General features: G+C 42.1%; 1 protein-coding gene and 1 long non-coding RNA gene across 2 annotated transcripts in view; both read left to right on the top strand.

Moving 5' to 3' along the window:
• midn (midnolin) overlaps positions 1–16,094 on the top strand; it is a 24,706-nt gene extending 8,612 nt beyond the window's left edge. Inside the window, exons 5-8 of the mRNA XM_014999854.2 lie at positions 5,381–5,935; positions 6,684–6,807; positions 6,922–7,236; positions 14,254–16,094. Of these exons, the coding sequence (XP_014855340.2) occupies positions 5,381–5,935; positions 6,684–6,807; positions 6,922–7,236; positions 14,254–14,516 (1,257 nt within the window). The 3' untranslated portion in view covers positions 14,517–16,094. The remainder of the gene's footprint in view (positions 1–5,380; positions 5,936–6,683; positions 6,808–6,921; positions 7,237–14,253) is intronic.
• A 12,545-nt stretch (positions 16,095–28,639) lies between these two features.
• LOC148159920 (uncharacterized) lies at positions 28,640–54,322 on the top strand. The gene is made up of 2 exons (XR_015762756.1): positions 28,640–28,864; positions 52,581–54,322. It is a non-coding gene; the product is annotated as an uncharacterized LOC148159920 (long non-coding RNA).
• Positions 54,323–72,089: the final 17,767 nt, after the last annotated feature.

The raw sequence follows: 72,089 nt of genomic DNA, 5'->3' as shown, positions 1-72,089 counted from the left end.
TGTCATTGTTTTCCGTTCCTCTGTGACACGGAGCTTTTGTGATTGGAGTAGCAGGCATCATGACTAGTGTGGCTACTGTGTGGGAGGATGGAGGCCAGGAATATCAGGTCTTATAGCCACCACCCATATCCAAAGCTCCCAGTCTGAAACAGACAGGCATAGGTCAAAGCGCCTGAGGTTTTTAACGAAGAGATTTCGAAAGAGGAAGTTTTGGAAAGACTTAAGCATTCTTTACGGATGCATCACAGCTGTTTCTGCACTGTTTTGTTGACTTCCTGTATCCCTATTCCATCACTGTCTTTCCCTTGACTTCTTCTCTCATACCTTTACCTTTGTTTGCAGCATTTGTTGTTGTTAACTGTATCCACATCCTCACAACAGCAATTGTGGTCATTTTGTGTTGTCAATTCTAGGGTCATGATTAGTGTAAATGAAGTATTTGGTGCACTATTTGCATGAACTTGATTGTTTTGAACTTTGCCACTCTAGGCTCTCTTTTAACAGGTGAACAAATTCTCTGGAAGTGAGCTGGACATTACTTATTGCTCACACTGTCTGTTTCTTATCAGACCGTATTACAGACAGCTATCTTTCTAATAGACCCTTTCAGGAGCCCTCTACCCCCTCCTGGCTACCTTTAGGATTTAGGGCATGGTGCAACTCATTGATTTTTTTCTTCCTTGTCTCTTTCAAGAGCCTGTTATTGCATCTTTAGCTTGTGTGTCTGCTCAGAGACTATCAATAGTGTCCTGGTGCGATCAAACCATCTAGGTCGATGGGCAGGTTAATAAGCAGCTTTTTGAAGCTTACCTTTCACCTTGCCGTTCGACAGGTGAGCAGCTACATTGGAACCGAAATGTGGCTGGAGAAGCCGGCTTCCTTCTCTTGTGACTTCCCTCCCTCCAGCCCCCTCCTGTCCCGCCTTCCAATCCTCTATCCTCTTTTCTCTGACACAAAGCTGCTCAGTTGTTCATGAATGTCAGCTCAGAGCTGCCAGCACGCTCCATCCCCCACCACCTCCCTCCCAGCCTCTTTTAGACTCTCAGCCTCTCTCTTCCTCCCTCAGTCCTTATCTCTCTGCCTTACTTTGCTTAGTGTGCAAAGGAAGAACGACTGCAAATGAGTTCCTTGAACCACAGGGACCCCAATAAATAAAACTGTCAGGCAGAGATGTCGAAAGGGAGAAAAAAAAAGGGGTGGGAGCCAGAGGCACACTCTCGCTGAATATTTCATCACCCTCTCCCACTCTGACACCCTACCCCCATTGCCCGCATCCTCCATCCCCCCTTCACCATCCTGGTTTCCTCTGTCCCTCATACCACCTTTTCCCCTCCTCTTCCTCTCCTCCATCTTGTCTCCACGACTCACCCCTCCAAGCTGCCCCTTATCATATTCTTCCCATTCAGTGCATGGCAACCAATGCCTCCTGCTAAACATGTCCTGGCCGGCAGTGATGAAAACTGAGGGATTGAAGGGACTGGCTTGTTAGCCAGCTCCTTATTTTATTTTATTTTAATTTTTTTTGCATGCCACTTCTCTCATTGCAGCCTTCTGAGCACAATGATGGACTCCTTTGTCTCAGAGGGCCCCAGCTGAACTTTATGAAATGTGACAGATTAGCAACCATGATTAAATCAGAATAATTCTAATTGACTTCCTGCTAGTAAATATTATTTATTGAAGTCATAAAACCACATTTCCTTGCAGAACACCAAGTGGAGTGTAGAGATTTATTTGAACTTGGCAGTTGCCAAACCGGTACAGAATATGCCCCTGGTGGATACCAATTCATATTTGGTATATAGGAAAAGTGCAACAGTAGATGTCTTCACTTTATACCTGGAGAAATAGGGGACTACCAAAACCTCGAAGGTACATAATGGCTAAGAGACCAGCAGTCATTGTGCCTTTCTTATAAAATGGCAAAGGTTGAACCTAGAAGAAAGGTGGCGGATGGTTAGAGGCTGAAAAACCAGCAAAAACAAAACTCTCTTTTGTTTGCCTGTAATGTCTAGAAAGCCTATCGTGTTGGTCCTGACGTCAGCGGTGGCCAGCTACATTAGCTGTCTTGGCTGGGCTCTCGAGAGCAGACAGGCATGTTTGGACTGGAGCTGAGCTGCTAGCCGAGACCACTGGGAATCATTTACTAGCCAACTCTCCAGCGCCAGAGAGCCCCACTCCCTCCCATCTACCATCTTTCTCTCACACAGACATATAGACATACTCTCCAACACATTTCCTCCTCTTGTTTCTCTCTTAGTCTCTGTCCGTCTGGAAAAGGCTTGTTGTTGCACGATCGCTTGCCAATCTAGCCTCTGGCAGGCAGGCTGTAACATCTTCCGCCTCCTCCCATCCCTTAAGAGATAAGAACTATTTCAGGTGTTCCACTCCACAGCTCAGAGCTACACAGACCATTTGCCCTTCTCTGATATTTTCTTTTCTGGGGCTCTAAGAATTGTTGGGGAAACGGCATGTTTTCAGGAGAGGAATTTCACACCTGGAGGTTTCAATGCGGCTCTTTGTGTTTATCTTCTGGGGGGGGACGTGAAAGATGACCGCAGAGATATGAGCTGCCAATCAGACAGTCATCGAGATGTTCCCTGTCATTTTCCCTTCTAATGAGACGTGGATGTTTATGTGGGTTTGTGGCCTTTTAGTTGCTTGCCTGAAGCCGAGGTTGTGGTGGGTGGCATGTGTATCTGCAGAGACCCCAAATGAGTCACATTCGGTGTTACACACATTTAGCTCACATGTATGTGAGATCTAACACGGCCTGTGCGAGCGACTTCTAATTTGACTTCATGACTCAATGGCTGAGACTTGTGAGTGTCAAAAATCGAACGGAGGAGGGAAAAGAAGGGAAAAAAAACTAACGAGGTGCGAGGAAGAAAGCTTGCCTCTCTTGGAGGCTAATTTGAAGCCTGCCATGTGGTGTTGTGAGCTCAGTGGGAGTACATGATTTTCATCTTGGTGGTTTTGAATAATCCACACTAGTTATTATAAGGGTAATCAAGCCTCCTCTTTGTTTCTCCTGCTGTCACTCACTGTCATGTCTTTTTTGTCACTTTCTTTTTTTGCCTTTGCTTGCACACCCTCACACAGAAAAAAAAAAAAAACAAAGTTGTAAAGCAAATACCCTGTTTAGTCTTGGCACCTTTAAATGTTCCTAAACAATGATTTTGGATTGAAGTATTTTCCAGGCCTGGGGAGAAGTTTAGAAATTTGTGTTTCTAGGACTGTATCCTGTTTTAGAAATATTGCATCTATATATCCATGAGCTCATAACCAGGCTTTGTTTTGGTGTACATAGGTAATTGGATGAAAATCATTGCAATCTCTAAAAATATGAGCCTGGAAAATCATAGGCTATTGTCATGATAAGTATGTAGGAGTCCTAATTTCACATGATCCTTTCTTTTGTCTGATGCTCACACACCCACCAGATACAGGTGTAGGTAAAGTCCACTATACTCACGACCTTCTACTTTAGCACTGAGTTTTGCACATGCTTTTTGTAGTAACGGTTGTTAGGTTTTTTTCAGATTTCTTGATTAAATGCCTCAGGTTGAGTTTAGTTAGAATCAATATCAACTGCATGCCTGTGTAGAATGAGAGGTGTGATCAGGAGCAGAGAGAAATACTCACTCATTAGACCCAGCACCAACCCCCCCCCCCACATGCTTTCTCTGTGCTCATTTTGTGCGGTCTCCCTTGGGGTCTTTGACGTAGTGTTGGCTGACTGTTGACTCTCTCCTGACAGCTGTCAGTCACTGCCTTAGTCAGGCCTGTTCTTTTTTTTCTTTCTCCTTCCCCCCTACGACCTTTGGATTCTGCCTCCCCCCTCCCCCTTGAGTCGCACACATATACACGCCTTCTTTCTATCAGGCAACCTTTTGTGTATAGAGTTTCATGCAATACCCTGCCCCACCCTGCCCTCCTCCTCACTTCACACCGCACCTTACGCCTGCTGAGTTTGTTGCCTTACCATGCCGCGGTAATCATTGCGGGTGTGGACTGTATCAACAATCCACCAGCAGCTGAGTTTGCATTCAGAAAAGAAAGGAAACCTTAGTTATGTTTGTGCTGGGACCTCCGGAATATTTATTTTTATTTTTTTTTTTTTGCTACTTTGGTATTTGAACATTTACCTTGCAAAAATGTTGTTTATCGTTCAGCCATCATATCATCTCAACTCGCTCAGATCTTTTAGTTGTCCATCCTCTCATTTTCCATCTGCTTTCCCCCCCCTCACCATGTCAATAGCAATGTCTAAAGGTCACCATGGCAATACAGGAGTTGCGGTCGATAGAGAAATAAATAAGCACAAGAAAACAGAGAGTTCTTTTTGAGGACAGGCTGGCAATTTTGGGGTTAATTGTTGCCAAGATCTTAGAAGTAAAGTGGAAAAATGTACATAGTACAAAGGCCAAGCAAGAAAGAATGGCCCTTCATCCTCTCCATCTCCTGCCAAAATCTATGCTCTTTTCTGCCCTTATTTAGATTGTTGTTTCTGACTCCTTTCCCCCTTGGGTCTAAAAGCACACAGGCAGCAAGGGCTGTTGAAATATTTTTGGATAAATGTGTCACTTTGTATTTGCCAGTAAAGGGTGGTTTCTGCTTGCCTTAGTTTGGGAACAGCTTTAGATGTCGCCACTGTTGAATCTTCAAGACCAAGAACCTTTCTGACCCCTTGATGACTCCGCGTTGAAAAGACGCAGACTTTCAAAAGCCAGTTTCAGCACAGAATGTTTGGTATTTAGCGTGAAGCTTCCAAGCCAAGTCCTAACAAATCAGCTTGCCCGTGTGCGGTTGCGTGCATCTATCCGGGCCATGGGCGGGTCAGTGAAGACCTCGACACTTGGCCCTTGTTGATCATTGCCAGAATTCCAAAAATGGGCAGCACTTCCAGATCCGCTGCAGATCCACAGACAATTGACTATTCTGTGCTTGAGAGGCAGGCGGGGTGTATTTCCTGAACGTGGGACAGATTTTTCAGGCAACAAGCCAGACAGAAGGGTGGCCTTTGTCTCTGAGCTGAATGACACTGCTGACTAAGAGTGGACCCAGAGGCAGTTGGAGGAGAGCAAAGAGTGGAGTCTGTGTGTGTTTGTGTGTTTTCCAATAGGTCTCCTTATCCAGAAGTAAATAGTCCACTGTTACAGAACTGTGAATGATTGGATGGTGGTCTAAATGTGGTATGCCTGTGTCTCTATGAGAAGAGGGGCTCAAAGCACTTTTGTGTCCAACTCAAATGCTATCTATGACAAAAAAAAAAAGAATTAAAAAAATTCATTTACCATGAAGGAATTCAATTCAGTTTGCTTCACTTGAGGAAACATTACTCAAAAGTATTTTCTGTTTTTCTGTTACGTGTGTACAGGTCAGTGACTTCCTGTCCGGCCGCTCCCCGCTCACCCTGGCACTGCGCGTAGGGGACCACATGATGTTCGTTCAGCTTCAGTTGGCAGCACAGCAATCTGGGGGTCCCCAGCTCCAGCACCGGCACCTCATCAGCCGGGGAAACACGGAGGCCGCCGCAGGACAGCCCACAGTGCAGCCGCCCCGAGTTCCCCACATTCACCCGCTCTCCCCCCACCACCACCCCCAGCAACCACACAATCAGCCCAGCCCCCATCCTGTCCCTTCCTCCTCCTCCTCCTCTTCCTCAGGCTCACCTACCTTCCCGTTGCCAAACACGCACCACCAGCCGCTCCCTCCTATGTACCACCAGTCGCCCTCCTCCCCTCACTGTAGCCCCCCTACTCCGCCACCCCACTCCCCTCGCCCGTCTCACATCCCCGGGGGACTTTTCCGCTCTCCATCTCATCATCACCATCATCATCATCACCATCACCACTACCACCAGCCCTCCTCCAGTCAACCCAGCCATGACATTGGCCAGGTCAGCCCTGTAGCCCCGGTTTTGTGCCCTGAGGTAAGACCCCAAGAAATGCATGTTCTTTCTTTTTATATTTAAGTTTTTTTTTTTTTTTTGTGAAGAGACCCATGGCTTACATTACATCTACACTAAATTAATTTGTCATAATTAAATAATAAGACAAACTTTATCATGCACACAAATATTCAATTCTCCAATGTAGCAACCAGAATAATGGAGAGGAATCTTTGGTTTAGTCAAACTGCTGCAGGGCTAAAGATAGAGGGATTTAGAAAACCGTTTTCAGTCATCAGTCATAAACTTTTATGATCATTTATTTAACTTAGAAAATCTTTAACGGCGAAATGCGCTGCTCATACTCTCTTGACCTGCCTGAGAGCTGCCGTGAAAAGTGAAAGCAAACATCATTGAACTCAAGCAGAGAGCATATATAAGCAAAAATGTCTATTTAACAAAGAGAAGAGGATATGATTATTCCTCATTACGCTACAACATGCATTCTCTTAAATAGAGCTACACGCAAAGAGGTTTTTGTCAGCAGTTCAGTTTCACTACCATTAAATAATTGCAGTAAAGCTAAGGTGGCTTCTAAAAAATGACAAGATGTATTAAGCCAGAGTTTGAAGTAACCTGGTACTGTATGGAATGGTAAACTAAGCTTTCATGACGTCAATTTAGGGATTTTTATAAAGGTTTTCAAAGTCCCCATATATGAGCATTTGCTTGTATAATGAAGTGGAAACACTCACACTTAATTTTTGTCTCTATTGTGTTTTCGCTTCAGGCTAACTGCAGCACCAACAGCCCCGGCAGTGGCTCTAGTCCTTCAGCTCGCTCACGAAAACCTGGAGCCATCATTGAGAGCTTTGTCAACCACGCTCCCGGAGTCTTCTCAGGGACCTTTTCAGGTAAACAGACATTGAGCTCCACACTGAAAATCTTACTTACTGCACAAAATGAAGTCGAACAAGTTGTAGTGCATCCTTTTGTAAAACTTTTCTCTATCTTTCGTCCTCTCTCAGGCACTTTGCACCCTAACTGCCAAGACAGCAATGGGCGTCCAAGACGTGATATCGGTACCATCCTGCAGATCCTCAACGACCTCCTGAGTGCCACTAGGCACTACCAGGGCATGCCCCCCTCCCTCACCCAGCTCCGTTACCAGACTCAGTGTGGGTCGCCCACCTCCCCTTCCCCCTCACCACCTCCTTCACCCCCAGTCGCTGGGATGACGGGCCTCTCTGCCAAAGCTACCTCTGTGCCTGCTGGCAGCCCTCCTCCAACTCTTCATCCACTGGTGCAGTGCCAGAGCCAGATCCGCATGTGCAAACCCCCTGGTGAGTGAGCCCTCTCCGTACACCTTTTCATCTAAGCATGTCAAAAACACAAACAGAAGCACACCCCTCACCCCTACTTACGCTGAGTCTTTGTTAGTCCCTTAACGCCCTAATGGCCTCACGAAGCAGATGTTCTTGCATTTGGCACCGCTTTGGGGGAGCATAGCTTGTGTGCGCATTTGTGTTAAATGACAATACAGCCACTCATTTTTGCAAAGCTCTGTTCTTGTTTTGCAATCAAATGAAAAATCCATTGTCATCTCTGTCTTTTTCTGTTTCTGTTCTCAAAACGCATCATGGGTATCTCAGTTTGGTTGGGATGATTTTACATCACTGTGCTTCATGCGCTTATTTTTATCTTTTAAAATACTGATGATAGTTGAACTGAAAACTCTGACTAAAGAACAAAAACACTCAAGCATATATGTCTCTTGGGTTTTTAAGCAGATGAAAAGAGGAAGTGAATAAAGGAGATGGGGAGGGGGAGGTCTCCTTAGTAATGCAATACAAGCTTCTCCAGGCCTGTTCAGTCAGGCTCCACTTGTCAGTCAGTCGAGTTGGCTTTGTTTTTGTGCATCAAGGAGATAGGTTTACCTTTTCAAGCCTGGGCTGGGCTATGTTTAGATTAGATTAGGCTTTGGGTTACTTAACCTGTGTCCTAAAGAAGAAGAGCTGCAGCTGGGACATGCATGGGCTGGACAAACCTCGACAGGTTCCCGTTTTAAGAGGGCTGGGCCAGGACAGGTGTTGGAGTGCGCGTGATACGGTTCTGGTGCAGAGCTTGGATGTTTTAAAACCCTCTTTTCTGAGCAGCCACTCAGGATGTTGAGCATCTGGCAGATGTCCAGAACTGATAACATTCAGGCAGTGTTGTGAGGTTAGACTGACTGTGTGGAGAAAAACTGCATTGTCTTCTAATGCCTCCTTATCGTCTGCTGAGGAAATTCAACCACTCTATAGTGAAACACTGGTGAATCTTGTGGACAATGACCACATATTGTTTAATAGTCCTCTTTGGGTGGGCCCTAAGAGAACGTGCTTAGTGTTTAATATTTTCTGCTGACTGAAAAAGAAACGCATCCATATTCATTGTTGTCTTCTGGCTTTGTCCCATGTTGTGCGTTCCCTGCTTGAAAGCGGTACAAGAACATTCAAAGTTATTGTAAAGACTGAACCCGGCATCGGTGGGATTAACCACTATTCCACTGCCAAACTCTGAGTACCTTCGCAAGTGCTCACTGAACAGTTGTAATAACACAGGCTTATTTTTCCTATCTTAGAAAAGACCATTCCTTCACTTCCCCACTTGTCCATACTCACCCCGCCCTTTGTTCCCCTCCCCCCTCTCCCTATTCTTGCCATGTCACTTCATCTGCACTCAACCACCCACGCCACTGCCCCCCTCTCCCTGTTAGCCGTCCAAAAACAGCCCCGACTGTAGAATCCATCTCTCTGTCCGTCTCCTTTTCGCCCCCGTCTCTTTCCACGTCTGTGTTGTGCATCAATACATTGTCTGTGTTCATTTGGTCTTTAAAAATAGACTTATTCCAAAAATCAGCCCTGAGAAGCATTTTCTTTGTGAGCTCTACAGCAGTGAGAGGAGGAGGAGGCAACGGAGGACACGGGTTGTTGAATCCACAACTCCGAGCTACTTATCCTATGGGTGTTTATATTCTGCCATCAACCATATCGCATGTTAAGTTTTAACCAGAGGCTAAGGGTGAAAGAGGAGCCCGTCTTTTGTTGTTTCTCTCAGTCTTCTAGACTTGACTTGCTGAGTATTTCAAACCTTAGTGACACAATGGCAGACTCCATGTTTTCTATTCTACAGAGCAAGCAACAAGCAAACCAATGACTGAGCTCTGTAGGGCAATCTTATCACTCGACAGCTGATGGAGGACTTGCTGGACTTAACACTGCGGCTTAACTCTGCGGCTTCAGCTCCAGTTAAAGAAAAACGTGTACTTCTCATCTGCCTGAGTATGCGCACATAGCCGAACTCAGGTTGAGGCAGCCTCTCGAAAATGTCACCTACCTCGGCTGTCTCTTGAGTCTTTACCCTTTCTGCTGCAAGTTCACGAGTAGAAAAAAAAAAAAAAAACTCAACACATGCACATGCAGTTAGTCCCAGGGCTTATACAAGCAGCCAGCTTTTCCGCTCTCGCTGTGTAAAACTGCTGAGTTGTGAGGATTTGTCAACATGGGAGTCATGTTGAGTTTGAACAGGGGGGCATTAGCATGGTCTAGCAGACTGATTGTTAAGCTAAATTCCTTCGCTGTGTAGCGTGGACCGACCCCACCATCCGCCCTGCAGCCTTCAGTGTCGATCACCCCCTGCCCAGCCTACCCTATTGTGTGAGGGGTGTATATAGAGCACCATGCTGGACCATTGTGGGTCAGAGAAGGGGAGGCCCATGGGATTATATGGGTACCTTTTAGCCCTACAGCTGCTTTCGTTCAAACCGAGCACACAAAGACCGGGCAAAACAGAAGCAAAGTTGGCTCTTAAAGGCTCTCCAACAGCTCCCTTCCCCCTCATGTGTGTCTTCCACATCCTTTAACTTGCCCTTGTCTCCTTTTGATTTGTCAGGTCATGTTAGCTTCGTGCAGGCTAAGACAGGGCAAGGCAGGGGGAAAAAGGAAGGGTGATTGTGAACGAGGCAGAGACAGAGAAAGATTCTTTGCCCTTAACCTTATCGAGTCTTGTACTTAAACCGTGACCCACACGGTACTCGTTCTGCCAGCGAACTTAACTCCTCTCTCATCGCCAGCCAATATTCACTGGGATGCACATGCGCCACTAAAACTCACCGAATGCCCCCAGCGACTCTACACAGCCACAGAGGTATCCAGGAAAGCCAGCCAAGCACATCAGGTGCCCTTTCATAGTCGGGAAGGAGAGGAGAAGAAGGAGGGAATGCAAATGAAGTCTAAAAGTCATTGAAGAGCTTGTGTCCCTGCAGGGCCGTCAGTGCCCTTTCACTGGCTGTCAGGATGCTCATATTACCTCTGCTTTGATTGGTTGCTTCAGTATGTATCTGTGTAGGTTGAGTATTTTTTTTTTTTTTTACTGAGTGGAACTGGGTAGCCTTTAGTTCCATGTAGGATTATCAAACCTTTGGGGCATATTTCTGAGCTCTGCTTTCTGTAAAGCTTACACTCTCTGGTAGAGATTTTTGGCCGATTTCAACTGCTTTTTGGGAACTATGGTAAAGGAAACTCAATGAATGAACATTGCTCGAAATACCTTTTCACTTTCTGTCACTGGCAGTCCAAGTAGGAGCAATGCTGCACTATGCATGTACAAAAACAGTCGATGTAAAATAGGGGTTTCCTAATATATTAAAGGAAATGCTGACTTATAACCAATAAATCTTCCGTTACTATCACTATCAGCATGTCTAGCTAGCATTACACAAACAGTAGTCCCAGTGTTTTTTGTTTTTTTTTTGGCTAGAGAAAGTCCATCCCAACATGGTAGCACTTATACTTGGTATCTTCACAGGCAAAGAAAAAAATAAACTACGATTTTAAATATATATATATATATATATATATATATATATATATATATATATATATATATATATTTAGCCCTCTGACCAATTAAGGCTGATTAATCTGAAAACTTGACAAACAATTGTTTTGACCAAGAGCTGTTTTTTTTCTCTCCTTACAATAGTGGTCTAAGACACATATAAATGTATGTCTTGCAGGTCATTATTATTCCAGTTTAATTCAAAAAATGAATTATTTATATTATTTGCACCTACAATGGAGAGAGTGCGGTCAGTGATACTAGATTGAAACCGAAGCAGATATTGCTGCAGTGTGATTCTCCCTTCCTCTCCTTTCCTGGCCTTGTTTTTTTTTTCCCCTCCATTGTCTTCCCCTCCCTCCCTCGCTCCTTCCTCTGGTTTTCTGGATGCTCAGCAAACACAATGTTCTCTGTGCAAGATCACAAGACTTATCAAGACAAACAAACAAACAACAGCAATAAGACAACTGCAAATGAAGGCCAATCTTTACACAATCAATAGAAGGAGAAGCTCCTTTAATCTCCCTCTGTGTCCTGGACACTGCAGCCCTCCTCCTTTTTTTTTATTCTTCCTTTCTCTCTCCATCCTTTGCCTGCTTACTCCTCCGTCCACCCACTCTACCCACCCCTACCCCTTCTCCAGTCCTAGCTGTGTTGCTGGGCTGGGCTCAAAGGCAAGGGAAACTGACTGATGCATTGATTATTCATAGATCACCTCTTTGCTCTTTGACTGTTTTTCTCTTTTTTTTTTTCCTACAACGTCTGGCATATTTACGAAACGTGCTTCAAAGGGACGGGCGAGGATCATTTTGGAGAGGGAGAGTGGACCGCTCAGGAGGTTTTGGTGTGGCTGGTGTTAAGATAAAAGAGGGAAAGAGACTGGCATTTCCTTCCTCTGTGCCCTTGAGCTGTGCTCTGTTTGATACTGGTGGCGCATTTCTAAAAAAAGGAACCAGTGTTGCTTCCTTGTTTGCCTTTCCTGTGTCACACAAGGTTGTGTTTGAGTAAGGGTTCCCTAAATCTCTCCTTTGCATTTATACCCTATGTCGGCTCTCTGTGGGTGCAACTGTGCTTGCGTCAGTCCCCAGCCCAACCAGTCAGACTGAGCCAATCTGTGTGTGTATGTGTGCCTGTGCTACGTGGATTGTCTGTTCTTTTTCGTATTCAGCCCTAATAATAGCCCTACTGTCATAAACATAGTCTGGAGATCCCTGCGGCCAGCTGTGTCCGGCCCAGCCGCCCAGGGCTCCGGTAGTGACGCTCATGAATGGCCGAGCTCACACACGCACACACACACACACACAAGTTTGGTGGTGCTCCAAGCACATTCCCAGAACTCTTGCCAAGCCAAAGGCCAAGACCTCCTGCCGCCCCACCAAACTGCACTCTGTGTGTATGCGTGTGTTTCCTTCTGCAATGCTGAGATGAGAGCAGATGTACCCCCCCCCCCCCCTTTAGAAACCAAGATCAAGACTAACGGACTATCTTGTCAAGGGAAAGGGAAGCAAATTGCTGCAGAGAAACAGATTTAAGTCTATAGGCAAACAGTGGCTTTCTGCTGTTTCATTATGTGCGGCCAGCTTCTCTTCAGACTAGTCTGTGCACATAATAAGGAGGCGAAGTGAGGACCAGTGAGGAGAACAATGCCTCGCAGCAACGTTTGTGGCTATCACATGGTGCAGAAGGAACAATGGATGTATTGCCGGCCACCCCCCACCCCCACCCCCTCACGCCCCTCACCTCTGGCGTACTGGCTTCGTTCCCGAGGGGGTGACACATTGTCCTCAGACGCAGCATCTGGATGCACATGTATGCTGGTGTCAGGGCTGACCATATTGAAGTAAAAAGAAAACATGGTATGACTAATGCAATGTAAAGACGTTAACCTTTTTCCACTCCTTACCTCCTTTTCTGGTTTTCCTAAAGCCTCTCAGCACTTTACTTAAGTGTACACTGCTATGGCATAATAAATAGTCCCGGAAGGGTTAAATTGCTTTGCACTGCTCAACCCGATAAGCAAATCAGAGAAAAGAGGTAAACGAAGCCCACACCGAGTCCGGAATTCATTCCGATAGAGAGGGGGAAAGCAGAGGAGGCCATAATCGATTCTGCAAGCTGACACCTACGGCTGATCCTTTACCCTCCACCTTTTTCCTCCATCGTTTATTCCATCCCCCCAGCCTCAGGGGGAGGAATTCCTTAACCCACGCCGCCGTCCCCTCCTCGCTGCGTCCCCCGGCCGCCGCCTCCCCCCTCCACCTCTTTCTCTTCTCCGCACACAGCCCTACCTAGCTGTCTCTGGGGAGACATGGGCCAAGATACTGGAGAGGGAGGGGTGAGCTAAGGGGTAAAAAGGGCGCAGTGTTTGGAGGAAGAGGGGGGCACTCAACGAGCTGCGATTTGGAAGCTAGAGCTATAATAAAGAAATAGAAGAAAAGGAACTATTTTAGTCTCTCTTTCTCTTCTCGCTCTCTCATCGCTTACAATTTCCATTCGCTTGCATTTTCTATTGAAAGCCAATAGCGTTGTCCGGGGCTGGAGATGGATGGCTGCACTAGAGCTAAGGTTTAATCAATAGGTCTTTTTAATTTGCCATCGATCCACGTTAAAAGCTACTGCGCCTGTTGGTGCTGCGTCCGTGTGTGTGTGTGCGTGTGCATGTGTGTGTGGACCTTTTGAGACAGTGCTCGTGTGCATCCATAGCCATGCATGACTGTACACATCGTGTGTGTGTGTGTGTGTAATGCGGATTCCAGTGTGTCCTTGTGTGTGTTCTCGTGCACGTGCAGAGATGGCCACTATGCTTTGGTTTATTGACATCCTAGCCCAATATTTAATTATTTAATTCCAAGACAGATACTAATGGAGCTAGCTAATAGATTGTGGTTGCCTTCCCTCCCTTCTAAGCCCTCCGAATATACGCATAAATGGAATTAGGCTCGACTTGGCCGGTGTTGGGATAGCATTCTCAGTGCAATGCAAGACCTCTCCCTGGAGACTGGAGTCTCCTATAGGCACATCAACAGCTAGAAATGCACTTAGGAGAACACACACCCACTGAAGCATGTCATACTTAATTGTGTTTGCAAATATCACAGGGAGCCACGAGCATGTGCTGGCTCTTTCGTATGTTTTTACCTTTATCTGCCCTGCTTATGGCTCTCAAGGAGATACGATTCTGGGGGGGAAAAAAAGAAAAGGTTTCCCCACTCAGAGTGAGGAAGCTGATGGGAAGTTAACCAAAAGATTTAACAGCGAGCTCCATGAAGTGTCTGCTTTTAAGTTTGGTGCACATAGGGAAGGAGCGAAACATGTTAAAGAAATATTATCGGACAAAAAGAAAATAAGAGCACCCCTACCTTCCGCTTATAATGCATTTATTGAGTGGTTAAAAAAAAACAAACAAATAAACTTCATGATCTTGTAGTTTATTTCACCAGTTACCAAACAATACTAACGTGCCCCTTTGTTTCGCGCAGGTGACCGCATCCGTCAGACCGAGAACCGAGCGACTCGCTGCAAGGTGGAACGTCTGCAGCTGCTGATGCAGCAGAAGCGTCTGCGCCGGAAGGCCAGGCGGGACCAGCGAGCGCCCTACCAGTGGCTGCCAAACCGCAAGGCCGGGCGTAGCAACAGCAACAGCAGCATGTCCAGCGAGGGCTCCCTGGACCTGGACTTTGACGACTCGGTCTGGAAGCCCGACGTCAAGGCCGACTTAAAGTCCGAGTTCGTGATGGCCTGAACGCCTTGTCCAGCCCCCGTTCTTCGTGAAGATTCGTAGAATTTGTGAAGCGTTTCTTGGGATTAATGTGGAATTATATTATGAAGGCCGTGTCTTGGCAGGAGGTGAGGGGGAGAGAAAAAGTTGTCCTTGTGACTGTTATCTGCCACATGGGAGAAACAACCCTCCCCCCCCACCCACACACACACACACACACTTGCCCCCCTCTGCAGACGCTAATCCCATTCTGTCCTTCACAGCTGACCTTGTGAAAAGCAGCAACAATAGCAAAGGAACTTCATTGTGATGCTTGGACTTTACAGGCAAAACACCTGGACTTTACAGTGTACAAGACTTTTATTTTCGAGGTGTGATATCACAGATCACATCTCCACTTGAGCAAAGCAGAATTTAGTGAGTGGTGGTGGTATTTTTTTTTTTTTTTTTCCCCTGCATTTTTTTTAAGTGCACTCTGGGCAGAAATGAAGAGATCCACACTGGACTTATGAACAGAACAGCAGCACCAGAGACTGTGGAAATATTCCGATGGGCATTCTTATTGTTCTCAAAACCAATCAATCGGAGTCCAGTTTTGTTTTTCCTCTGTTACGGAGTGGTTAAACCTTTGTTTTTTTCTTCTTTTTTTCCACTTTTAAGCATATTATATTTTATAAACAAAAAAAAAACAATATGTAGCATTGTTCACAAAGCATTCAGGTTTTCATATAACAGTTAAAAGTACTTGTTTATTTGCACATGATGTTGATTTATAACAGCTGGTCAATATGTGCAAGGAGGAGGAGGTGGTGGTGGGGCCTGAAATAGAATAATAATAATAAAAAAAAAGAAAGAAAATGACTATCGAAGTATTGATGTTGACCTCAGTGACAAAGGGTATCGATAGGAACGACTAATAAATGAACAAAATGAATTAATATTACAAAGTGCTTTAGAGGATTTTAAAATCTTTAAAAAAAATAAAAAAAGAATATATGATAGAAAACTCTATTTTTGTTTCTCTTCCTATCTGCTGTTTTCTAAAAACAGCAGCCCTCTGCGGCTTTTAGTCAAGTTGTTGACTGTCAGCAAATATGTGCATCCATTCAACCATTCGTTTGCCCATTTGTGGAATGATCTCGTCTCGCCACAGCGAACCATAGAGAGCGACCCCCCCTGCCCCCCCCGTCATCCAGCCCCAGGTTGACGTCTTGCAGACCTGGACTGACTTATCCGAGGGAGTTTGTGTACATAACTGTGACGATTTACAAATGTTTATGAGGGTGTGTGTGTGAGTGTATTTTGCTTTTATTTTTGTTATTATTTTTAGAATATTCCATTGTTTTGTTGTCATCTCCTGAGTAAACCCTACGATCTCCTCGCGTCGTGTCGATCGGCCGCAGCAGAGGCGTGGGTCGAACGAAGCGGCTCGTTTAAAGTTTGAGGCCCTTTATCACTAGTTTTATCAAAAGAGGGAGGAGCAGCGGCGTCATTTTTCTGGCATCATTATCTAGTGCCTGGACCAGTAACACCCATTGACATATCAGGTTAGGCCTTTCACAGTTTTGCTGCTAACACGTGGGAGCTTAAAATGACACAAAAGAGAGAGGAACATTTTTAAAAAAAAAATCAAAGCTACAGGGGGAAAAATTTCTTTGCATGCAAAAGGTGTGAAATTACCAAGATCCTTATATATATATATATATATATATATATATATATATATATATATATATATATATATATATATATATATATATAGATGGAAGAGAAAATACAAAGTGGTGCTTTGGTAATGAAGGTTAACAACATGCATGAATTTGTGGAGAAAAAAAAATGAAACAATGCTGCTTTTGTTGATTAGGTTTTTGTAACCTAACGTTTTAATGTTTGTTTAAAGGAGAAAAAAAAAAGTGTCCTGCTAAAGAGTGACAATGCAAAACCAAAACAGATGAAGATGAACTCGTGTTGTGGCTCGGCCTCGAACATTCCTGTTGTGTTACGATGAAGATGATGATGAGCAAAGAACAAATGACTCTCTTCCTCTCTCTCTCTCTCAACGCCCCAAGCACTGTTTTTTTTTTCTTTTGTTTTGCTTTTTTTTTCTCTCTCTCTTTTTGTTACCCAGACAGCCGACAAAAACTGTTTAGCCAAGCCTCCTCCTCCTCCTCCCAGCCCGAACGCCAACAGAGGCTCGCGTGGACATATACGTCCGCGGGGGAACCAGCAGACCGGTGGATTTAAAAGAACTGTCTGTCAAAATCCACTCGAGAAAAGCATCATTTATCAGCCTGTCTGACTGACCGCCCTACACCACTATTGCACTCCCAGAGATTGCAGTGAGAGATTACCTTTTTTTTTTTTTTTTTTTTTGAGTAAACCTCATAGTTTTTGTTTGTTTTATTTTTTTTAAGTGGCCTTACCTTTCACTAAAAAAAAAAAAAAAAAAAAAAAGAGACATTTGGGGGGAATGGGAATCTTTTCTTTTCTTGTTTGTTTTAAAACTTTCTGTGCATATCGTTGTTGGACTTTTCATCAAGGCGCCATTTTGTTGTCACTGAGGACACTGGGCATTTGTTGTTTAGTGCTTTTAGCTGGTGGAGTCTCTATTATGTCAAGGCTTCTGTGCCTTAAAAATTGCCCTTGCAGTGTCGGTGTCGATTGAAGCTCGTTTTCATTGGTTGATATGTGACTGTAGTACTCGCAGCCATGACGGTCATAGATTTTAGGGGTGAATCTTGTTTGAGCGAAGCCAATACTATTCGGTGATTAGGTGTCGTTCCTCAAACAAGGTCTTTGTCCCGTTTCTTTATTGTGTTGCCATGTTTGTTGCTCTGTTGTTTGAACCTCACGTCCCTCCGAGCAGTACTTAGACGGAAAGAAGCAGTCCTGACTCAGAATGAGAAAGGTCCTGTAAGGACTCCAGACTACATGCACTTCCTGTTTCCATGGATATGACAATTATTAAAAGGACAAATGAACCCCCGAACCCCTCCCAAATTTTATTTATTATGATTTTTTTTTTTTTTTTTTTTTTTTTTACGTATATGTATGAAATATACTCTGTGTGTGCCTCACTTCTGTGTGAAACTCAAAAAGAAGAAACAAAACAAAACAAAAAAAAAGACAAAAAGCATTACAGAGAGGATAAATAAGAGAGTACGTTGGTGGAAATACTGATCATTTAAGTTGCCTGTTCTTTCTTGTAGCCAACTATTGAAAATAACAGGTTTCAAGAATACAATTTACAATGTTCTAGCTCTAGACCGGTGTAGCACATGTGTGACTGTATTAATTTATGAAACCAAAATGGTAACTGTGAATTATGTATTTCTTTGTGCATTTTTAAGAAAAACAAACAAAACAAAAAATCGGTGGGGCAGAATGTTGTCGGGGCACGGGCCGCAGCTCACGCTCGTGTCGGAAAACAAGCTTTTCATTTTGTTTCTTTTGGTGGATTATGACAGAAACCGAGACTCGTTTCCGAAGAGTTAAAAAAAAAAAAAAAAAACGCAAAAAAAGAGAAAAAAAAGATTTAAAAACAAAAAAGATATGAATATATTTTTTTTTCTTAAGCAATACATTTCAGTGTGACTTGTGATAGAACATTTTTCTTTTTTTAGGTAATAAATGAATAAAAAGCAAAATGAGAACATCGGCTGGTCTTCGTGTGTATTCATTCGATAACGTTGAATCAAACAAACTCCTCTGCCTTTTATTTCACAAAGTAACTCAATATAAGAGTCATTTCGAAACGCGAAGAAGCCTCAATAAAATATAGCCCTTCCATGTATAAAAGGCTGATGCAACTGATGATCAATCTGAACTCTTTGCTCATCTTTGAAGCCAATTGATAGAAATGACGTTGGCTCATACATACGTACAGAACGATGCTGTTCGCATGCGTTCTCTTCTCCGTTTCAGAATTAATTAATGACATTCCTCACACGCTCGAGGCATCCCATCGCTCAAGATGTAGGCAGAAGACGGCAGGCCTGAAAAGCAGAAAGACCTGTGTTAAATGTTAAGTCTCCTTGAATATGCAAACTAACAGCACCATGTGTTTGAAAGCACTCCATCAGACTTTTATGCATTTTGATCCACTGACACTGGAAGTTTAGAAAAGGAACATGAGAGAATAGAAGACATGCCAGAGTATGTGCAGTGAGAAACTGCAGCATGCTTTGGGTCGGTAGGGCTTGCCATCTTAGTCGAAAGCAGATGAAGTCATATTGAAACTAGCTCTCTCCTGCAATAAGACAAAATCGTCTTTGTCCTCACACTAATTTCTTCCGCCTCAACATGAAGAAATTCTTGTCAGACCAGCCAGAGCTCTTCTGTTCTTCCTGATAACAGCCAAGGACTTGCTATGTCCTTTGGCTTTTTTCTTCCACCTGGCTCCCTTTTTCTGTTCCTTATCTGCACCACTGTGACAAGGTGTGGCTCCGAAGCAGAGATGAGTATCTGTGATGGTTCATTAAAGAACTATGCTTTGGAAACTCCAAAGTACAGTGCCTGTCAGACATTTTGGAACCCACTGCTAAAGATGTTTTGTTTTCTTTTTCTTAAAAAGTATTGAATTGCAACAGCTCAGTCTCACTTCACAAAATTGAGAAAAATCCATCAATGAAATTTTGTACATTCATTCAGTCAGGATGCACCCATGTTAAGAAATACTTGTCTTTGTTTTTACTTATTTCATGGTGGCGTAATTACTGAGACCCCTACAATCAGCACTTTGTCCAACCCCCTTTCTGCAAACTGGACAACACTTAGTCTTCGCTTATCACAGTTCAACTTTGTGTCCAATCAACCTTTACCGCGTTGATTTGGTTGTACGTTTGAATCACTATCCTCTCCTTTTGAATAACCAAATAATACAATAAATGTAAGTTTTCTTGTAGAATCCACAAGACCGTTCTGGTATAAAGAGTTCACACTAAAAATGTTTCCAGCAACTTTGGATAGGAATCACATCATCACACATCTGCCACACTGGGAAGACCTGCTTTTCTGCACAGTCATCCTTTGTTTCATGCTAATGCTAAATGGAGGATGACGTTTCGACGTGAGATTATGCTACTGCAAATAAAGGTGAATTTATTTACAAACGTTTACTTGGCACCGTTCAGTCTTTCAGCAGTCTATAAGCATTACCACGCATTACTCATGTCGGCTGAAGATATGAGAGCGATATATATCATACAAAGTGCCAACACAGATTTCCTGATTCATTAAACGTACGTAATGACCTTCTCTTGACCAGACGAGAAGACCATGGTTACTGTAATGTTGTGATTTCAATGGGTCCCAGTGCAGGTTTTGATATGGGAACGTGTCTTTCTCAACAGAACCATGTTAATTATGGAGTTCCATAAGGATGCATGTTGGGGAGCAGTTTTATTAACATTGTACATGTTTTCTTTGGGTCATAACTTCCGTAAAAACGACATTTATTTCCACTGATACACATTTATTCATAATGCATGGGATAAGTCACCACCTGTTGTACCGTCGCTAATTTGTACCGTAGCTTAAAAAGTGAGTTTCTCGGGGACTCTTTTAGCATGTAGTTGGTTGATGGAACCAATTCTGTTTTTTTTTTCCGCTCTCTTCCTTTTGCTGGGATCACCTCAGTTTTGGTTGTGGACTACGAGAAAAGTGTCGAGTCTAAAAACGAGACGAGGCTGAAAATAGAAAGAACCAAATTTATCGCGACAGTGTGTGTGTGTGTGTGTGTGTGTGTATGTGTGTGTGTTGCTCCGAGGAGCGGTTTACCCTTCTTTCTGTCAGTTAGGTGAGACACAAACACAACAAAACCACAAGTGTGAATGTTGACACACATTTACAGTTACCATTACAGGTGCAGCCAACAGACTCCCTAATGCTGAGCCTCTGCTTTCTGTCTCATTTCGTGTTTACTTTTTTTTTTTTTGCGTTTTACTGGATACAACACGAGCACAATTGCGCAGCAGCGCACCGACAACTTCTTCTCATGACTTCCAGTCATACTGCAACTACCGAAAGCCCTTTTCTGAGAAGTCGCTGCCTATTTCTGACTGCGTCTCAACTCTCAGCCTCCGCAGCTTTCTGCAGCGGAGCTTTTGCCGCCGGTGGATTTAACTGCCTTCTTTTAGAGAACACAGAAGAAAGTCAGCTGCCACCGCAAACTGAAACCCTGCGGCTTCGGGATTGAGAGGAGTTCCACAGCAGTGGTGTTTCACACGTCGTCGTGTGATCGGAGATAAGGTTGCTTCAGCTGTATCCTGCCTTTAACTTAAGGCAGACGCGCATAAACACGAGCACGACGGAAAGTATCCCAGAGTGTCTTGACGCAAGAAGGCAGATGTAGTGCACCCTGAAAGTTCAAAGTTGATATATAAATACTTTAATCTGCTTTTCCATGTGTCTGCATGCGTGATGTGTGAGTGCGTGAGCTGAGAATGTTAAAGAAGCCCCCTTTGTACTTTCTGAGCTTTCCAGTGAATGTGTTTCATGCATGTAAATAAGCTGCAAATGTACTTTGCACCAAAGAGGAAGTGAAAAGGAAGTAATTATCCCCACACAGGAAACACTGCTCCCAGACTATCTAAAATGCAATGTTTTTAGTCCTGTAATTTCTTTAATGAGCTAAAAAAAAAAAAAAGCACAAGCAGCTTTAAGCAGATGCACCAACTTTTTGAATTTGTCTCCTTACCAAATCAAACTAACAGACTGCTGCTAGAGCTGCATCTCTCAGAGTTAAAGGCCCCGATGTCACCGCCATGCACACCGCAGTGTTGTGCACGAACTGCTTGCACCAACAGAGTTCACTTTTTTGAGAACTTTCACCTGAACAATGTTGTTTTTGTTTTTTTTGTTGTTTTTTTTACATGATGAACTTTAAGTGAGCCAAGCTAATCCTGATGTCATCTAACGATAACGTATTTGATGTGAGCAAAAGATTTAAGCTTAATTTCCCTGGCTTTGACTTCACTTTATATTCACAAATATATACTGAAGGCTCAAGCACCAATCCTAAATATTAAGAGTTACCATGTGCCAACAAAACTGCAGCTATACTCTGTTACTTTTTTAAAAATATTTTCTTAGACCACCTTACAGGTAAGAAGCTGAAGTAGCTGCACAAATATCTTTAACTTACATGGCAGGAGATTTTTGTCAGCCCTGGAATTACAAAAGAAAAGTTCAATGAGTAATTTTTACTATCTTGCCATTACTGTGCACTGCTGTTGATTTTTGGCTGTGCGTTGCCAAGTGCCAGTAATCCGAGTGTTAACATATGACCCCATTTACAAATGTAGTTGAAAGGTATGTTTTCTGTTCAGAAAAGCACCAGAATTGGTGAACAGAAACAGCTGTTTTTGACATTTATCATCAACTAAATACAGCTTTCAAACTTTGAGACGTAAAACGACAAATTAACAAGAACAGGAATGTCACGGTGGAGAACGGCTGAGAACGTTCGGCTGGAGCTGTGACCATGAATCAGCTCACTCACACTGGCTGAGCTGAATATAGAACCAGGTTAAGGATCTACTGAAAGCCATTATTTTTGTGTGTATTTTTGACCATGAAATACAACCCAGAACCTCGCTGAACAGCAACTGCGCTGGAAAAAAAGTAAAAGAAAAAAAGTGAAATAGAAATAAATATACACCCAAAGGTCGCCAAGGGGAGACGGCATGGTGAGGTGAACACAGACCCAGAAGCAGTACAATGGCTTCCTGCGATCAAGACAGCGCAGAGCAGTATTTTGTAAAATTTTGCAGATAGCAAAGTGGAGAACAATAATAGCGTAAATGCATGCCCTGTGCAATTGAGGGGGAGGAGGGTGGAGGGAACAGCTAATTTTGCATAGCCATTTTCAGGTGTCTGGAATTGAAGCACGTGTTGAGAGGAAGTGCAGTGTGTGCAAATCTGATACAAACTTCCCAAAATAACCACTTGCTGCACTGGATGTGATTTAACCATTGCTGCTGTCAGATAACTACCTCTACCCCACCCCACCCCCTTCCTTCTTCCTACATTCTGTCAGGCGTTTTGCTCCCTGTTTAAGTGCACGCTTTCATCATTTTACATAGGAAAAAACAAACATCCTCTTTGCTCTGATGAAAGCCCCATCTGCACTCGAGAGTAATGGAGCGAACTCCAACACGCACGACGAAGATGCATTTCCTTGCTGGTCAGGGCACACAGACATCGGCGCTCGTCCTCGCGTCTCCTCCTCTCTGAGGAGGCCCGATCGCTCGGTCAGCGGGGACCTTGTTGTCCTTTGTCTATTTGTGTTTGTTCCCTGCGTAGTTGAAAGGGGGGAATGGTTTCTGTTTCGGGACGTTACCTGATGGATATTTATGCAGCTGCGAGGCTGCGAAGGGAACCTTTGATATCTTTTTGAGGCTCACACAAACACAAGCATGAGCAGATTCTCTCGGCGGAGCCGCAGCTGAGACGATACACACGAGCATAAGTTGCACTCGATGTTGTACAGCTGTCCGTCCCCGTCAGCGAGGAGTTGACCTCTGAGTCCGACTTCGCGACCCGGGGGTGGTATTGGTGCAGAGGTCACGGTTAAAATAAATCCTGGAGACTGGGTAAACAGGATGCGCACACCCACCCACCCAGGAACAGGACACTCATCAGCAATCGCATGAAACACTGCTCTCAGAGAAAGAAAAAAAGAAAAAAGAAGGAAAAAACAGCAATCTCTAAATAACATTTCTGCAGAGTATTAGTACAAATGTTCTGTTCTGCTATATAATAGTCCGAGCTGCTTAGCAACAAAACAGGTTCCCGACGTTCACCGAGGATTCTCTCCCCGTCGAATGTACTGCGATTTATTTTAAGACTATGGGTGTACTTGTGAGAACGAACAGAAATGTCAAGGTATTACTTAGTGATGTAGGGTTTGGTGCAGCCAATCACAGAGAACCGTGGTGCACCGATAATGAAGGTGCAAACAACTCTGTCATTTGCCCATTAGTCATATGCCTCCTAATACCTCCTCCACTCTTGTTGGAGGGACTAGCGCGTCAGTTTGGTTTTTTGTTTTTTTTTCTTTTTCCATTTTGCTTGTGCGAACTTGCAGCCGATCCAGCTGTGGTCGCTGTACGGACTGGACCGCTCTCTCCATCCCACTCGATCCTTCCTGCGACGAATGGTCACTCAGGCTGCTAACCGCCAGGAGACAGCATCAGTTTGAGGCAAATCGAATGAAAATGAATCACTGGATGAATCAGAAACATGTGGGCAACAATTTAGCAACTGGAGAAAAGCAGACCTTGCTAAAAGAAAGATGTGTTTTTTTGTGTTGTGTGTTTTGTGTGTCAAAGAGCTAAAATTGGATTTCTTCATAAATGTTCCAAGCAAAAAATAAGATTCAGGGACAAAATCTTGTCCTGTGGTGAATGTAAGAGTATTTATATCTCTTAGATGTTGTTTTACAACTACACACTTTGATGTATTTTCATTGGGATTTTATTTGAAATACTGGCACAAAGAAGCAACAATTATTTGATGGAAGGACAATGTTACAAAGTTATAACTTTTTTTTTTTGCTAATAAAATTCAATCCCCTTTACTTTAACACCCTTAGATAAAATCCAGCAGAACCAACTTCGTTCAAAAGTCACCCCATTAAGTACGTCCACTGGAATGATATTTAACTTTAGCGCAAATCTAACTGTGGAGGCCAGAGTACACCGGTAAACAAAAACACAGAAAAAGTAAAAATAAAATCTCAGGCAATGAGAGTGGCACAATTGCAAACCTACAAATGTAAGATCATTCACATAATCTAAAAGGCCAGGAGATTTTAAAGCAGCCAGAAGGTCCATGGTGTCTAGGGAGGAGCTGGAGACAGTAGATACATGAACAGGAACTCCTCTTTGGAGCTTCCCACATGCCATGTTGACAACACAGCCGACATGTGGAAGGTGCAAAACGGTAAATGGACAGAATTTCCATTCTAATGCAAGTTCATAGTGATACCGACCAGTAGGAGTATCAAACTAGAGCCACGTTTACTCAGTTACCATCACAAATTCGCACACATTCACGCACTGATACACTCATGCAGGCATCTTGGGGTTAAATTTCTTGCCCAGAGCTTATATGTTGCGAGAAATCTACTCCACCCACAGAGCCACAGTCATCCCAGTCAAATCAGAGTACGTTTGAACTATTTGCCCATGCTTGTTGCTCTAGCATGACCAAACGTGGACAAAACGAAACTTTTGAAAGACATCTGTTCATGCTGTGTGATCTTCAGTCTTTAAAATAACAGGCTGCAGCAGCTTACTGTCTGTTTGTTGTAGAAATAGAAACAAACAAACAAAAAAAAAGTCTCGGTGTAAGTATGTGTGCACTTTCAGTACTGCAGGTACGCATTTAGCTCTTGGGTGGTTTCTCACAGCTGCCGTATGTCAAATGCTCTTGGTTGCTGGTGTCCTCCACCTCTCTTTCCTCTGACAAGATCAGGCACATTTCAGAAGTTGCTCCGGTGACCTTTAGCAGCTGTAGGGGTGAAATTGCCTCGGAGGGCCGTTTTTTTTCTTTTCGCGCCGCTTTTGTGCATCTGTAGCTCTATGTATTGTAACTGTTCTGAGTTACAGGGCCACCACATAACCCATTTGCATAGAAGGAGCTGACCTAGATCCTGTAAGGTAGTAGCACAGTTTCTTACCTTTACACCTCCTTCTCAGTACATGACAGGAGTTAATTGCACAGTTTTTCCACATGCAGTAAAACCCCAGGCTGACAATGTGGTATTAACCCTTCCTCTATGATTACACACTGCTGAATGGCATAGCAGGAAAGCTTAAGTCAGGGCTGAGGATGTGTAACGTGTCAGTTCAGTGCCGTACTTCTAACTGGGTCTCCTCTGTAACCCGACACACTTTGAGGTCTCCTGAGCCTCACATTCTGGGGATTATCAGTCTTGTTGCCTCATTAGGCCTGTGTTAGACTATAAGTTGCTCCAGGACATATGTTACGTCAGTCAAAAAAAAAAAACAAAAAAAAAAAAACTATGGATTTGTTCCTTCCAGCTTTCGGCCATGTTGCTTTTAGTGGCTGCAGTGGTAATGTCTAATCCTTGGTTTACATTAACATTTAATTCAATCAAAAAAATAAAAAATGCACCATGAAGAGGAAAAACTGCAAGCTGTAGAACCAACCAAACACTTATAGTCTGGGAAATGTGGTAACTGTGGAAAGCGAACTCCTTGCTCATCACCCACAAACAATACGACTTCTCACACTAAGCACATAATCTAAAAAGGGCAGGCCGGCAATTTGGATGTCCTCCAACAGGTATTCATTGCCGCCGGAACAGTCAGGGCATATTTGTTGCCCCGTCTCTGCCAGCACCCATCATCGGCCTCACCTTTGTGATCCACCTTGCCCCGTCTCGACTCGGCCGCCCTTCCATCTATCCACCCTCTTGCCCCGCCACATTAGCGGGCATGGCCCTGCGAGTTATGGAACGGCGTGACGGTGTGTCGAAACAGCTGAGGTCACAGATACAGACAGAGGGCGTGAAGACTTGTGTGCTGAATGTCAATGAGACGGTCCCTCCTCCAGCCGGGAGCGAAGCAGAGATAAGCATGCACCCCCTTCTTCCCCCTTCCCTCGGAGACACCAGGAAGGGCAAAGATCCTGCTAATCAACCAAGAGTACAGCTGTGTGTGAGAGATGTCAGCATTAAACACCGAGTAAAAGGGCAGAAATCCCTCTTAGGGAGTGAGAGTCTCCGCTCTTCTCCAACACAAACTGTTTCTGACAACTATGCCCCCCCCCACCCCCCGCTTCTTGTGTTTTTGTTCCCTTTCTGCCTCTTCTTTCTATTTTTTTCTTGCCTTGCAGAGCACTTAGCGAGGAAACACCAGTTGTATGCGTGGGTTTGACAAAGTTTCCACTGAGAAAAAGGTGTATTGAAGACCTCCCCGAGTAAGAGGTGTGCAACCATAAAAAAAGCTAAACAAACAAACAAAAACATTTGGAGTGCATGTATGATGATTTGATAAAAGCTACCACATTAACTGTCAGGATCTAAATAACATTACATTACAAAAACATTACAAAAAACTTTAAAACCAAATAAACTCAAACCTCACCCATGTGCCTGCAGTGTTTTCCTCCCATCCCTAGAAACCTCACACCGAGCCTGACACATATTTTCATACCATTTAACTATAAATGGAGATAATTGTGTGCAAATGGGTGCAGTTTTGAAGGATAAGAACCCCGCGCTCATGGCTCTCTGTGTGTGTTAGTGTGTAATCGCATGGGCCCGAACATGCACGTGTGCGGTTGCCATTAATGGTGTTTATTTAGCTTTTTTGGGGGAAGCCCTTTGCCCATTGTTCATTAAAGCCCATATATGGTAATGTAAACAGAGCGGCTTCGTAACTCCTCCTGAGCGTACACACAAAGATGAATGAACACAGGAAGGCTCACTCTGGCAGGAAGTGGCTGCCGCTGCCATGGCAACAAACTGAAACCTGAAGCGGTGAGGGAGACTCGCCTTTCTCACCGTCTTGACGTCATTTCTAGTACACATTACGAACGAGAGGCAAACAGCCACAGGGCGCACGCAGAGCAAACAAAGGCGCAGGGAACTTTTTTTTGTTTTTTTTTTTTCTGCAGAAAGGGCAATTCTCTTGAAAATCATGATTCTGTGCTGAGCTTTGCAAACAGATAAAGTTTTTTTTTTTTTTTTTTTTTAAGAGCACTGTGTTGGAAAATCCCCCATATGTTCAACACTCTCACCGACAACAATGCAAAAGCGGCATGAGAACTACGAGAAAAGCACACAAGTGTGACTGATGAGTATTAAAGCGCCAAGTTAACAGTATGGTTACAGGCACACGTTTAAACTATAATAGTGCTTTTGCAGATTTGTTGTGTGTGAACCATGTGTAGCTTCTTTGTTCACACAACCAGACGCAACAAGGCTGCCGTGTTCAGTAACCAGCAAATAAAATGCCAGTAGGATTTTTATGTTGAGTCTGCATTCCTATTGTTTAAAACATGGCATTGTTTGTGTGTGCATAATCTATTTGTAGATTCTTTCCCTCTATTTTGGTTTCCTGGCCACAACCATTACATCATTATTCAATCAGACTTTACACAGCATGTTGCAAAACTATTCATGGCCCTTGAGGTTATTCATGTTTAAGGTTTTTTTTTAACTTTTTTTTTTATGTTTGCATATTATTTACAAAGAAAAGCTACAGCTACAAAGGGTGAATTGAGGAGTTGAGTTGCATGGCGCAGTGCTTAGCATACATGGGCTACAGATGTTGACATGGCCGAGTCTTGTCCTCGGTACCTTTGCAGCATGTCCTTCCCCGCTCTCTCTACCCCCCATCTTATTTTCAAATGAAGGCCCACAGAGCTGAACATTTCTGAAAAATAAAATAAAAATCGTTCAATTTGTATTCAGAGCCCTTTTCTCTGACACCCTTCAGTAGAACTCCAGGGCAAAAAAATAAAAATAAAAATGGAGTACAAAGCATTGACATCCTGAAAGTGATAAGAAAAAAAATCATGCCACACTTTTGAGACATGAATAAGTTGCCTTCTATTCGTTTATTTGTTTCACTTGCTTCATGTGCGTGACACATAAAACAAGTAATAGAAGCGTTCATCATGTGCAACATGCTAATGAGATATAAAGTGAACTGGTGACGCTGCAGAGATGCTCTGTCTCTGTTGCTCAGAAACTTTCCCGCAAATTATAATAACAGGTTTTTCTGTGCGTGTCAGTAAGAATTGCTTATGAAAAATCATAACTGTAAGTATACCACAATATGGAATTGAGTATCAAAACAAATGTGCAAGTTTTCAAAAACATGCACAATTGCCTTTGACTTTCTCAAATCTGCCAAACCCACATATTACTAAACTTGCACAAAGAGATATCTGATAAAACAATTCATTATGTTTTATTTTTATTATTATTGTTGTTGTTCTTCTTTGGATTTCTAACATTAAGTTTTGTTTTAGTTCATGACAATCACCTGACTTCTTCTTTTATAGGCTTACTTGGCAATAACATCAATTTTGAAATAACGGGAAAGTACAAAAACATGTCAGTCTTTGTGACAAAGCCAGACTCTGTCGGCGCCATGGAGGCTCATAGGTTAGCAACGTTGCCTTGTAACAGAAAGACGTTGGACTCAAAACCCAGCTCATGCCTTTACTTGAGGGGCTTGCCTGGTCCTAAATCTGCCTGGGGTCTGTGTGTGGTTATGCTGCAGTGCCTCTGTGTTGGACATACGATGGACTGGGTGACTCGGCCAAGGTGTGTTCTGCCCTTTGCCTCATAAGTGATGAAGATCCTGAACAGCATCGAGAGTATTAAACAGGTACTGCATGGACTCTAATCCTACTAATCATGAGATGTTACCAGACTGAATAAGCAAACACAGATTCTCTGTCAACTTAAAGTGAACTATATTTTAAACTTCAAAACAGATCAAAGGAGACAAATTAAAGGGAAAGTGTATTTCAGAGCATGTTCGGACATTTCTGCAGGCCATTCTGGGTACAAGACCTTTTAGCAGATAGATTTTAACATTTGAGAGCATTTTTTAAATCTCTGAGTTGTTTTGCCATGATAGCTGTGGTAGCTGGACAAACTGCTACCGTAAGATATTGAAACTAATCTGTCTGTTCCACATTGACTTTGTCCTTGAGCTTGTTTGACCATAAGTGCTCTGCTACTCAGCAGGGAAGGAGTTGCATCTGCTGCTAAAACAGACAGATAACAACCGGTCTCTGCTGAAAGACTTGGGGAAATTATGTCCAGAGCTGCATAATCTTCTTCTTCAAAAAAATCGAAATCAGCCTAAACAGTATCACTCGAGATCGAATGAGTGTGGACATATAGTTGTTATGAATACACACCAGCACTGCGTGTGGTTTAGCATCCCAAGTCTTATTCCTTTATTTACTTTAAAGTGCTTAACAAGTTTCTTTAAATATTGCAGCTGAAGAGGTTTTCGAAAACATCCAGTAATCACACTGAAGTCACCCATGTGATTAAATATAACACATACCTAATTCAAAATCCAAACCAATAGACAATATTTCATTTTGTATTGCTGTTTCACATTTTTATGTCATTCAAAGCTCCCAACTGGGCTGCAGGTGTCATCTGCAAACATTAGAAGGCACTTCTGAGCACATCTGCTGTCGATTGCAGCAACGTTTTAACGAAAAGATGGGAATACGATTTTGTTTGACCCCTCGAGCCTAAATTGCTAGACAACAAACCTCTTTTAAATAGTGGGGAAGGGGAGGGCTCACAACACTCTGCGCATGATGTTGTTGGGGGTGGCTTCATACATACAATGAGACACGTGCAACAAGACAGGGAGGCTTAGCAGAGAAGGCCTGAGGAAATGCAAATGGGGTAAGCCCCAAATCCACCACCGCATGCACTGTGACGCCATGGAGTTTGTATGACTGGAGGTCCTGCCACTGCTTTTAAATGTGCACTGAGACACACGAGTACTTTGCAATGAACACCTGCCTGTTGGTCCAGTAATGACTCCTTGTCCCTCCTCCCTTTACTCACCCCTTTCTTATGTCCCTATAAAAGACGAGAAACAGGTGCTGGAGGATCGTGGATGTTATTAGTCCATTTACACACCGCTAAAATAAACACACACACAGACACTGGAAAATATTAGTCTACTGTGAACATATAGTTGTCTTGGATTATGATAATTAATCTCTCGAAAGATTGTTATGCTCGCATTTACATCTGCTGTATTCTATAATCAGTTGAAGAGCCGAATTTCGGAGCAAATTCCCCAGTACGGATCATTGGGTATTAAAACTACTGGGCCTGGCTTTTCTGTAAAATGTTGTAAAGTCACTTCACATATTGTATTTTTAACCTATAGGACATGTCAGTGTTAGTTTCTTTTGGTAGCTGGCTATAAGATGCACTTGTCAGATAAAATACACTCCCCGTAAAGCAAACTTTCATCTACACGTGACTTTATGACGTCACAGAAAGCAAATGGCATCGACTCAACAACTGGACTCAGGGATTAGTAACTAGTAGTGCACAGCTCTTGCAGTAAAGAAGTCCTGCTTCTATGGGAGAACGCTGCTTGGATTTCAGGAAAACTTGGCAAAATCAAAATATGTAGGAATATCCATTGAAGAAAACGACAGAAGACTGGAAGATTTATTGTCAAAAGTCTACAGCAATAATTACCAACTACATAAAAAAACATATGGGGGAACATATCAGGGAACAACTAAATGTACTGTTTAGTTGGCTAGAGAATTTTAGTTGATCTTTTTGTCATTTTCATTTTCATAAACACCTACCATTTTAGATCTTTAAATGAATTCGCTAACAGTATGTGCCTTGTTGTACTTTTTAAGAGTTCTATAAAAAGCAGATAAAGCTTAGGCATACCATGTTGTTGCTTCATTTTCAGTTGCATTCAAGATGATTGAACATATCAAATTGTTTCTTTTGTAAGTCATTGTCCTAAAAAATAAAAAAAATTAGGCTAAGTTGGTCCATATTCAAAGAAAACTGAATATTAGTACTGGGCAAAAAAAATCAAACTTTTCCACTTATAAATAAATGAGATTAATAAAAATATTTCGACATTCTAAAATGTCAAAAAGGTAAAGCTTTTTTTTTCCCCACAGTAAAAGCAGGTGTATGATCCAGCAAACTGGCCATAAAGTGATATCAACAGTTTTATGTAAGATTGACAGCATTGTTTTCCAGGGTTGTCTGAAAACAAACATCACAAGCAGCTACACCTGATTATGATCCAGTTGTGTGTGGTGGGATCAGTAGATCACCCGAGACCCTCTCGCCATGCCGCCCTCACGGCCTCATCTTCCAGAACCGTGGGGGACCTCTGGTGCACGGGGCGGGGGGGCTTGATCAATAGGGATTTAGTGTGTTTGTCAGCGAGCGTTATGTGTCTGCAGTGGTCGGCTTCTGTTACCCGGCCTGCATATGTGTTTCCATCTGGGCGTGCAGTTAAGTGATGCTGGGAGGGGGTTGCTGTGTCTTTTAGTCTAGTGCTATAGTTGTGACTGATAGGACGGTGGGGCCCCGGCGTGCGGAGGCCCAGGGGAGCGGCTCTGTATTGGCAGACTCTGCGGAGAGGCTTTCTGTTCCTCCATCGATCTCAACATGTCAATTAGACAGACTGAAATAAATGTGCCCTGAACCTCAGTGAGCTGCCCGTATGAGGAGGCTCCCATGTAAATGACACCCACACATCAACCCCCATGTCACCGGAGCCAAAGGGCCCCGTGGGTTAGAATTGACCAAGAGCTTTTCCGTTGCACAGATTGTTTTTCGCTTTGACCCGAGGACTGGCCTGAGAAAGTTTCAGACAATGTTTCTGACGCTGTGGACATCCTGTCGACGAGTTACCTTTTATGGTTAAAACTTTAGCTTCTCTCTTGCTAAAAAACATTTGTTATCTAACAGTGCAAGGAGCTACTTTTTCAAGACATCTAAGATGTTTATATAAGTATACGTGCTGCCTGAGCTGCCTGGCTGTAGTGATTGTATACGATGGGATAAAAAAACAGCAAACAGAATAATCTAATATCACTTTTTTAGTACAGAAGTGTTAATGTGGAATTGGAATAAAAACAAAAATGTCTGAAACCAGAGACTGACTTGGCAAATAGTTAGTCAGATCATTTAAATGCACATTTTATACACATAATACTTTAAAAATAGCAACAAAAACAATACGATTTCCTAAACGAGAAGCATGCGTATATAATTCCTGGTAAATGTTAGATGGTCTGCACCTGTGCAGTGCCATATCAAGCACCAGGACTCCAATTTGTGTGGCTTTAATCAATCAGTGCCATCAGGCCATCTGATCACCAGCAGTGGTTTTGATAGTTGTAAGATTTGAAGAATTTTTTTATTCAAATTTCATCAGTAATTGCTTAGGTTATTTGTAATAACAAATACCAAGCTCAACATATAGGAGCAAATAGTTGTTAATAAAAGATATGGTGGTTTAAAAAAACAAGTTTTGAAATATAATCAATGGGGCAGACGTCTGTTTTACCATGAAGCGAAAGCTTGTGGCCGAAACTTTGACACATTCTGGTGTGTCACTGTGGTACCTGATCAATTTCAGATTCAATTGTATTGCCATTGCACATGTCAACACAATGCATGTTACGTCTGACCAGTAATGAAATAACATATGGTGCAGTAATGCACAGATGTGAATGGCTTTTAACTACCGACCTCAGCCAGCCATTTGTATACGCATTGGAGTACAATGTAAAGACTTACACATATGTACAGTATACAGTTTGTCAAGGTACATTGACTCAGGTTATTAGACTCTGTGTTGATTAGAATAAATCCACAATAAAATCAAGCTTTTCCTCCCAATTCTTAGAATCAGCTAAACAGAGAATCGTTCAAATGATAAAAGATTCATCCGGATGATGTGAGTACAAGCACCTCTGACTTTAACTAAATACACCTTTTCCTCAGAATGTGCTTCAAAATCTTATTTGTCTACTCTATCTGAACAAAGACTTTGGGGTTGGAAACATTCAGACCCACACAGACACAAACAGCGTTGTGGAGAACACAGGATTAGAGCATAAAATGGACTGTGTCCAAACAAGTTGACTGTTATAGAGATGGATTGGTGGTGAAGCCTCTTGAAGCTAATGCCTGGGAGAAGTGGGCGAAGCCCTGACTGGAGGTAATAAACCGGTACTACCTCCGTCTCTTCCCCCTCACTACATCACCTCTCCTCGGCCATATTCGCCGTCCTCCATCATCCAGGCTCTTCACGCCCCTGTGAGAGGACGCCCTCCCCGCCCTCCTCCTGCCCCACCCCTTCTCTTCTGCCTTTTCTGCCCTGATCAGAAGGATTTACCGTGCGCTCGGCCACAGGTCCCAGCCGGTCACGCACACACCCTTCTGGGTCGATCCAGGTCAAATTCAATTTGTAAGATATTATGTATTGATCCCTGTGCTCTGTCCTGTGTTCCTCCCAGCCCTCGGTGAAGCTGTGGCGGTGAAGCATATTGACCCAGATGCATGATTCCTCGGATCGTCGTCATCATCGTCGTCGTCGTGGCAGAAGTGTGGCGGTCTGAGCCGGTGTTGGAGTTGGTGGCCTTGGGCTTTTTACTGGTGACCCTTTGTTACATCTGCTGGCCAAAATTCCCATTAAGATTTGCAAAGCTTGTTTGCAGAATTTTATTTATTTATTTATTTTTATTGAGAGCAAATATCTCATCTCCCAGTTCTTCCGCTAAGGGTTTTATGGTGCCATTTAGCTGAAAAACGGGATCTAAATCTTTCGGGTCAATAGCTGCTCCCCAGTCTCTCTATCAAATCCACAGCTAAATAATTCAAGTGAGATAGTTAAACCCCTCAGAAAATAAATTGCAAGAGGGGGGAAAAAGCCCTCAGTGTAATTTGGATGTTAGATTTATGAGCATGACATACACTGCTGTGAGCGGTGGAGGGAGGGGAAGGTAGGTGCCATTCATAAATTTGCAGGTTAAATCAATGAGTGCTCCATCTGGATAAATTAAGATCCACAGAGCTTTTATGACTTTCCCTAATACATTTACATCAAATATTCAGGAGGCTTGATCACTTTGCTGTTAGATAGATCATGAAATGACAATGTTGTCAAAACAAAACGGTACTGGCCCGGCAAAAGCGTTTAAATCCTTTGAAATTGTTCACATTTCGTCACTTTGCAACCGCAAATTTTATTGCGTCCAAATTTTTTCAAGCCTTTTTTTCTTTTTGACAACTTCATATAAATTCACTGCAACAATCTGACTCTGGAAGTCACCTGATTAGTAAACGGCGTCTCCTTGTGCGTATTTCAGAGGTTGTTCTTATCAAAGAATAGCGTCTCCACTCCATGATGCTGCCAGGACCACGTTTTACAGTTAGGATGGATGAAGCACAGTGTGAAGAGGGCATAAGATTTCAAAATTGGTCACATTTTCAGCATCAGACCACCCTGCTTCCACATGTTTTTGTTGTACAGTAGTTTGTGACAAATGGAAAATGTGATTTCTCATCACTTTACTTTAAAAATGCCTTTCTTCTTAAGAGAAGTATGAAGGGCAAGTCTAATAGCATTTTCCAACCAGCTCATTGCAAATGTTTAGTTGATTTAAGTCGAGGTTCTGCAGCCAAGATTCCAGAGCTGTCCATTGAATAACTTTAACCAGAAATGATACAAAAATAATACTGATTTAGGAGGGAAGGTTTGTTTTAGCAGCTTTATTCAGATTTTACAGGAACCACTAAACCAGTGGTAAAAGGTTTTCTTGTCGAGTCCTTTTATAAAAATGTGAAAAGTGTATTTCTTCCCTCAAAAACTGCAAATACTGTGTCCCTATAAATTCACTTTCCAGAAGCAATGGGTAAAATAAGACTGGGCTGTAAAGGTTTCTGATCCCTGGTTTAGGTGGACTGATTGAATCGCGCAATAAAGTCCTGATTTAAAATACACTACTACGTTATCCATCAAATATCTGTTGTGTTCCTTGATCTGCACGATACCGTTTGTTCACTAATGCTCTCTGAGGCTTTTACACAATAAATGTATTTATGCTCAGTCTGAATTACACACAGTGGCATCCATTCTTAATACAATTGGTTGAGTTTTATTTAGGGGTATCAGAGGAGGCAGATGTTGGTCAACCACCTAAAATCACAGTAAGATACTTTCTGGTTTGAAAGGCAAAATATGTAAACATTTTTTCCAAGTCCCATTCTGTAACACATGCATGTCACCACAGGAAAAAAAAAAAAAGAAAGATAGTCCCTCAGACCTGGATCCCGTCAAATTCATAATGGAGTACCACAAACATCCGACACATAAGCAGATGAGCAGAGGTTTTGCATGGCTGCTGCTGATAAGAAAAATAAGGTCAGGCGCTAACGGGGGAGAAAGCGCAACGCCAAGGTGAGCAATGGCCATGACATTTTCGCAAACCAGGCTAATTCCCCAGAAAATTTTGAAAGGGCACGTTGCACATTATTGCATCACGACGGTGATCGCGTTCAAAGCATATCACTCTGTTTTCCACTGAAGCTCATTTACTCTAGGCGCGAGTAATGTTCTTTGTCAAAGAGCCACCAGCTGTCCCAAGAAACACATATCTAGATTACCACGCTTCATGGTCACGCGTTCCAAAACAAAGCTTGAAAGTGGAAATCCGCTAAAGTTGCAGAGTAGAACGAAGCAATAATCTATAAAGAGCAACCATCATTTCGCTTCTTAAATCCGCTAGACTTTGCACTCAAAGCTTTGGTCCCAGATTGAGGATGCGAGGAGCACACGTGGATGCCTTTTTGTGTGTGGATGCCTTTTTGTGTGTGTGTGTGTGTGTGGACGTGTGCTCGAACCAGGAGAGCGACAGAGAAAAGACAGAAGGCAGTCTGAAGGGAGCCACTGTGGAGTTTCCTCGTCATATTGTGGGATTCCCTCCGCTTACTCGTCCACATCCCGCCCCGACAAGGAAGCATGAAACACTCTGTGACTCCCCTGGGAGGAAACACGAGCCCGCTCTGCTTTGTGACTCACCATGACCTCCAGCCGAACCCTTTATCACATGCTTGTTTTCGAAGTACCCAAGAGGAAATGGAATGTGCCAGGAATACGGATGCATTTGCTGGAACTGTATTTATATTTGCATTTCAGAGTACACAGTGCACTTTTTGGTGTTGTTGTTGTTGCTTCGCCGTACGGCTTCAAACCTCACAGCGGGCAGAATAAATTTAGTCTCAGCAGAGATATCGCATAAAGTAGAATCACATGGTCAAATTAGTCATTTCCTCCATGAAATCTGTGACACCTTGCATCTCCTGTAAACGGTATCAGACGGTACAAATTCCTGGAACTGCGTGTAAAAATGCACAAGTTAAGAAATGTTGAGTGCGTAACCTTAAGTTCTTGCAGAAAGCAGGTTAAGGTAAAGTAGATGTGTGGATTTAAATGTGATGACTGGATGACCGTCGATAAGGACTCGAGCTGCGCCTACACGTCTGGATTTTTTTTTTTTTTTTGCCAGGGCACAGAGCATCACCAGCTTCTGAAAGAGTAAAGCGGCATCATGTCATGTACTGCACACCTTTCAAAAAAGATCTGTTTTTTTTATTTCAGAAGACTACAGAATAATTTCCCAAAAAAGCATTTGAGATCATCACAATATTTGGGAGATAACACTTGGAATTAAAATTTCCAAATTTGCCTTTTTGGAACCCCACAATGCTTTTAGATATTCTGTTTTTTTTTTTTTTTGTTTCGTTTTGGTAGAATGACAAACTTTGCCCTCACTATATGCCTTGTAAAATTGGTCTACAATATATATTTTTTAAACTAATGCATGTAAAGCCTCTTACGTGCACTTGTCAAACAAATGTAGTTTTGAGCAATGCTGAATGTTATCATATTTTCTAGCTAAACACCATCTTTAAATGTGATAACCAGAGATAAAAGAGGGACATCCTCTTCGTAAAAACTCTTAAACACTCAAAACTAAACATAAATGAGTCTTCAATTAGCTCGCAAAATAGAAGTAGAGATCACTTTGATAAGAGTTCCCACAAATCCTATGTAAAACGTTGCAGAGCAGCGACTTACTTTTTTAAAGGTTAGTTGCTACAGGCAGCTCAGACGCACGACGCTAATTATGGACCTAATGAATAACTTCAGCCGTCACAGTCCAATATCAGCACATGTAGATTTTCAAACCCCTGGCAAGCATTAAAACATAATTTCTTGCTAATTTCTTGTTATTCACTTGAAAGCAATATCATTAGTCCTGGGGAGGAGTAATTTTTTTACACTTCTTATAAAATTACTTTCCCATAATTCCCCCTAATCATGGCAAATTAAGGCTGATTCAGCCGTCATTAAGAACTAAATTTATTCCTCTGCTGTCTAAGTTTAGACAAATGGTACATTTTTGGACAGGGCAATCCATAAATACTCTGTATGAAAAGATTATTGACAGAACACCTTTGTGGATTTGTGTCTGTAGACGTGGATTATTTTTATGACCTGCCAAACATTTTCAAGCAAACCTATTTGCTTCCGCAGTCGTAGCCTGGTTTCACTCTCCTCTTTCATACAGGAAGTTGTGCAAATCTGGAGCCACATCCCCCGGAGAAATGTTTCTCCCTTTTATTACATTTTAAATAATTCACTAAATACTACATGTTTTTTTAATTGAAAAGTGTTTACCTGTTTGACTCAGTTATGGCTAGGTTGGGTCTGTTTTTCGTCTCTAATCATAATCCACGTGGCGCCGCTTTCCATTTACGCTCAGAGGTTTAAACTCAAACCTGGGAATTGTGTCAGAGCCAATTTAAGCATGTTCCAGTTAAAGTTTGGGAAACCATTAGGGTTTGTCAGTTGTTTCTTTCAATAAACCTAAGTTACACTCATAGTAATTCAGGCAAACAGCGGCTTTCCTGCATTGCCAGTGTGTGACTGATGTAGTCAGAGAAAAACAGACAAAAATACAAATTGCCAATTTATTTCACTGCTTTACGCTCACTGATTTCTGGAAGTTTGCTTGATGCTGCTTTTGTTTCTTTCTCATTTAGATGTTGTTTTGAGATATAGACAAATAAATCCGTGAATTTTCATTAAAAAATGTATACACATTTTTAATTGTGCTTCTTTTAAGTCCACACATTTGGCTAATTTGATTTTAAGAAATAATGTTGTTTTTGGCATTGTACCATTGAACATATCAAGATTTAATATTTGTAAGTATAAAATATTTGCAGTTTACAGTCACAATTTACACCCTCTGTAAAATGCAGTAGACATTACAGAAATTTTTGAAACAGAAAAGTACTGACAGCAGACCTCACTGAACGACCAAAGGAATTCGCTCATCTGTCTTCACACAAAGAAAAACTTGAACGAGATGCCATTGTTATTCCATAGGGTGTAATATGATGTTGGTCCAGCTTTCGCATCTAGAAGAGTTTCTATGTAAAATGAAACTTAGAAAATGTTAAATTCAGAATCATATTTTTAAGATCAAACAAGGATGTTTGAGATGCGGTCTCAGCTCTAATTCACCTTAAAAGATGGTCAGTAAAGCCCATCAACCCCAATCTTGCTCCTCCACTTGTTTTTTTTCTTTCTTTTTTTTTCTAAAGATAGCTTTCTGCACCGATTTGCAATCAAGTTGTAACAGAAAGAAGCCGTAACCAAACTGTTCCCACAAAGTTGGTGGTATAAAATGTTCCAAAATATCTCAGGACTCTGCAGATTTAGGAGTTACTTTAACTGGAACTCCTGAAAAACATCTGCACACCAAAATCCCTTCTGCATATCACTTTACTCGTGAGAATGCAATCAGGCACATGCCATTCTTCTGGAAGCTGCCAGTGGACATTGTCCAGTGGACTGCCAAACAGAGAGGCATGACTTTCCACTTCAGGGAACAAGTCTCTACTGCCGTTCAGTATAGCATGCTTTATATCACTGCGTCAGATGCCGCGAGTTGTACAAATACTTGGTGACGTAAGGTTTGCAGCCGTTTAGCCATGAAAATCTATTCCATGAATATTATAGAAAGACCGTTCTTGAGCCTATTTGAAGGCAAAACGAAGGAGGTCTGCGGTTACTGATGCTGCAGAAGGTTGGCGACCTCTGCACACTGTAGGCCTCGCCATCCGGTGACCTCACTCTGTGATTCTGATGCGGTCTAAAAGTTCATTGTTGAGTTGTTGACGTTTCTACTCCCACTTTATGATAGTGGCACTAACGGCTGACTGTGAAATACTTAAGAGTGAGCAAATCTCACGACTGGACTCATTGCACAGGTCGGACCCTATCATGTTACCACACTCTCAGGCAGGCGAGTCATTGGGAAGTCCATTCTTTCACAAATGTTTACAGAAGCAGGCTGCATGCCTGGGTTTTATATGCTTGTGGCCTTGGATGTGATTAGAAAACCTGAATTCAATGATTTGGAAGGGTGAGCCAATGCGTTTGGCAACAGAGCGTATGCTGAAGATTGCAATTCCTTCTAAGTTGAAGAATCAGGCATGTCTGACTAAAACTCGGAGTGAGAATTCACGTCCTAGTTTTGGTGTTTCGTTTTTCTTAAAGATTTTAATGAGAAACACAAAAAGTCACAGTTACATAATAAATAAAACCAAACCGGTATATCCTAAGCATTTTATGAAATGAAGTCCTCAGTCTCATTCGGTAGCATTTCTTATGTTTTGAAACTCATGAAAATCCTTGACCCACGTGACGGCGTCCAACCGCGCCGACTCGGTGAAGATTCGCTGTCGATTTTCTTTCTTTTGGAGGTTTGCTTCCTTTCTCACTTCCTTCCTCTCCTGCAGACTTCAGGTCTGTCTGAGTTTGGTGTCACGGGCTAACAGTCGGAGACGGGGCCGGCAGCAAGCCTGGATTACATCAAACACACACCAGACGCTGCAGCCGGAAGACAGGCAGGAACCATGAAACTCTGCTCAAGTCTGTCACTGTCTATCATCAAAAAAGAAAAAAAAAACAGTCTTAGAACAAACGGGTGTCAGGCAGGTGGGGAAAGGATGTAAGCTAATATACAGACCAGTTTTTTTTTGGTTGTAAGAATGTTGCTTTGCTCAGACATGTCTGAAGACGTAGATAAATAGAGGAAGGAAAATGAGAAGATCAGACGTGGTGTCAAGTGGTTACAGTGCTCTCATTCATCTGCAAACCTCTTTTCTTTTTCTGCATGGCAATTATGAAAAACTGCACATGCCAATTTTCCAAGAGAAAAGGTTATTTCAGTGGATGAAGATAGACTTTCCACTCAACCTGTGTATAATCAAAGAGCAAAAACAATGAAACTGGGTTCTCTCTGTGGCTTTCCTGTGCAGCTTTTTGACATTTTACAGGGCTGTTTTTTCACCTAATGTGCTGTGAATGCAGAGAACTAAGTGGTGAAGTATGTCGCTTTCATGTGCACCTATGTGTCATTTTGTTGCAGATTTCTGTTTCCAAGACATATTTGCAATGAAGGTTGTTCAAAAACAAAAGAAAGTATGTGGGGGGGGAACAAAAATCTTTGGCTTTCAATATACTTTAAATTAGATTTATAGCTTTGTTTGTAGCTTTTGAGATTCTGACTGATGCGTTGGAAACAAAAGCCATCCACAAACTGTTTAACGTTTCAAAGTGAAATGTAAACATGTCCAGCCTGAACAAAACCAGGCAGGATTCAAGACCCCGTACACCTGAGCAGGCCGGATCGGACCAGAGCCGCGAGACGTCTGTCAGTCAATCCGGATTTTTTTCAGCCAGTCTGCGAAGTATCGATCTTCCCTATTGATTCGAGTCGCTGTCCATCTGCCTGATCCTAATGTTGCCACAAGTTCGTTCGCAGAGAAGAGAAATTTCGGAGGGAAAGAAAACGAGGGCGCAGACAAACACGTACGAATGCAGATCGTTTGGTACATCAGGAGCTGCTGGAGGGGACAGAGAGTCCAGCCTGTCGATCCTGAACAGCTGGTGTTGATAGCTAATCTGTTCCTAGCTGGCACTTTTTGTAAAACATGAAACCCAGCAACCTGATAGCACGAATTAATAAATGAACAATTTCGCCTACAACAGGGGCCCCCCCTGTTCCATCTGGGTTTCTTTACACAGACACAATAGACACTTAGAAGGGGCCCGCAGGGGTTTTCATTCCCTCAAGTACAAACTGCGCAGGCCGCTGGATGACTGAGAACCACTAGATCGCATAATGACACCGAAAGATGGTATCCTCGCTCATGCCGCCAACCGGAGTAACACACACGGTGGGGATCCGTGAATTGGGTTTTTTCTGAGGGAAGCGGCTGCCGCTTCTCTCCTTCTCTCTTTTTTTTTTCCAGTTATTTAAAGTGGGCCCTAATAAGCAGCGTGGGTGGGGAATGAGGAACCATTAGCTCAATAGCCTCAGCTTTCGCTAGCTTCTTTGCTTTTCAAACCCAAGCAATGGGAACACCTGCATCAAGAGACAGGCGAGGCAGGGGGAGCGAAGGGGAAAAAAAAAGTGTCAGGGTGGTTTAGAACTGGAAATATACTGTAAGTGGGAGAAAGACAGAAATGCATTTTCTTTCCATATAAGAAGATTCTTCTTTTTTTTTTTTCTTTGCCATCATGTGTGGTTTGTAAAAAATCAACGCGGCTGATCGGTTTCAGTTTCTGGTACAATCTAAGCGACTCACTGACATTTCTAAATGTAAGGTTTTAAAGCAATACATCTGCAGAAGATGTATTCCTGTCCTGTCCCTTCCACAAGCGCGTGCTAAAAACGCACAAGTAAATCAGGACTATCGCTGCCATCGTTGGATGATTTATCAGTTACCAACAAACATGAAATTAAGACGAATGTGGTATCTAATTTTTAAACTAAGCTTGTTTTCTCCATTTACATCACAAAAACAACCATGGAGGAAAATCCTGGTCCCACAATTTGGTTCTTCTCTTCGCTAGACTCAATATGTTGGCTTCTGAAAATGATTAAAAGCACTGTCGAGTAGTAGCCAGGATAGAGTCTTCCAGTCTTTTTTCAAATTTCAGCAATAGCAATACTTCTAAAAATTGCTTAATACGTAGAAAATATCTTCTGTGTTGGACATGGGCACTAGCTCCCCTGTGACCCAGCAAGGAGAAGTAGGTAATGGCAAAGGATGGATAGAAAATGTGATAAGAAATCTTTTTGCCTCCTTTTCACATTTGTAACAATGCAGCTGATGAAGGAACTATGACCTTGTCCCATTTAAACAATAAAAGTTGATATTCTTTTTTTTTATTAGCATTTTCTCTGTGAAAAACAAACTGTTTACATACAAGAATGCAGAAACTCATCCACAGAATTCAAACAAAGGATTATGAGTTTTAGGAATACACTGCAGGTATTTTACACGAATCCTCTCCAAGGCTCCGCTGCCTGTGCATTACATTTCCTGCGTCTCCTATTTATGCAGTATTTGAGATACTGAGCCAAAATCAACCAAGCCACCTATACATTTTACACTCCTACAACTATAAGGCGTAAAAACCACATTGTGAAGCAAATTATATTAAGACATGACGCAGCACTCCTTCTAAGAAGTAACGTCATGCTTCCTTCGAGAGATTTATTTAACCTAAAATAGCAAGTTTAGTTGTCATTTCTTGTAAACATTTCAGTTTTCTTGGGTCCACAGTTTCCAGTTTTGTCTCACTCATGTGCTGTGCGTACCTGCAAGACATTAAGTCATAAAACTAGACGCTTAGCATCGTTTTTACAGTTTATGTTTATGGCTCATTTGGCAGTTGACAGAGATTAGTTACACTTTTCTATCAGATTGGCCTTTTCATACATGCGATTGTGGAGCCAAGCAGTTCAGACTTGACTTGTTTGTTGGATTACGTCGCGGTTTTTAATCGTAAAGCACGAGGCGTGAATGGGAAGGAATGCAGTTCTTTTGAGATAAAATTAAATATGTTCGACTTTCAAAAAAAAAAAAAAAAAAAGTATCCTTCAACTTGTTCAAACTTGCTGAGAAGGGAACACTTATCCCACATGTGTGCTTTTGCCATTGACAGCTGCAATTGATGCAATTCATGACAAAAGGGGAAAAGAATGAAACAGAGGCATTGTGGGTGCTGAGTGAGCCTGTCAGGCATCTGATCTATGGCGGGACAGATGCAGAGGGCTGGGAGGCTGAGGTAAGCTGGCAGGCAGGGCACTGAGGATAAAGAACACAGAGACACAGAAGAGGAGCAGGCATGCAAGCTATGTGATGATTATCAGAAAACACAGGGCCCCGTCTGTTCTCCACCCAGCCCGGCTGCGAGGCACAGGCCTGGGTCTGAAAGCAGGTGTGCTGGGTGGGGAAACACAGGAAAAGGGTTTGGGGGTAGGAACAGAGATGCAGACAGGCATGAAAATGGAGACTAAAGCTGGAAAGAAACAGGAGCAGAAAAAAAAAAATCCAACAAAATACATTAAGACAGAGGTAATTATTGATAAAAGACTGCAAGACAGAAATGTGCTTCTGAGATGGGAACGGGGGTCGCAGCAGGTGAAGGAGAACAGCGCACAAGTCTTACTGGAAGCTATGTTCGTCATTAGAGTCTTTCGCTGGGTTCAATAAAGAGCTCAGACATGGAAGACTGTATGCCTTCCAGCATCGGACTGAATGTTCAGATGTCAATAAAGAAAGCGCCGCGCATCAGAGGAATCGGAGGGATCAATGACGAGCAAAGACGAGCGTAAGTGGATCAGGGTGCCCCTTAGCTGACCCCTTATCACTGCCATACCTGTGGCTCGTCTTATAGTCCCTGTGCACACATACAAAAATCGCCTGATGTTCTGTGTGCAAATGAACAAACACTTATCAGTAGTGAACACAAACAGCAAATCGGCCAAACTTAATGCATCTAGGAATCTAACAATGGTAAAAGGCGGCTTGCTGGAAGAGACTGAGCACCAGAAGGTTGAAGGAATAGGATTTAGGTGGCTCTGAGGCAGCCCCTTAGTGCCAATCAAGCGTTGCGTCAACTACCTGAGTATTGTTGATGCCATGTTTATGCCTTTATGGCCACATTGTAGCCTTCTCGTGATGTAGCCTGCAAGATAAAGCATCTTCTTACAATACTAAAATCAACTCAAACTTGTTTACCATTACTGAAACTCCAGTGGGCTCCATAATGACCAGATCGCAGCGCGAGATCCTTTGTTAGGAGGTGCAACGAAAAGTTGACGTGGCAGACAAAACTTCAAGAAACGTGTGATCCTCTCATGTTAGTTTGGGCCAAAGTCTCTGTAGAATGTTTTCAACACCTTGTTGAATCTATGTCAGGAATAATTACGTCAGTTCTGAAAGCAAAAAGGGACCCAAACTGGTTTTAGTAAGTTTAACCCAGTAAAGCGGGTTTGTGGGTGTAGCTTTGCACTTAAATTCATCTCGCTTCAAACCAGTCATGCTCATAAAATCACAAGATGACTGAAACTGTACAGTTGTGGTTTCGTGAAGGTCAAATATAATCCGGTCACAGCACATTTGTTCACTTTTTATAAAAGCTCAACAAGCTCCTTTTTTCATACTTCCTGAGAACTGTCTGTTAAGAAGATTTTCACAGGGCAAATAACCGAAATGTGACTAAACATTGCAACAGAATAAAACACAGATTAATCAGCATGCACCAGTGTAAAGTTTAAGTGTGAACACACACACACACACACACACACACACACACACACACACACACACACACACACACACACAGCCATGGTTGCCTTGTCAGCTGCTGCAGCTTCTGGTAAAGAGTGCAGGCTGTGGGAGTGCAGGGACATTTCTCGCTAAGGGAAGTGCTTAGGTTTTGCGGTCTCGTTTTAGCCCTCGTGTTGAGAAATGGCCAAACTCTACTTTCATTTCAACTGGAGAGACTTGCAATTACGCTCTGCTCAGTCACATGACCAAGATGCATGGCTTTTTACTGCGCCGTCGAGGCCCTCCAAGGCTGATATGCCAAGAATGAAAAATATTGAGGCAGCCCCTCCCTCCCTTCCTTCACTTACTCCGCCGCTCTGACTCTCCCGCTTTTTTTGCAAATACACACATGCGCTCCAGTTACTGTCCTACCTTCTGCATGGCCGACGGCTTCCCAACTCATCTTTGTATTATTTGGTCTCGAGGAACAAAACATATCTGGAACTGGAGTGAGCAGACTCAGCGATAATGCTTCAGATGTTCCCAGGCTAGCATGGCCCCAGTCCATAATGCTTATATTCTTCCCTCTGCTGTTTATTCCATTGGAATACAGATCAATATCCCAAGACAGCAGATGACCAGCAGCATCGGATGAAAACAAACAAACAAAAAAAAAACTCTCATCTAATTGGCAAAGAGTTGCCATTAATCCACTATGTATGCATGTTTCTTTTGTATTGTGTTTGTGCTTTTCCATTGTCTTCCACTTTATTTCAAAGTCCAAGGATTTTCTTTTTCTTTCTACCCCTCCCATCGATAGACAGAGCATCTTTTTTTTTTCCAGCAAAGGAGGACATTGATAAATTACAGCAACCTGAGCCAGGGAGTCACAATTAAGATCCCTTCAGGATAAAGATAAAGGTAAATTATTTACATTAACTAGACGGTTTAGATCACCCCACATTCCTCTGCAAATGGGCAAAAAAAAAAAAAAAAACACCTCCTTCCTCTGGAAAGCTGGAAGAGCTGACTTCGGTAAATTGTTTGTGCTGTTAATTAATGAGCCGGGCAAATGTTTGCCTGCGTGTGTGTGTGTGTGTGTGTGTGTGTCTGTGTGTGTGTCCTTGTGATGGTTCTATGTGTGTGTTAAGGTGAGGTGAAAGAAGAGCAGTAAAGGGGAATAATGTGGTGGGTGGTAGAGGAAGAGGCTGGCCTATTAAAAACGGCAGTTGAGAAACATCCTTTTATGCTGTTCGAATTTCCACTTTACCTCAAATTGTGACGCTGTTGCCCTTTAGGATATAACAGAATTATGGTAACATTAACAATAGCTCCGTTATACATTGAGTACATTTTTGTCACAATATATGCGGGAGAGATGGATAGCACCAGGTAATAGCAATAGCCCAATTAGCATTTAGTGAGTGCTAATTGGGCTAGCATTCACTAAATACACTTTTACAATGAAAAGAGTATTTCATTATACTATCTACACAATTTGGAGACTTTCAAAGGTAGACAATAAAATATTTTGTGAAGAAAAGAAAAGAAAGAAATCACTGGTCACAATAGCTGTAACTTCAACTTAGACAATGTTGAGTTAATCATAATGCAAAGGTAGAACCCCCCCTCCAAAAAAAAAAATATATATATATATATACATACATAAATGTCACATTTTTGATAAATATGAACACAAGTGGAAAAAAATAGAAAAATTTAGAAAGACAAACACATCTGTGTAAAATAAGGAGTGGAAATCTATCTGAGTAAGAAACATTGATTTTGGCCTCACTTTCTCTGGCCTAATTCCAAAGCAAAGTTTTTCCACCTGTGAAATTTAGATAACATTTCCAAACTGACAACCCATGTTGTGCTTCCATTTGTTTGAAATGCATACATGCAAACACACATGTCCTTCCTCGGATTTCCAGTGCAGAGAAGGAACAATTTGTTTGTATTAGGGAATACGTGAAGGGTTTTTGGCAACGTTACGGTGTATTTCTTGAAGCTTAGAAAAACAAAACTGCTGATTCGAAAGTCAGCTTTGATAACATGAACATCATCTATCATCTACCACCTAAAATAATCAGTTTGGGAATCCTGTCAGTCATGCAGTAAAAAGTGTTTGTCCTCTTTTGGGGGAAAATAAAAAGTCTTTCGAGTGTTTTTCCAAAGAGTAAAAAGGCCTTAGTTATGTACCAACCAAGTTACTTTCTCTCATATACCAATCTGATGTGTGTAGCTGTTTGCAAGTTCACCTCAGTAAATTCAGTTCATTATTTTTTATTGAACATCCCTTTGCTTTAAAGTGCATTACAATAAAACGCTACATTTCATCAGTTGTTATATGCCTTACATTGGTAATGTTATTGCGTCCAGACTAGCTCACTTACCAGTGACTCTCTGGATAATTCTCTCATTCTTTCAAAATTTTTGTCCCAACAGGACATCCCACAGCATATGTGTTGTTTCAACACGCAGTTAACGAGGTTAGGAAATCTTCCACACGTCACCTGCGTTATTTGTCTCAAGTCACCTCATTCTTTGGTTCTGCTGACAATGATTTATGCTAGGTCAGTTTCCTGAAATGCTAGCTTAATGCTAGCAGGTGTAGTCCTTGTTTTTCTATGACTTTATGATAATTCAGGTCTTCACACATCCAATTTCAGGTAATAGTATACTGACAGAACTTATGAAAACATAGCTTATCTGCTTCCTGACCTTGGTCTTTGTCTTTTAAACGTGGACAGTTGAGGATATCTGAGCACAGCTAGCGGAGCAGCTCACATGACACAGGTGGGCAGTCAACACAGTCTCACTGAACACCACCGTAAATGTTGAAAAATGCTAAAGCTGTCGGTGAAAACCCATTTAGTCAACGAAATGATGTGCACGACTATTGGTGTGCATAATGATATAGTCATTATGCACACCAAAACAGGATTTAGATTTAAACACTTTAAAGGGGGTTAACCAATCTACAAAATTCAATACTTTGAGGTGAAAAAAATAAGAATTTTAACCTAGATGTTTGCCTAGTTCAGCTCTTGTGAAAGGTAAAAAAAAATACTTCATTGGATCATGCAATTTGTTGGAGACATGTCCCATTTATCCTGCCAGGCAGAGATACCCATTGGCTTCCTCGGATCAATTAAAAAACATGCCTCTGAGTTGTAAGTCCTGTTTCTGTTTGTGTATCAGTGCACTTCTGACTACACGTTTGCATATTTGCACAGCTGTGTGTGTTTATATCCACCATTGCATGTGTGTGCCCACGCGTGAAAGTCTGCGTGCGTGCGCATGTGCATGTGTGTGTGTGTGTGTGTGTGACAGAGAGAGAGAGAGAGCACCAGGAAGAGAGTGGGTGGGATAAGTTTTGACAAAGTTCCCCATTTTTTAGAAATAATCACTTGTTCCCGTCATAGAGTTGTGTGCGACTGCGGCTGATGCAGAGAAGGGAAGCCCAGAAAAGGCCTCTCTGGTTCTCTGTTGTCTCCTGCTCATCTCTTTGTTCCTCCATCTCTCCGGTGCATCCGACCCTGTGTCCCTGTAGCTCCTAACGAGGGGGTGTGGTTGTCACTGGAGGCATCGGAGCTGAATTACCATATTAATTAGCTCATCTTTTGACCGACAAACACCGAGCTGAAATGTCACCACACTCACATTGGCCATAGGAAACACAATTAGTGGAAGTCATTATTGTTTTAGTGATGCACAGGGTTTTTTTTTTATTTTTTTTACTCTATTTCCTGCGTCCTCCATTTGTTCCTCTTTTCTCACTGCTGTCTCTCTTGTTTGCACCTTACCAGCATTTTTTTTTCTTTTTACTTGTCGAGCTGCTTGCAACAGAAAGCAGATTAAGCTGAGATAATTATGCAATGTGAATGTTTGTATCTACTTGTATGAACATTTGTCATTCATACTTTAGGGTTCATGGAAAGCTGGAACCCTAAGCTTTCCATGTAATGACTGTAGATGTTGGTACATCTACAGTGTAATGACAATACGGTGTGCAGAGCTGCAGAGATATTTGGCAGGCACTGTGAGCTGTAACTGATAGGCAGTCCTTTTTATTTATTTTTTTAGTTTTTCCCCCTACAGTCTCTGAATTAACTTGAACAGGATGTGAGGTTTTTGCACACAGCTCTAATTATTGGATGGAATTTCCTTCATGATGCAACTATAGTCAAAAACTATTTATGACTCCACAGGTTTTCTTTTCTTTTATTTATTATTATTTTATTTATTAGCAGGAGTTACTGCTACTCTAAAAACTGTAACTTTTCTCCTAATTTTTCAAAACATGCGTTTGGATTTACCGACATGCACGTGCATGCATCAAGCAGACAACAACTCTCTGCCGGCACACGTCTCTCTCTCTCTCTCTCTCTCTCTCCAACTCTTGTCTTCCACACGCCTCGCAGAGTCATAATTTTTGAGATTGCGGTCGTGTGTGTTCAATATACAGCTTTTTCAGTGTCGAAAACACTCTGAAGTCGCATTTCCAATTGCTGAACGTTTCAAAAACGATGTTGCTCTCTTATTAAGTTGTGTCTGTAAACCCCTGTGAGCTAAATGCGAGGCGCTGGCTGAACCTTTAAAGGGTTCAATTTTAATAATTATTTTTGTCTGTCTACCTGTTTCAGGTAATCACAGACATTCCTACAGAAATTACAGCTTATGTTTTAATGTTGCCTTTATGCAGGTTGGATGCCAACATGTAATCATCTTTAAGGTCTGGGAGTTCCTTCTCTTTAATGATCGCTTTTCTGCAACAATAAAATATTAGTGGATGTGTTGGGAAAGAAATGATATTTGACTGCTGGTTAATTTTTTTGTTTACTCCCTTGAGTGTTATGTGTGAATCATGGAGATGCATGGGAAGTTTCTGTTTTTAAAACTCACTGAACTTTTTTTAAATTGTGTCATGTTTCAACCACAAGCTTCGGTGCGTCGGGCTATTAAGTGGTGAACGAATTTGAAGAAGTGCTTCATTTTAAAGTGTTGCATGCTTTTTCCCCAGCCTCATTTAGTTTGAAACCACTAAATCAAATCCAATGTATATCATTTAAACTATTCACATAAGGCTTCCCCATCTTCTTCTTGTTCTTCTTCTTCTTCTTTTTGTAAATAAGCATCATTATATAGACCAAAGGATACTGCAGATAGGTCAGCGATGAAGTTGCGGAGAATTTCAATATCACAATATCCCAAGGATTGAAATATCTCACTATTCAGTCGATTTACAGAAAGTCAAAAGAGTTTGACCCAGCTGCAAAAACACTAAGACACGACTGACTTGTAGGGCAATGAGGGCAGCCATGTGAACAACAGTAACTGTAGAAGAGCTGTTGAGCTCTACAGCACCAGCAGTCGGCTGCTGCTGACAGGACAGCTATTGGGTGTGCCAGACATAAATCTGACCTTAATGGAAGAGTGGCAGAAAATATGATGTTGCTAGGAAGTTGCAAGAAAATCCGGCTTGCACTTTGCAACAAACTATGAAGAGGACACAGGACACGTGTGAAAGATAGCGCTCCGCACTTGAATTTCAATTCACTGCGATGGTTTTGATCGAAGCTTACACTTGTGTTGCAACGGAAGAATCAAAGATCAGATCTGAAACCAATTGAGAATTTGTGGTTGGACTTGAAAATTGCTGTTTTCAGACGTTTTCCTGGTAGTCTTATTAAGCTTGAGGAATTTCACACAAAAAAAAAAAATAGATTAAAGTTTCACCTTCGAAAGATGGATAAAGATACTAAAGAAGACTTGCAGCTTTAATCACAGCAAAGTGTTGTTTCTACAAACTGCTGACTTAGGAAGCACTAGTTATTTGTAAAAAAAAAATAAATAAATAACTTTGTGTTGCTCTATCATATAAAATCCCACTTCATCACACCAACACTTGTGGTTTTAACTTCACAAATTCTCAAGCTTCTGGAAAGGAATATATTTGCAATGCTCTCTATAATCAGGCAGGTTTTGAGCTTGCAAGAACTTGCATTTAATTTGTTGGTGAAAAAGAAACTTGGTTAAACATATTGTTTTAGGGAGCAAATCTGCCATTCTTTTATAAATCCAAATATTCCTACATAAAGAAATACAGCCACACAATTATTGACATCACCACAGTCAATAAACTCGGATACTTATTCTAGTGAGCCCAGATTAAAGCCTACCTTTTGAAAATAACAAGCGTTCAGAGGGCAGTAGTCATACTTTTTGTCAAGCTGACACCTCATATTAAAAACATTTCGTTATTGATCTCATACAATATTCCAAAACGAAATCTTGATTTTTTCATCGAATGTAAGCAGACAGAACATCAAAATGAACTAAAAATAATGAATTGGTGTGTTGTATTTTTACCTAGTGAAGGAAAAAAAAAAAGCCAAAATGTTAAAGCAGGGGGCCTCCTCCAAGCTTGCAAATTGAAAATATTTCCAAGCCAGGCTGTTGCTTTAATTATGAAAGAACAGCATATACATCCATTCCAAATGAAAGATACATTGGAAAATAAAACGTGAACAAGATTTGTTGTTTTGCGTACGCGACGGAAACGTGAGCTACCACCATGTGGAAGCCAAATGTTTTGTTTAAATTAAAGGCGTGCAGCAGTATTCCTCAGCTGTATCACTATTGATTGTCTTGGTATATTCCTTGTGAAAGCATCTGATGAATGTTTAAGCAGGCGGGCTCACATATCCTCCTGTGTAAGTCTGACCCTGGACTTGTGCCGCTTGTTTCTTTAATGCTCTAGGGATGCTATATCATCATTCGGATTCTGCGTATGTCGTCCTGATATCTTGGCCTCTTCACAAGTCTGGAAGCAGACAGTAACCCCGTGGCCTTCCATATGTGCCTGCGAGTCTGAATACACATAACTTTCCCTTTGCACAAGGCTAGGCGTTGTAGCACGCCCTCACAGGAAATAGTGTCATGTCCCGTCCTAATGTCGTTCAGGACGCCAGTCACAAAAGTTTAAACACAAAAGAGAAAAGCCTTGGCGTGCCGTTAGCATAGAATGAAGCACTTTTACAACAAACAAATGTAGAGGTCCTCACCGACCTAACTACGATTAATAGATATATGCCATCCATCCATCCATCCATCCATCCATCCATCCATGTATGTATGTCTCGGTTAATGAGAGCTGTTCTGTGTTTTCTTTTTTCCTTCTTTTTTTTCTGTATAACTTTGCTTGCTCACAATGCTCTGCATACACCACAGTGGCTTTTTAATTTAACATTTATTATTTCACTGGCAAATAAATAAAACAATGCAACTGAAGTAAAAATTTTCTTTACCAGTTGTTATGTTTTCCTTTCATGTTGTTTCTATATTAAAAAATAGTGCTACAATGTTATCAGTAATTCACACAGCATTTGTAAAACACTACATGGGTTTTTGACATTTATATTTTGAAATATAATATTTTATACAATATGTACATTTACTTATTTATTGAAGAAGAGACTAAGAAGAGACTTAATACAGATTAATCAACTGCTTTGGTGAACTTCACCCAAAATAAAATAATAATAATAATAATAATAATAATAATAATAATAATAATAATAATAATAATGGGTTCCCATAAGTCCCATCACTAGTAGAGAAAAAAAAACATTTAAATGGCTTTTAAATGTAAGTATATGTAAAGGTAAGAGTAATCTAAGAAAGAGATTCACATGTTCTGTTTTTAACGCGAGTGTGTCTAGCCACCGTCTGGGCATTTGTCATTTACATATTATGTTACGTCTGCTGCCATACATAATGTCATATGGTAATATCACTGTGTAAGCATTTGCATGTGTCACTCTGAGTGTGTGTGCAATTTGGTTTTGCAGGGGACCTTCACTTGAGACCACTGGTGTAAGAAGTGGGTCAATCCCACGGTGCAAAGTCGAGCATCGACAGGTCTGTGAGAAGCAGAGGGATGAAGAAGAAGAAGAAGAAGAAGAAGAAGAAGAAGAAAAAGGAGGAGGAAGAGGCTGAAAGCAGACCTCGGTGAATCAGAAGCAGCATCACAGTTGAGGCAAAACATACAGCATGCGTGCAGCATGTACGCCACGTGCTCCCTATGTGGGTGGACTGAGCAACGAGCTAATCAGATGTGTTGATGTGTATTGGGTGAGAGCGTGGCTGCTCAGCGAATGTGTGAGAAATCTGTCTTTGACCTTAAATCTCACTTTCATGCTGTGGCAATCGACGACTTGTCAAACGAGGGCTGATCTACACAAGTTTTGAAGGACAAGTGGAAGGGCGGAGAGGGCAAAACCCCTCCAGAGCTGGAAAGTGTAACTCGCCCCGGTGTAGAAACACTTTATAAAACTAGAAAATAACATTTTTTCTACTTTGTCACTTTGTTTTCCAGGAGCATCTAACTAAATGAGAGAAAATCGAGGGAATTTAACTAAACTTAGTATCACACAGATGCATTCCAAGTACTTTTTTTTGTTTGTTTTTTTAGGTGATTATAGCTTACAGATAGTGAAAACCGAAATTTAGCTTCTTTTTTTTAAAGAATTTATCTTTTACCTAAGTAGGTGTACTAAAAAGCAAGACATGCTATATTTAATGATATTTTCATTGATTGCCTATTTTATATCAGTGTTTGAAAGCATAATTATAGATTATTCATTGATAGTTTTAATAGCAGATAATGTGACTAAAATATTGTAAATTAAAGGCGACTTGTGTTACTAAGCTGGATCGACGAGATTCGACAATTTATATTAATTTTAATTCATTTCCTTCTTTATGTTAGAAATTCACAGAGAAGTGTGACTGATCATATATTTCCAATAGATTTCGGTGTGAATAAATTGCTATGACATGAATTCATTTCTATGAGATCAAGCTGTGAGCCAAATGATGTTATGTTGTTGACGCAAAGATCTTCCCCCCCAAAAATTGTGATGTTGTTCAAAATACATCACTCTGCATCTAAGAATTGACTTTTCTGAATTATCTAATAACCTTGACAGGAAGATCCAGTTTCATTAGATGCAAATGTAATTATTTCATACTTAAATGAAGATTATTGCCACAGACTACTGCGCTGCAAAGTGCAGGAGTGTTTCTCTTTCTGACACTCATGGAAATCAGGATGTGTTTAACAATAAACTCAAAACAAATCTGATACCATAACATGGTTAACTTCTGAGTTATAGCTTTCACTTTGATTTTATTTGCACAGTGGGGGTGTTCCCCCACTTTCCCCTCCCCGCCCTCCTCTGTTCTTTGCCCCAGAAGATGCCTTTAGAAGTCTTCTCTCATGAGAAGAATGTAACAAATCCCACATTGTTCATTGTTGTCTGCCTCTCCTTGAAAATGAAATGAAAGATTTAACAAAAAAAAAAGAGAGAAAAAAAAAAAACTTCACAATAGTGTGGGCTGGGGTGGGGGACAAAAATGGAATTACAAAGATCACATTTTAATCTTCTTTGATCTGGTGTGTTAAGAGAAAGTGCTGGTGTGTGTGTGTGCGTGTGTGTGTGTGTGTGGAAGGGTGACAATGTCTTAGAGAGTTGGGGGAGGAAAGAAAAAAAAAGCAAAGTGGAAGAAAGGGACAGTGAAAAAGCAAAAAGGAAGGGGTGATGTTTAGCTGTCCTTGAGGGTTTGGGATTCGTGAAAAGAGGAGTCGCAGGCAGGGAGAGTGGGCTGTTTATTTACAGCAGAGAAGATGTCTCCCTCAAGGGCTTTCCAGGGAAGCTTGTCCCCGTCATCACTACCTCAGCTCCTGCACCTACCCTTCAGCTAAACTCTGCATGTAAGCTCCACCCAGCCAGGGAGGACAGCAAACGGGGGCGAGAGGGGATACTCTCCTCCTTTTCTCCTAGCCCCTGGCAGAGATCTCTTCTACCACCCCCCCCCTTACTGCCGACTCTGCTGTCTAAAGCCGAAAACGGAAAGGGTGGGGAGGGGGTTGGGGGCACTCGGTGCCTCCGCCTCGGCAACAACGAAAACAAGGAGACTCCTTATGCCAAAGAAGTGCTTATTAAATCCCAGGCAGCCGTGCAATTGCACTGCGGAGCGAGTCAAAATAAGAAATTGTTTGTTGTTGGGGGTTTTTTCACCCTGCCTCCCTCTTACCCCAGATGCTTTTTTAACCTCCTCATGATCAGCCTGGACTTTCCACCTCGCCCCCTTTCCTTCCTTTCCATCTTTGTACGAAGCGATGTGTGGCTGAGGCAAAAACACGGGACGTGACAGCCCGGCAACAAAAACATGCAGATGTGACAGTGTGAGAAGGCCACTGGAGGGCAGAAATAAGGGGTAGAAGAAAGAGGTGGGGGTGGGGGGTGACAGTATGGGGAGAGAGAATGACACAAACAGTAAAATCTGATAGAAAACGAGAGGAGAGAGAGAGGGGGGAAAAAAAGAGGAGCGGGCATGAGAGAGGAAAGAAAGACTGTGGGATGAAATGCTTGGAATAGTGAGGAGGGTTGTTAGTGTGGATAAAAACAAAGAAACAGAGGGGGGTTTGTAGGGAGGGGGGCGCAGATTGAGGGGGCGCATGTTGTCGAGGTGGCCCGGTTCCCTGGTGCCCTCCTGTTTCATGGCTCTCACAGCTTGTCAGTGAAAACAGCCCAGCCATGCAGACAGCTGTGCTCAGGAGGCTGCGGGGGCGAGAGGAGAGGAGCAGAGCGGAGAGAGGAGAGGAGGAGAAGACCTTTGTTTTCCATTTTGCTCCATCAATGTCCTGGTTTTCCTCCCGGCTTCCCGTACAAGCACTCCATCAAAATTTCTGGGCTCTGCCATGTTTGCTTCCATCGTCTGCTAAAAAGGAGAAGTGAAAAAAAAAAAAACAGTCTCAATTCAAGACACAAAGTTGGATCTGTGTGAACGTTGATGTGGGCATTATTTGGGGTTTTGCTGTTGTAAGTAACTGTAGATGGATGCCACATTTTGACCGAGCAGACTTGATGATGAAGACGTGGCTTTTGTTTGACACAGCCACTCATGGCGTGAAAACTCAAGGAGGTAAAACGCTTTTAAAAGTAAACTCGGTAAACTGCGATCTCATGTGTGTCGAGCGCCCGGCTGCAGGCTAGCTGCCTGGCTAATTAATCAGTTATGGCAGCTGGTTACGCTTTTGTTACTTCAAAAGATGCAGAATGGCGTAGAAGAGCAACATTCTGCTCAATCAGCAGAATCAGAACGACCTCTAAATTCTGGGTCTGCCTCCGGTTCTCCTCCCAGCAGTGACCACATGCTTTCCCAGAATGGGTGATTGTTGCAAAGTTACTGAATTGAGGAAGTCAACTGTCCACCGTCACAACACGCTGACACAGGAGATGCGATTGCAGCAATGGGAAAAGTGACTCGATGCCATTGGTTGGGTCTTCTTCCTTCCTTAATAATTAGCATCTTGTTCATATTTTTGATTCTTGTTTTAAATTTTGCAGTGCATATCATGCGAATCTCATACCTTTCCATGCACTCTTGGCATACTTGAGGAGAAATAAGAACTGGCTGCATTACAGGGACAATGCTGACGAGCCGCCATTTCTGCTAAGTTGAAATCAGTCACAGGTTCGATGGGGTGATTTTTATGAGGCCTAAAAAGTCCTGGCCGCGGGCTAAAAGGGTGGATTCATCTCCGCTTCACCCCCTGAAACAAAACAACTCCCAGCATTGAGACTTAAAAGAGTGTGACAGCTTGTCATCCAGATCATCTCCACTCATTTGTACCTTTTTGTGTTCATGCCTGCAACATCAGAGAGATCACGCAGATCAATGCTCGCGTTTCTTCTCTTTGAAGTAGCAAGTGCTGTCCCTGTGGCAGCACCCTCCCCCCCACGCGGCCCCCTCTCCACCACAACCCCTGCCTTCACTCTGACCTTCTCAGTGCCTCATCAAGGCCTCTGGTTTACCTCCACCTCTTCATTGCCTCCCCCTCCGCCGTTTCCTGCCATCTTGGCCTTGTTTACGAGTCTCTCCCCTGGAAGGACAGGTTAATAGAAGACCTGGCTCAACTCAGGCCCGTCTGGTTCTCATTCACTTCCCAGTAAGATTTCATATCCAGTATTACCTGCCACACACACACACACACACGTTTGTTTTGCTATCTTTGTGGGGACTTTCCATTGACTTCCATTCATTTCTACTCATTTCTACAGCCTAAACCTTACCTTTACCCTTTTCCTAACCCTAACCATCACATACCTAACCCTAACCCTAACCAAAACTCAATTCATACCTTAGCCCTAACTCTGACCCCTGACCCAAAAACAGGGTTTCCCCTCGTGGGGACCAGGCTCAGGTCCCCACGAGGAGCGATTGGTCCCCACAACGTAGCATACGTCAGGAAAATCGTCCCCACAAGGTATTACAAACAAACGCACAAACACACACCCACACACACACACACACACCAAACTTTGCTGAAATACTTTCAGTGAGCACTATACGTGAACTTTTTTTTTTTTTTTTAAACATATCAAACACATAGAAACTGTAATGCTCCACTTGTGAAATTAAATATGTGAATCTTGTTTTTGGCACTCAGACAACAATTATAATTGTTATACTATATACAGGACACAGTTTTAAAAAAAAATCAAACACAAAAGAATGTCTATGCAAAAATCTAATATTACTCCATGTTTTGCTGCAATAACAAATAAGGATGCAGATGTTTGTTTTTCCTTTAGATTCAAAATCATTCAGCTTAAACTAACAGACTGGGACCGATGCATGAGAACGAGCTGCTCAAGAAACAAGCTAGTCATGAACTAGTGTAGCGAGGAAAAGAAAAATTATGTCCAATTGGACAATCTGAATCGCTTCTGGCTCATGTATGGGTTTAGTTTTTTTTTGTTTTATTTTGTTTGGTTGTTTGTTTTTAACACCAAACCGGCCGCAGTGCTAACCCAGGAGTTTCCACTGAGTTTGGGATAACTCATCTGGTGACGTCTGATCACCAACTCCTGGCTGCTGGAGAGGAAACAATTTATTTTACCACGAGCTGAAGGCAGGTTTCATGGTTACCAGAAACAAATCCAAAGACCTCACACATCACAATCCTCTTTCGAGTGTTTTGTGTAAGTTTCCAGAGCCGCTGCTTAAAAACTATAGAGCTGCTGATATTAAAACATTTGTTTGTACGGACATTTTAGTGATGTAATTTCATGGCACCGAGATGGTTCTCAGGCTGTGGAAAATCAAGCTGGTTCTTTTATATGACCAATAAAGAACCGGCTCCAGCGCCAGTCTTGATTAGCCTCTGGAACTGGGGGGAAAAAAAAAAAGTGCAACTGTATGTGAAAACACAAGAACAATATGGGTCTCTTGTTTTTTGACAAAACAAAAAGACAAAGGTGTTTCATAGACTAGGGCAAATATTAATAGACACATCAGAAATACAATGCAGTATACATTTTTTTTGTGTGTGTGTGTGTATCGCAACTGGAGTATGCTTAAGCGTCGAGTGTGTGATGTTACGAACCACAACTCTGCAGCAAACATCTATTTACTACGGGAATTATGGTTTTGTCTGCTGCTTATGATTCAGTTCTGTGGCAGCTGGTCCAGCCACGTGTGCATGTGACTCCTGGTCACAAAGTACAGATTGGGAAAACAAAAGATGCCACACCAACGTGAATCAACTTGTGACAAGTGTCATCATCCAGCATAGGGCCTCTAATCGTGCGACACTAATAGTTCAAGGTTTTTTGCGTATGCAGTCTTATGCCCCCAATCAAGTGGAAACCATCACTACTTTTCTCTGACATAATTTCATGCTGTTGTAATGTTCACTGGTTTTTGCCCCGCACCTCCCTACTTAATGCCGCCGCAATGTGGTTTGCATCTAAAGGGTCAGCGTACTGGAGCTCACAATTAAAGACAGAACAGTGAAGGCAGCCTCCAGCGCAAGAGGGTTACCCTGTAAATCAGCTTTCAAGGACACAGTAACAACCCCCTGAAAATACAGAAATACAAGCGCTGTGATCTTTTTATTGGAGGGGGGGGGGATGAATGAGAGGCAGGAACTGGAGAAACGAGGAGCCAGGCCTGCTCCGTAAGGTTCCGACTTTGGGTGGGTTTAAATCACCTTGACTGGCTGAGCTCTAAAATCAACAACAAAAAAAAAAAAAAACGAACCAACTCCCGCCTGCTCAGAAAGAGCCCGGAGAGACTGGGCGACCGGTAAACAACGTCCGCCCCGTGCTCTGGAAACCCAGGGAGGGAGAGGAAACGGCATGTCCTTGGGACTTCAACTCTGACCCTCCTCCCTTGATGAAATATGGACCTTGCCCTGTGGTGGAAGCTTGTTTGAACTCAAGTCTCTAATGGGCAAGGTTGTGCAATTCTTTTGTGTGTGTCTTTTTGTGCTCTATGCATGCTTTTTGTTTTGTTTTGTTTTATTTTGGGTTTTTTGTCCAATTCCAGAGAGTTAAAGAAAAACAAAGCCAATAATCGCTCCTGGAATGTATGTTTCGATTATTGTTCTGCTTCATTTGACGTAATGGCTTCACAGCAGTTTTGGTCCTGGATGAAAGGATCGCAGATCAGGGAGTTCATCCCTTTGTTATTCCGATGTGTTGATTATGTTTGCACAGTTATGAGCTGGCGAGAGACACGTAATAAACTGTTTTATGACTAGCACAAGTTAGAGGGTTCATTTGGAAAAAAAAAAATCAACATGTGCTTTGCTGCTCTTTGATAAATGTTCCAGGAAGTGAATTGCGTATCATACTTGAGACTTATAACTCTTCGCACTCATATTAAATGTGAAACTTGGTGCACGATCCATCACAGCGAGCACAGCTTCTGTAGCCATTGTCACGGCGAGCGCTAATGGGGATCCTAATAAACAAACATCCTACACAGCGACCGTTATCAGAAGATAAGTCGTTTTTAAGTCGATGCTCTTTTCCTATTGAAGAAGCTAAGAATATAATTAAAGTTTTAGTCCTTTTAGGATCAGGATGGCCATTTTGTGTGTCACCACACAATTTATTGCTTATAAATTGTACAAACAATTTACAATTGCTCACTTTTGGAGGTACTTTCATTGAACTGCGAGAAAATATTGCAAATCCCCCAAACTGGTTTGATTCCCTATCTTTGGCCATTTGCTGCCCTTCTCTCTATCTTTTTCTTTTTTTAGGTTCAATTAATATTAAAGGCCACTAGGGCATTCATAAATTTAAACTTGGTTTCAACCTTTATTAACCTCAAGTCACTTTATGACATGATAAACGTAGTTTTGGCTTACAGATGAACAGCAAGGGCAAACTTGCTACTAGGCTTTAGCAAGTTCTGTTTTTTAGGTACCACCTTGAAACTGTTGTGCCTCCGTTTTAGAAAGTCAGAAAACTTCTGCAAGGTTTCTGCAGTTTAAAGTTTGCTTGAGATGAATGCTGGAGACGGTACAGGAATTTATTTGTGTAAAACCGGCGTGTTATTTCCGCTCAAGCTTTTCACACTGTCAAAATCTCCCAACTAGCCCAAACCCTCTTGCTATTTATGTTTACTACCGACAACAAACACAGAGACACACGAGTGGGATTTGAGACGTTCCACTTCCCCTCCGATTCCTCCCGCTGTGGCTGCTAGTGGGGGTAATTTCAACTCGCCGTCGTTTCCATGGCGCATCTGAAACACAGGACGCCCTTTGTACAAATTGATCTGTCCAACGTCCCCCATGCTGCGCCTGGTGTTTCCCTAATTGTCTATGCACATGTTTCCATCTCTGCTCTTTTAAATTTCAAATGACGGAGGGAAAAAGCTGGATGCCTTTTACCCGATTCATAATGCACCTTCAGATGAGGGATGGTGGCCACAAGTGTCGTAACCTAGCAACCAGGAAGTCGCTGTGTGAGAGAACACACATAGAGAAAGAGAAAGAGAGAGAGAGAGAGAAAGAGGAGGGGGCTTTCTCTTAAAAAAAAAAAAAAAAAAAAAAAAAAAAAACGCTCTCATTCCTATTTATTCATGCCTTTGTTTGACCAGCTATTTTGGGAGCTTTGGGTGTTTCTCTCTCTTATCCAAGGTTTCAACTATTTTTAGCTTCATCTACAGCTTTCTGTCCCTTCATACGGGGAGCGGGGGGGAGACACTGCTTAACCCCCTTTTCTATTTCTGCTGTGCCGCCTGCATCTGTTCCACAGAACCACATGGGAAAACCAAAGGGAAGGATTCTTGAGAGCGTGTGTGTGTGTGTGTGTGTATTTGTTAAATGAATGTGTAAAAGGGAGCGCAGAAGAGGGGATGCAAGACAGCAGGAAAGAGAATGAGGGAGGAGAAGAGACAGAAGGAGTGTTTTCCATCTGTTTTTTTGGCTGGATGCGGTCTTTTTGTTTGCTGGGCAGCATGTTTTGTATTTTAATCTGGATATCTCACCATCTGGGTTGAGGCCCCATACAGAACATTTCCTTTGTCCCTGTTTATGCTATATTTGTGACTGCTGTGTTCGTACGCTCATGTTAGATTCAATAGCGCATACACATATATGTTTTGTCCTCTGGTGTTGATGCAGAAACACGGTCTGGTTGGTAGTCTTTGGATCAAAATGAACGTTTTTCTCTTTTCAGAGGATGTGCGTGGGGGGGGGGGGAATAAAGACACGTTTATGATATTTTCAATCTTTGAGGAGACCAAAACAAGCAATGAGCTAGAAGATCACTGAATAACATTTGACTCATTAAGTCCTGGTCAGTCAGTCCTTCTTGTACCATGAATTTATTACAAAATGACAGTGGTGGATTTGATGTGTGCAGTGTTTTTTATGTAGATGTCTGTTAGATTTATCTTGGGTTGCTTTAGACGCCAAAACTAAAGTCTTATTTTAAATTGGCCACCCATTTTACAAACTGTCTGTTGTCTATTCTTGGTAAGAGTGACTGCAAAATGTACAGCATGTCTTTCCAAAGGCTAAAGAAGGAAATGCACAAAGCATAATTTTCCCACGCCTGTTATTTCTTTCAGAGATATTTACACCTACCCTTCAATTTTCAGTGTCCTCTTGCCAAAAACAGTAATGTATGAGGCATGGTTGACATCTTTTCTAATAAAACACCTATTCAGCAGGCTTATATGTCATCAATGGTCGTAGATTAGTTTTAAAGAAACGGCACGCTGAAGTACTCTTCTGGACAAGCTTTTGTATTTCTGTGCTGCAGTGACCAAAGAGTGAGGAAGTAAGAGCCAGAACATGATGTGCAATTCCATTATATATATATATATATATATATATATATATATATATATATATATTTTATACAAAAAATACAATTTCTTTTGTTTTTGCTGTTTTGTCCAGATATTTCATCCACGCATCCATCTTCTATACCTGCTGGTTCTTGCCGTGTTGCAGGGGGCTAGTGCCTGACATTGGGTGAACTTTGCAGGACACACCCTAGTCAGGTTGCCAGCCAATCACAGGGCAGCACAGACACACACACTTTCATGCATGCACACCAGCAGAGGGCAATTTAGAGAGACAACAGTCACGCTTTTGGACTGTGGGCAGAGTACCAAGGGAGAACTGACACATGCACAGGGAGAACATGAAACTCCATGCAGGAAGACCCTGGTCGGAAATTATAACCCATGTGTTGCTTTTTAAGATCTTTTAAAGGGTCAATGTTTGTGATTTCTGGATTCTACTCACTGGATCGAGATGTATTCTTGTTTTGGGCCAGGATGTTAAATTTAACTCGGCTACTTCACAGCTGTGGCAAATCAGAGTTAATTTATGATTTAGCAACAAAGGGTCAAGTTAGTTTGAAAAGTTTTCCCCGTCATTAAATGAACTAATCATTTTAAAAACTCCAGTCTCTGTTCACTCACTTTATATTTGTATGATGCTAAAATTTGTTTGATTGTCTGAAACATCTAAGTGTGACAAAAAAGCAGAAAAAAAAACCCTAACCTTAATCTCAACTGAGAGCATTAAAATTAAACTAAAAGACTTTCAACTGGAATTCATTTTCCTCAATGACAGATTAATGTCATGTTTAAAAAATAAAAAAAAATAGTTATCGCCACATGACCCTTTCTGTTGTGTTTTATTCACACTACATGGACAAAATTGAATATCTGCTGATGTCTTTTCATAATCACCCCTATTCTGGCTTTCAATTGTGTCTCATTATCTCAACTCCTACATTTGCATAGTCAAAGCCGAGATCATTTACATGATAGTATAGTTACAATTCATTTCATAACCCTCTCTCAGCTCTTCATTGTGTCTGCAGGGAGAGATAGGGGGGGGGGGATAAAATAATATTAAAAAAAAAAAAAAATCATGTTGGGTTGGGTGAGGGGGTTGCTCTGTTGCTGATGTGTAGCTCTCTAGTGGCAGTGTGATTTCACCGTCATTGGCTGGAGAAAGGTCACCGCAAAGGCGCATTAAAATGGAGGGAATAAATAGGCGAGCGTTACTGCAGTGCATAGGGAAAGTGGGCTTGCCAATGAAGTCCCAATCTATTCCCCTCACGCTCCCTGTTCTCTCCCATTACAGACCTCATCAGCATCAAATCCCTACAAGCAGCAGCAGCAGTGGCACACCCTCCCCCACATACAGTATGCTTCCACTTTCTCATGGAAGAAACACACACGCGCACACGCACACACACATAGACGGATCTTCAAGAAAGGAGGCTATTTGTTCAAATTTTCTCGCCAGTCCGTAGGAGTGCGTTCTGTGTTCATGTGTGCAAATACCACTTTCGTATACATGTCAAATTTATCTATTAATATCACCCTTTTATTTCTCTGCAATTCAAGCAGCCGAGTATTTTATTTTATTTTTTTTATCATCTGTATTTTTGTCAAATGTAAATGCTTTGCATTTGGATCTGACTGAGTTCTGCTCTGGGCTGGTGGTTATAAATAGGTAGTAGAGATGTATCTAATGTAGCCTATAGACACCACTGATGCTACAGATCAGCAGCATAACACGGTTCAGAGCATGATTTGAGTTGACTTGAAAAATTACATCTCGTCCCCGACACGATGGGTTCATAACTGTGGACTCTGTTGAGATTTTAAATTTTACCCAGTTGCTAACTTTTGCCCGTGATGCAGTGAGCCAGTTCAACACCGAGAAGCTCACTGGAAATTTCCTGCTCTGCAAACGACTATCAACACGACTGAACAGCTTTGTTCAGCTCCTCCACTCCCGTCGCTAAAACTACAGGCAGACTACAACTCAAATTTGATTTGGAAAGGTATTTACAAGTTCAAGCAGAGGTAAATAGACTTAGTGAATGACAGTGAAGTAACCCTTTGGGTTAACACTGTTTGGAATTGATTAGCAGGTGCCAACTTAGCCTCAGGTTTGGTTTGCTAGGTATGTTTAAGATGCGTAAAGCATTACATATTAGGTTTTTTGTTAAGCCCACACCTTTGTGAAGTTAGCGTTGTGCTAGGTGTTCATGAAAACCAAAATATAATTCATTGTCTCAGTTTTACATATTCCTGGGGTGAATGCCACTAATATGATTCCCTTGTTCTGGAGTTTTCTTTGGGAGTGTTTTACTGGTTGACAACAAATGAAACTCTCGCTTCATGCGCTTTCTGCGCCACGCCTGTGTCTCCTCTACCTCCACCTCACCTCCCAGCCTGAGGGGATGGACCAACACCTTGGCTACACCACTATCTCCCCCGACCGCCACCGCAATAAGGTCCACCATTCCGCTCTGTCCTCTTTAGCTCAGCTCAGCTGACATGACAAGCCGGGCAGATGATGATAAATGCAGAGGAGGAAAAGCAATTACTGGATCAGTTAGGTGTAGTAGGGAGCACTCAGGGCGCTCATTACCAAACAGACCAACAGAGGGGTTTGGGGACTGCACAGACACAGAAACCACGCAAACACGCTTTTCGCCATGTTTAATGCAGAAACAGCAGCCTCCTGACGCCAGAGCGTTTATCTGTTACTGTTTTTTTTTCCTTCTTTTTTTACCTCCCTTTATTTAGGCAGACCAAGCCATTTATATGCTCTATGATTGTAGGCTCAATGCAGCATACGTACCATATTCAAAACAATGAGAACAAAAATTAAATCGGAGGTGGCAAGCAGATGACAACATCACTTAAGGATTCACAGCATGAATGGGTTAATATAAGTGCAGCTGAAATGTGCCATGCATTAGCTGATTTGAGCTATGCAGTTGTCTGACGTGCCATCTGCACACCTGTCAAAGCTAAGGCACGGTGCATGTATAGAATGCATGTCACAGAGAATAAGGCAACCCTGGGTGATTGACAGTAAGACTGAGGTTGTCATAGGGACAGTGGCAGTCCTGACTGTCCCCCGAGGACGATGTAGAACAGCATTATTAAGGGAGAGGCACACACACACACACACACGCAAACACACCCCCACACACACACACACATAAATATTGGGGGAAGGGGGCAGAGGATAAGGGAACGGGGTAAGATGGCTTTGCATTCGCCCCACGAATACTCAGACAGGAGAACACTCTTTCTCGCAGGCTAAAACAGAGGCAGTTTCCTGGGCTCTCTGAATACGCGAGTAGTGGGTGGCTGGATCGCAGGTCAGGCCCACGCAGCCCCCTTTCAGCCGTACAGTGTGCAGCCTGCACTGACTATGCGTTGGCCTGAATGGCAGACAAAGACACAGTAGCTGTTGCATGCACGCACATAAAGGAAGTAACAGCAAATGCAGAAAATGTTCTTATCTCTTCCGCGTGACTGCCCCCTCTAAGTTGGAGACAATATAATTGCACCTTGAGAAAAAAAAAATAAAATGTCTGTGTTCGTTTGGCTGTAGTCAAAGGGACACGTTTCAAGGTATGCATTGCAAAAAAGATGGAGAGGAAACTGTTTTACTCTTCTGAAAGGTCTCCTAGGGGTCTAATGTGAGAACAAAGTAGAAAAAAATAAAACAACTGCATTGTGTTAACCTATTTTAGGATCTGATTCCTTTTACCTTAAAAAACCTTCATTCTTTTTCTTTTTCTCTGACAAAACGTCCAGCCACAATAACACAAAAGTCCGCAGGTCCTAATTGCGGGTTAGCTTTACCACTAAGGCTATAATCTGCTCCAAACTGCTTGCGGGCAGAGGCGAGGTGGGCGAGACAGTGATATGGAGAGAAAGCAAGGGAAGGATAGAGTTTTGGGGGGTGGTGGTTGGCAAGACACACGAAGTATGGAAAGAAAGAATAAAAAAAACAAAAAAAAACAAGAGGACGGAGAGTGAGTAGTGGAGGTGAAATGTGAGCAGAGTGGATTCATATGGCTTACTGATGCTTTACAGTTACTGTACCCACTGTCTTCTTTCCTCTCCCACCTATTGTCATTCCGGGCCCTGTGGGCGCCAGCAAAGCAGCTAATTCCTCTGACATTTACGCTGCTTTTTCAGCCTTCAAGTGACGCAGGCTTGGCAGCATTCAGCGGTAGTGCCCACAATGTTCTCAGGTGGACAAACGAGAGGGCGGATGATGCAGAGTGGACAATGGACAGCTGGAGCCCGACTGAGACTCAGAGCCGACATAATGTTATGCTATTAACAATTTCCTTCCATTAATACAACTATCCACAAAGGATTCTGTGTGACTGATGCCATGGCACAACGTCTGCTCATAATAGCCAACACTCGGATGTAAAATGTATCCTTTTAATTAAATTCTAAAAAAGACTCAGGAGACCTGTCCGTGGTACAAGCTGGATTACTTGACCCAGTCTTAATTGCCATCTTAGACACACTGTGGTTGTTTTTGAATCAAAATGTTCGATGTGCCGTATCAGAGTTGTAGGAATTTAGGAGCTCCTGAACGGACAACATTCTGGGCTTTTTTTTTTTTTTTTTTTTTATCTGGTTGTATTCAGCTTACAGCATTCCTGACTGTAGGCTTAGACTGCTGGTAGGTGGATAAGAAGCAAGTCGAAGCCCTCCACAAAGAAAAAGCACATGAAAAAATAACTAGCATGGAGCTTGTGCAACTTATCCCATTGAATTATCGGGTAGTTGGGGAATGCCCTTTAAATCTGTGTATATCTAAGAAACAAGTCTACTTATTAGGAAATATTTATTAATATCTAAAACCGGCTTTCTATGATGCATTGAATTATGGATAAAATTACTAATCCCTTTTCCAGGGACAGATCCTGGAAAACAGATAACTAAAAAAAGACATCAATGTCTGTAGACCTGTACATGTCAGTCTGCGTCAGTGTTATTATTATTATTACAGCTCAAGCTATCGAAGTTAAAATATCCGAAACCTTTCAGCCGACAGGTGTTACAAAAAAGTGCGAAGCATGAGTAACCGCCTCTTTTCAAAAAGTACTTTTGAGTGGATTACAGTAAAGCAGTAATGACATTAACACTGCTGACTTCTGATTAAGGTCTATAAGGGTGGGTGTTAAACAAGAACAACAAATCAAATGATTTCCCAAATGGCTGTCATCATCACCATGTGGGTAGTCTGCTCTTATAGCATGACGGCTGCTGCGGCCACAACGAAGGATGACTCACCAGATGGATGAACGTCAAGTTTACATGTTGCACCTCATACCATGTGCCTTGGACCCACAGTGGACCTTTAGAAGGCTGAAGCTCTATCAGGATCTAATTCAGGTGTACAAAAAAAAGGAAATGCTAATTTTTGTGATGTTTTTTTGCCAGTTTAAGACAGGAGTGTTGGGGAGGCCTGGGGGGGGGGCATGCACGTCTCTTTCCTAACTTAAATCTTACCACTCAACAGTATAGAAATTATAGGATAAATCAGAAACATAAAACAAAATCAAAATAATGATTTTAGAATCAGGATGTCTGCAAGTCCAAGGTTTGTGATTAGTGCAGTTTGCTTCTCGGTCATATTATGCATATGGCTTAACCAAATTTACCCCAACTTTACCACAGACCAGCTTTAATAACTAAAATGTTCTTCTTTTTCACTGCTTTAAAGAACTACTTGGAAACGTTGATACGCTCATCAGTTAACCAGATTTTCAATGGAACATTTAGATATGGAATTGGAAGAAGTCTGACAAAACTGACTGGGAAGAAAGTAATTTCCTCTGGTAAACCAAAACACAAATCAGACACCAACTTTGAAGTTTATTGTTGCGACCTTATATTGTAACCCGCACATTTAGATGAATATTTGTTCACATTAGAAGATCTGAGATGAGTAAGAATGATACATGAAATGAAGAAAGGAGTGTTTGTATATTTTTCAAAGGTTAAATAGTTTTTTGTTAAGGAGTTTTTAGGATATTAGAGAAGTAAGGCGTTGTTTTCAAATTTCTGCAGTATGAAGTAATCTTTAAATGGCTCTGACATGACTGATCATATAATAATATTGTGCGCATATCTGAAAACCTTGCCACAGACCGTGTTTTTTTTTGGTTTGTTTATTGGAGTGCATACAGGAAGTTTTGGACCATTTTGCCATTTTTCTCCACCCCCCCTTTTTTTTTAACCAATGGGTCATTATTTGGTCCAAAATAACTTTGCCATACATGTAAACAAACTATTTTGCAACAATCTGCTTGAACTTATTGGTTATTTGTCTCGTTTTCTGATCAATTATGAAAATAAATATTCAGGAAAAAGACACACAGGATTACACGTAGCATCATCTCACCTGTACAGATTCTTTGGTCAGTCTTACTTCATGAACTATCCTCACCTGTTTTTCTATTATGTTGCAAAACCTTCAAATATAATCAGTTTAATATTAAGTGTGTACTGTAGTACTTTGAAAAAAAAAAACATGCAGAGTCCTGTCTGTTCATAAAGTATCTTTAGAGCTAGCTCTTTAATCTGCATCTTATCTTTTCCTCCATTTCCCTTTTCTCTTCTCCACGTTTTTCCCTCCCCCCCTCCCCCGCGTGTTCTCTGCAGACCTAGTGAGACAGATATAATTGTCAGGACTCCCACAGAACCTGAGGGAACAAACCACTGCACTCAGTGCCGTACACTCACTGACACATTCATCAGTGCATTACATAACTCCCTGACATGCACCTCATATTGGTGGAATGCACAATCAGTGGCGAACTGACACTAGACTCAACATGTGAACCGACACATCCAACACGGAGACAAGCCTCGGAAAAAGACTTCTGTGACAAAGGATGAGAGCTATCCTCTTCAGCAGCAGTCCCTCTTGTCATTCCTGAATTGCCTTTGCAAATGAGTGTAAAGAGAATGCAAATATCTCTTTGTGGGTTTTAACGCTTCGAGCCTGAACATGCAAATGATGCGCAGAAGCCATTCTCCTGCAGAGAGTTGGCTTGTCGACTCCTCCACTCCCTGTCAGTGCTCCGACTTTTAATCTCCGTCTGTTCTGCTGCTTCAGAGGCCGAGCTTCAGCTGAATCGGGAAGAGACTGACGTTACACTCCGGTTCAGTTTTCTCTTGATGCTTCTCTCGCACCGCTCAGGCTGCGACGCCTTGAAGTTACGAAGCAGGAGAAAAAGAAGAAGGAAAAAAAAAAGCGGGTCAGTGCTGACCTAGTCACTGACCACTCTGGATGAAAATCTTCCACATCGTTTTCATTTTTCTTCCTCTTTGTTGTTATAGCGTTGCTTCCGCAAAGGCGTGGGTTCAAACCGAGTTCACTGCAGGAATGAATAAAGATCCACAGGGGTGTTATCTGGGGTGGTATGATGGGAGTGCCACTGACCATCTACAGATGAAATCGCAAGACGATGGGCATGCAGCTGATTTTAATCAATCCCTCGGCAAGATATAATGAGAGCTGCTTTTAGAGTACCAAATAAAAACCAGTAAATGTAGTGATTTGGGATTTCTTGGTTTACACCGCTCATATTGAACGAATCACCTTATTTCTCCGGCACGTCCTCTGCAAAACGTATCTCTGCACATATAGAAACACATGCATATTCCACACAGAAGTGGGGCTGACATCACAGAAGTGAAGACTGAAGACAATATCATTATGATTGAGCTGCAGTCTGTCAGCGCCCCTCCATGCAGCCTCCAGTGCTCACCAGCACAGATCTAAACGATATTGACAATTGAATAAATTTTCTACATGAAAGCACATCAGCCGAAGCATGCCACCCCATCACTCCCTTCTCTCCACACCCATATGACCCACTGAAGTGCTAAATAATTACATTATGTTCCAGGCGCTAATTTGACTGAGAGCAATACTTCTGGTCTCATTTCGCCAGAGCTGTTTTCATACATTTGTGCTGGTAAATCGGTGCATGAAAATGAACCGTGGGATACGGAGTTGTTGCACACGGGTGATAATCATGACCATAGAGCGTGAAGTACCTACAGGGTTAATGATGCCATTGCTGATGTCTGTCATCAGCAGATATTAAGACCTGCAATTATCTAGGTTTCGTGGTATTTCACACAAAAAGTTGTCACAGCAGCCATACGGATGTATTTACAGACTATTGTTTGCATACCTCTGATCTTTTATGAAGTAGGAAACATAAGGGGGAAAAAAAAAAGCATTGTGATGCATTTGTTTTGGACAAGTGAGTTGCAGTCAAGCTATGAGTGCAAGGAGTTGGGCAGCATCTCCTATTGTAGGTGTTAAAGAGTAATCATAGCGAACATAAAAACTCAGAAGACAGATAAAAGGCAAAATGCATAATGACTTCCTGCTCAGGTCAGTGCATACTGGCAGGCATGAGTCAAAAAAACAAGAACATCTTTAATTTTTAACCTATCAGTTGAGCCCTGAATCATTGTTCTACTGTTTATTGGACAGTGTTGCGGTATACAACCAGTGGCCTATGATGTTGTAGTTGGTATATGACACACAGTTTATATAATTAAATCCTGAATGTCCTAGAGTGAAGTCAACCATCTCAAGCTCAACCCTTTCCTTCTAAACTGCTGATGGAAATTCACCTGAACCAACCACATAGTAAAGTGTGGCCTTTATATACCACTTCTGACTGCTCATACTCAACACATACCAAGGGACCATCTTGAAAACACTTTGTTGCCATCTAGCTGTTGAAGGTATACCCAGCTATCCCTAATTTGGAATATTTTCATCGTTAATACCTGCATTTACGTATTTAGCATGCACTATTTTGTCTACTAAATTAAGAAAGTTAACGCCTCTCTGTCCACAAAGTGGTGGGTTTGGTTTGAATCTGCAAGAACTTAAAATCCGAGGCAGTAATTAAAACTTGTACTCACATCACCTATTAGCTAATAAGGTGACCATGAAAACTTTGGATGCAAGCTGTCTGAGTAGCCTGGCTAACCAGCGGGTCACAATGTTAGGCAACATTCAATGTTTCTTGGACAGGAACAGATGTAGCATGTGCTGTTCTCCTCCCAAGTGTTGTGAGCCCTCCTAACATCTGAGGGAAGTTAAGCACTTCATTGATAACCTACCCAGAAGAGGAACACAATGTGGTTTAATTATCCTTACAAGTTAATTAGAAATTATTTCTTGCTATTTCCACTTAAGCCTTTGTAATGTACAAGAAAGAAGATGTTAGTCTTCAGCAAGTTACCAACACTGTTCCTTGTATGTAGGCTGTCTATATGCAAGGACAGGAGAGAGCAATGCAGAATAAAATATGGTTTGCAATATAGAATCAAATAAAAGTTACCTTGTAGATTTGTGGTATGTGTCTTGTTTTTCCCACCAAATGATTATGCATCAGGTAGCTTCCTACTTTCCATTAGGTATAATATTCATGTCTGGCACCAATTATAAATTTATTGGTGCCAGACAGCCTCCATAGAGTTCTGTACTAGAGACCATTTTATGCAGTTGGTGGTATGCGTCGTTTTGCAGGGCAGTCGATTCCCCATAATGAAGCAGGACTTCACACACACATACACACACGACTTCATGTACACGATAACATGCACACATACGTTCATTGCATGACATTTCTTAAATTCTCATCAGCTTGAGAAAGCCAAAGCCCCTTGTCCAATGCCAAGCCTCACTCTACAAAGGTTAATATCTGGTTCGGTTCTAGTTAAGTTAGGTGTGTCTCCATTAGCAGTGCGTTTTTCCACTATCGTAGGCACAAATATGGGTAGAAACGTGGGTGGGCCGTGAGGGTGCAGGAGCTGTGGTCTTCGCTCCTATGATGTCATTTGTAGCAACGCTCAGCAGTGGAGAACGTCGAGGTTGTTTTCAAGAGAGTTGTCAAGTTATTCATTTGCAGATTGCAATGCAATAATTTGGTAGTAAATTCAATATTTATTATTCACGTTCTTCAAAATGATGTGCACAACCATCTTTAGACGTATCTGCTAACATTTTAAATTCGCCACTACCCATACAAAAAAAAAAACATGATGTGAGGAAAATTGGCAGTTCACTATCAGACGAACCCTGTTAAAAGTTGGACTTTGCCTAGATTCAGTAACTGAGACAAGATAGTGGATAGACATCATCA

The sequence above is a fragment of the Poecilia mexicana genome, unplaced genomic scaffold (assembly GCF_051168715.1).
Source record: "Poecilia mexicana isolate PSO_F unplaced genomic scaffold, ASM5116871v1 scaffold_4, whole genome shotgun sequence".
Classification (NCBI taxonomy): domain Eukaryota; kingdom Metazoa; phylum Chordata; class Actinopteri; order Cyprinodontiformes; family Poeciliidae; genus Poecilia; species Poecilia mexicana.
The sequence above is the reverse complement of the archived record's forward strand: the minus strand, read 5'-3'. Positions and strand labels throughout refer to the sequence as shown.